Raw genomic sequence first — 72,089 nt, 5'->3', positions numbered from 1 at the left:
GGTCCTGAAAGTGATCACAAGAATCCTGAACTGGATTCTGAATTTTATAGGAAGCCAGTGTAAAGAAATCAAAACTGGTGTTACATGAGACAGTTTGGAGGACTTGGCAGCAGCACACTGGCCTACTTGTAAGCTGTTCATGGACACATCCTAATACCTAAACGACATATGACCATTGTAAAGTACCAGTGACAGAGAGACCTTAAGTGTGTTATGTAAGTCAGACACATGATTAGTCAGTTTGGTTAGGTTTAGGCAACAATACTATTTGGTTAGGTTTTGTAAAAGATTGTGGTTTGGGTTAAAATAAGTACTTTACATAAGTTGTTGTATTGTTTTATCTTATCTTTTGTCAAAGAAAGCTAGAACTTTTTTTTTTATAGTTTTGTCAATGAAAACAGCTGACATTTTAATATTTTTAGTCATCAGATTATATTGAACATTTCAGTCAGTTCAGTCCTGCCAAAACTATTATTTGTCATTTTAGTAAATAATCCACACCACAGCCTAAATTGTAGTTGCCTTTATATAGCCTTTTCAAAAAAACACTTTCGTTAACCAAGCTAATTTTTTTTGTGGTGAGCTTTATGGATCTCTTCAGGTTTGTGACCAGTGTTAGAGTTCCTGCAGGGGTGCCATGTGGAATCCAGCCGTGAGCCTTGTACCTTTTTACCTTTTGATTTGGTTTTGTTGATCAGAGAGAGCACACAAGGACCAATGATATTTTAACAATGAAGTGGGTGGTGTGGGGGAATACCTTGTTATGTGTAATTTAGTTATGTAATTTAATTACAAAGTAAATGTAACTGTAATCCATTACAGTTGCTAGTAAAACTGAGTAATTTAGTTAGTTACAGTTAAATGTGATGATGACATGATTACATTGGGGGTTATATCTGAATATTTTCTGTAAAAAGCTAGGCTATGTGTTGAATAATATTTATTTTGTTGCTTTGCTTGTTTTTCATGTGCACAATGCCTTCCTTTGCCATTTCCAGCCACAGCTTTTTAGTAAAGTTTGATGCTATTCCGATGCTTTTCATTGGTTCTCATGTGTGAGAAGTTAAATTGCCTCTCAAGCTGTCTTTTGAAAATGGTTAATGGTTGAAAACATTCAGTAGAAATTTAGAAAGCATTAGTTAAGTATTAGTAAATACAGAATTCATCATTTATAAAGCATTGTTCATACATTAATACACATTAGTAAGTCATTCATAAACAGTTATAAATATATTATATTCTTTATCTGCACACTATGAAGCAGTTAAGTATGCATAGGATTTTGAAATGCTTTGAATGTTTTTAATGAGTTTATAAGTTTAAGTATATAGACTCACCATATTATATGTTGTAAGAAGTGTTACGGCCACTGCGGGCTGCCTTAGTGTATATTTATTGTGTTCCTAATGTGAGATTCTGACTGTTATGCAAACCTAGCTGTGTGATTCCCTGTTGAGGATTGGTTCTTCTGCAGCTGAGACCACCTACTTCCTGGTTGCTCTTCGCTGTCTGTTGCCTGTCTGAGTGGCTTCAGTCAGTAGTTTTGAATCGTTGTTAATCACATAGTGTGATATAGTGCGCCAATTGTTGAGCACTCTTTTGTTTGAGTATTTTAAGTTGCAGAATAACTGCTGGTTTGTTTACTTTGCACTTTTGTAAGCATTTAGGGGCTGACCTTTTTGTTCTTCAGTGTGTGTTTTTTGAGTTAAGACCCTCTTTTGTTTCATTTTGTGTATTTGTCAGCACTTGTTTAGTCTCTTTTTGTTGTTTTTTTTCTTGTGCGAGCACAGTAATTAAACCCTTGACTTTAGCCGGAATTTCAATCCCAATCACTTGTTGCTGCCCTACCTTAACGAGCCGGGTTGTAACAGAAGTAATTGTTGTTTTCAGGGAGCTAGACACAGTATCTTCTGGCTTTCATGTACAGACTATATTTCAGCATTGAACTCTCATATGTAATAAACCAAGTGACTTATTCCTTCAAATCACAAGAGTTCATTCCTTTACCGTTTAAGGGGAATCTACAGAGCTCACCTTGTTTAGGTCTATAAAACTATTTACTGACGGGTAACATCTGTTCACATTGTAAAGGTTTATAAAGAGAGAATGACAAAGGTGGTTGTTCCTCAGTGTTATTCCTTCTAGTTGTATGTACAACACAGCTGGCTCAAAACATTGTGTTTATATATCAGATGTATGTGACTTCAGGTTGAGTGATGATTTTGAAGTGTAGCTGTGGTCAGAGACGGATGGATCCTCCCATTTTGTTTCTGCATCACATTGCGTAGGCATGTGGATGCGGTCATCCTCACAGTTCTCCACTGCATCTGTGGAAATAGTATAACCATGAACACATTAGGACTTCTTAGGACATCATGAGTTTAATATATCATGGCAATCACAATTATATAATACAGTATGTGTGAGGTATTAAAAACGAGACAGTATACACATCTAATTATTTTGTTAATACTTAGGTCAATATCCATATCTGAATGAGAGATGTAGCTAACTAAGCTGGCCAGCTAACATCTGAGATATATGTAAACAGGAATAACATGAGCTATAGTTACACTGTAATGGAGATCATAATATCTTCTAACACCTTAATGTCAAATATGAAATACATAGTGTTAGGTGGGCAATGGTAATCATGCAAATTCATTGTATTTAGTTACTTTAGTTACCTGTTCCCTACTGATCTTTAAATGTATTTATAGAACAGATTTAACAAACGTAACGTTATGCAATTGAACACATATATAACTACCTGAATCTGACGTGTTCAGCACCAGACGTAGCTTCTTTACCGGAGCATCTTTGCCGATGAGTTCATCAGTCGGCTTCCCATCCATGAAATGGTATGAACCAGAGGTATGAACACACGGGCACAGTGCGATTCAAGTTTAGCGCCCAGCCATAAGTTAGCCTCAAATGCTCCTCATCTTTAGGTGGTAGGTGTAAGTTGTAAAATGCACGACAACACTCTAGTCACGTTATGCTGTAAAATTGTTCTCACCTATTGAAACTGAAAATATAATATTTATCATCAGCTAGCAACTAGCTTAGGTCCCGTTCAGCGGGAAGTGATGGTCCCACTCCGCCGGAAGTAGGATGACAAAACGTACATAAGGGCGTTACCCTTGTTGTCATGGAAAAAAAGGTGAATATGATGAGATCGGACCACGGTGTGGCCAGCTGCTTTGGATCCCATTCAACAGGACTGACACATCAGATTACAAGACACTGGCAGACAAGAAAGATCTACCACACATTCATTATCCTGCCCAGGTAGAGATACAAATAAATGAAAGACACTGGACACTTTTAAAAATTGTATTTTTTATGAAAGAGCTCTTCTTATTCTGGGGATTGTTTCAAACATGGTTTGTGCACTATGAGAGTGTTAAAGGCACAGTAATAAACCTGCCCACTGTTCTTTAATCACACACAATCTATTTCTTACCCCTACACTACTTCTCAGAACCTAGGTTGGTAAGTTAAAGTAGTGTTAAATATTCTACACCTATCTTTAGCATTCAAAAACTATTTACAGGGCTTTCCCCAGTATGTTGAACTATGACGCTAAGGGGTTCCCAAGAGCGTTATAAAGTGACAACACGGGGTCTTGACCATTCGTCCATATGTGACGACTTGGGAGTGAGAACGGGTTGGGTTGTAGATGGTTCATTTCATGTCAACATTTGAACAGTTTATGCAGCAATAGTCTCTCGTGTTGTTGTGTTTTTTTGTGAATGAATGGCTGAAAGGCATTTTGCAATGAATAATGTTCTAGATAGTAGATAGCATAGATAGTCCTCACTTTAGATGAGCTCACACAAAGTACTTACTAACAACTAGTAAATGCTTTTTAACTACCTGAAGTACTCATGATAATCATACTTTATTAACAGATCTTTAGAGAATATCTATTGCCTTTAATTTGTAAATGGTTAATGAGGCATAGACAGTCCTCACTTTAGATGAGCTCACGCAAAATACTTTACTAACCATTAGTAATTACCAGAATTAATCATGAATTGCAGTATTATTAAGTGCCATTAAACATCTATGAACACGCACTATTTGACCATTTCTAAATAATTACATGTCATGTCCTTCAACAGACCATCCAAGCAACGCTTTGCTGGTCCCATCACAGAAGATCTCTGGAAGCGCAGATCTTGGAGTTTTGATGAGAAGTTCAAAGAAACGGTACCAGGCCTGTAATGGTGAGGCTTTTACCAAGTAAAGTTAGCTGGGGCATTTTTGAGTAGTCTTAGAAGCATCCTTTGGGCTTTGCCACTAGTAGAATTACACGTTATGCTGAGATTGTTCATATTCTTTGTCGGGAAAGTATCCAAATAAAATGATCTTATGAACCATTAACAACTCATATATAAATGGTTTGTCATTAAAATAATACTTCATTTATAAGTACTGAACTGATCATGTCTAAATTATGAAAATACAATTATTAAGCACATTGTAGATAAGCTTATTAACAAAGAAAACATGTATAACTATGTTTATAAATGACTTACTAATGTGTATTAACTTAAGAACAATGATTTATAAATGAATTAAAAATGTTCTAATACTTAACAACTGCTTCACAGTGTGTAGATAACAAAGAATAAAACATTTATAACTGTTTATGAATGACATACTAATGTGTATTATTGTATGAACAATGCTTTATAAATGATGAATTCTGTATTTACTAATACTTAACTAATGCTTTATAGTGTGTAGTTATTATAAAGTGCTACCAAAGTGATTAAATGTAATTGGGACCAGGATCAATTGTTGGTGTAATAAAGTATGTTCTTGCAATAAAGTATGCACTTGGATTTAGTGTTACCTTTTAAACATGCTAATCATCCTCAGTCATTTTTAACCTGCTAAGTTTTAACATTTTACTATGAGAAAAGAATCAAATAATACTTTGCAAGGGGTGTGTAATGTTATCTATGCACATAGTTTCTTCTTTTCATAGGTGTTCGTCTATTTTGAAGTCTTGTATCTTTTTTTCTGCATTTGAGTTTTACCAAGACAAAAGAAACTTCCAACTTTTTTTCCAACTCTGGAAGAATTGTTAAAACATGTTCAGCAGCATATTTATATCCAGATTATTTAAACATTTATTCATATTTTTAAATTTAGTGAATGTATTTTTTGCTGACTGTCTCAGAATAGCAGAATTGTTAAGGACCATAATTGTATGTTTTGAGTAGTTCATAGATGTCTCTCCTAGAGTAGTAAATTATCGTTATTTCCTTGCCCCTCTATCCTTGCCCACATCACTCGACTTTGCCCAATAACTCCACTCCTATCGCCCCTCCTTTTTTCTCCTCTTTCTTCGTCAACTGTCGACCCACTTTTCCTCCCATGTTCTTCTGTCCACACCACCTTCACCCTCTCCTCCCATCTTTCACCCTGTAACAACGGTCCCTCATGCTTATACTCCAACTTTGCTCCACCGCTCTGCCTGTCAGGGTGATTAGCCTTGTCTCTTCCGTTGCTTGGTAACCTGACTAACGACAGTTGGAAATTTCACAATTGCAGGTCCAGTTGTCCACAAGGAAAAGAGAAGTGGTTATATATCTAAGATTACCGTCAGGTGAAGTAAATTCATTCGTCACATTTATTTTAATTTTAGATATGAGGAATATTGAATTTTGAGACATTTGGCTGGCACTAAAATAAATATATTCAGCCTGCAGAATCTGTGGTTCATATTCATAGTATCTTTGAATCATAGATGATGTCTGACATAAATTAAAAATAAATAAACAAATAAAAACAGACCCAGATGCTATCTTTCAGCTTCATAGACATGACTAGAACACAGAGAATCCCATTCTACCACTAATTCACTGCAGCAGGGTAGAGAAATCGGCCCGTCAGAGATAAATGAGTTATCTGCAAATCACTGTCTGGCCTTGGTCTGTTGCATCCTGCTGCTTCAAGTTTGTCAGTTTGTAAGAGGGATAAATACTGACCTATCTCACGCTGTGTCTGTGAGAGTGTATTTGTCTCTATCATCTGTGTCACAAACAAACATTTTATGTTGAAAATCTGATTTTTCACAGTGTTCTCTTGATGTCCTCACTGATTAGTTTGAAGCCCAGCTAATGGGCTACATATCCACTCATACACGTGCAGTGTAATATGTGATATTTAAATTATTATGCTATGACATCAAAACATATAGCCTGACCTTTTTGTTTTGCTCTAACTAATAAGTAGCTAGTGACATTTCCTTCCCTATTTTACTGTTGTACCATGATTTACAACAAATTGTACAGCTGCGTCTATATCATCCACACTCGTCTCCATTCTTCTGTCATAGTTTCTCATTGAGATAGCTAGGTTATTGGCTATCTTTCGGAAAATGACGTTGCCATTCTTAAACCTGCCTACAAAGTTCTGATTGTGTTTTATTGAAGAATAGCACTGCTGATGAAGCTTCACTTAATTTGTGACAAACACACTGCATTTTCTATAACTTCTTCACAAAAAAGCGGGGTTGAGGTGCTTGGTAGCAGTACTACTACACGACTACATGAGTTTTGAAACTTGCATCTATTCTTGTATCTGTAACTTAATTACAGCTATTGGTTTTACTTCCCTATGAACCAAGTAAGTACTAACGCTAGCTGCTTCCCACAGTACCGTTAAGTGCAAATATTCATGGTTTTCGAACAGTGTTCTTTGTATCATCTCTTTCTCCCCATATTTCCTGTTCTTTTCCTTCTCCCGGCTGGTTTGTAGGATTCACAGTAATTGTTAAGGTCCAGTTAGTCCTATTTAGCCCTGCAGCAGGCTTTAAAATGAACAGACAAATCCCAGACTCCTACTTGAGATTTGCTCCCCGACATCAAACACTAATGTCTCAGATCTGGCCCCTTTGTGGCTTCTTCTTTTGATTTTAGAACTGATCTTTTAGTAATAGATGTTTACAAACCAAATGAAGAATAATCAGTTTGGAGTTTTGTAATGCACCATACTATAATGATGTTGCTTTCAACTTTCAAAAGTTAATTAATAAATGTAAAGAACAACTTGCCTTAGTTACAGTATGTACAATATGTGTGCAGATAAATTCCGGGGAAATGAAAAGTTATTACTGACATTTTGTACACATTTTGTGTATTATCTACTAATGAAGTGGTTTAGACAATCGGGCTAAACCTAGGATGTTTAAAATGTTTGATCGTCTGACTGCCTGTGTTTCTGTCTTGATGGTCTTCATTGTAGCGATGTAGCCTACTCCCATAGCTAGGTCATTTCTTTGACATTGCAAAACCTTGCATTCTGTTTTAATGACAATGGGCCACACGCAAGAACATTTTCATATGCTTTTCCTAAATCCATCTTACTGTTTCTGAGATTTATTGTTTCAAGTTTTTGTTTGTTTACAACAAACTTGTTGTAAATTGCTTGTTTCAGCCTGATGAATATCACCTGCTCATGAGGAAGTGCACATGTATACAGTTTCATCATTAGCATAATCAATAGCCCTAAAATCGACATACTAGATGATGAAGATAAAATGGTGGAAAAAATATTAATTCTGCATTAAGTTTGTTAACTATATAGATATTCTGTTTGAATATCTATATAGATATCTCATTCTATGAGTGAAACAAGGTTTGGGATCTGTGTATGACAGGTACAACAGGCCTGGAGCACTTGTGACCCACTTCTCTGCAGCAACTAATTGACATAGTTTAATACCCTCCTCAAGTCCCCATGACAGCATTCTCATTAAAAAAAAAAATTGTGGCCGTCTGATTCTTTTTCCTAACATTCATCAAAAACTTTCTTTCATCTGTCGTCTGTCTTGGGGCTCAACAAATGGTGGGCTTGTTCCATTAAAGGAAATGCTCATGGATCTTCTACCATCAAAACTTTGTTTTTATAGGCAAGAAATTAGAATTTCTTTTGAATATTGTCACTGTTGTCTGTCATCAATGGCAGGGCCTGCATTTTTCAGGTATCATTAATGTCGGTTACTTACTACTGTATGTCGAGCCCATTTTGGCATTAACTTTAAGCTCTGAACCCTTCTCCTGCAGACTGAAGTCCTCAGGCAGATTCGTTCTGGGTGTTTCTGCCTTCAAGTCTAAATGTGCCCAGACTTTTTCTGTGACTCTGGATCTCCCTCTCTGAGGGATCAGAATACAGAGGTATGAAGTATAGACATGGTAAAGAGATGTTCTCATGAATTGTAACCTCTTAGGGAATCCTCTGATGTTCCATCCAGCATCAAAATTTCAATCTGTCCAATACTTTTGTTCATGATTAAATACAGTACAGGCTCACAGAGCTGCAATGTTGACCCTAAAGTCTGAAATGTATTGCAATATACAGTCTTTATGTGTCACTGTATGTAGCACGATTAATAAAGTATTGAGTACCAATTTTGACTTTGACCACCTTTAACTCTTGGTTTTATGTTCTGCACTGCCTTTGACTGTACCTTGAGTACTCATCATAAACCATCTTGCCCTCATATCCTGTATTCTTCAATTTCCTTTAAAATGGTTTGTTTTTTTAATTGTTTATGCTGTATGTCTGTGAAGATTCTCAGTCATCCAGGTCATAGTTATCCAAAGAAGGTTAAAGTTAAGGGCAACTGGACTTCGTTGAAAATCTTATAAGTCCCTCATCTGAGAGACTTCTTCAGTTCTGACTGACTGGTAGGGAAACTCAGCTATTAAACATCAGTGGGGTCGTTTGCCAGGATCATTGACACTGCTGGTTTGTTAGTGCTCCTGGCTGTTGTAATGACAGGCGTTATGGTCGTACTACCCGAGGCAAAGACTGAACGACCATCGTTGGCATCTTCACCTGAGGCCAAAAGGTTATGTTTAAGTTTCCTAGGAAGTGATGAAAGGACAGCATTTTAAGTGGTGGCATAGACCCCCTCCTCTGTTAAGCGACGGCTTCTCAACCCAGTTTTTTGTTTATGCTACATTAATGTTTAATGCAAGCACATTGGATTGCCTTATTGTATGAGATGTGTTATACAAATAAACTTCCATTGTCTTTGCTTGACTTAGTGACATTGTTGAAATGTGCATGCGCCAATATCAAGGAGAGCCAGTGTGCCAACACAGTTTACCAACCAACAGATATTTCACAAAAAGAACATGGTGACAAATAAAGCAAATATTTGGACAGACACAAACTACTTTAGATTCACTAATACTGCTCTGAATCTGCCTTCTGTGGCTGCAGTGAGTGACAGGGAACAGCATGTTAAGGTGATTGAACAGCAGCCGAGACTGTTAACTAACTTTTCTCTCTTAATTTGATTGGAAAAATGAATCCCATTATCTAATCTTCTGACATTTCTAGTAATGTTCTGTTTCCAACTCTCCTCTGGCTGTCAAGGGGGAATTTATTGACGTAAGTAGACACTTGCCTGTTGGCAACAAGCTTAACACATATGCACGCTTAGTTTCTTACTATGCTTATTTAGTGCCTCTATTTCATGCATTTATGCACATCAGCTTTATTTATTCTGTCTATCTCTTTTATTATCTCCATCATTATCTTCTAACCCGCCTTTCTAATGCATCACAAGCACTTAATAATAGACTATTTATTTTACTGTTATTTTTCTAAATGTTTTCTGTTGTTGGTTTCTCATTAGCAATTCTGTTGCGGTACATTAATGTTAATTACTCCTTAATTGGAGCTTTTACCTTGTTTATGCTTTCAGCACACCCTTGTTATGTGTCAAAAGTCGATCTGCTTTATTGTTGCAGAAACAAACTTCATGAAGTGAATAGTTTCTGTCCTAATGATGTGACGACTGCATAGATTCTCACAAGCTTTTAAATAATAAATTAAATAAAAATAAAATATTTTTTTAGGTTTAGAGCTTCCATTACACATGTCGTATAATGTCAGGAAGTTTCTACCCCAGGCCAAATGGCATTGCAACCTTGGACATGATAAAAACAATGATTCAGGCGGTCTAGTGGTAAAGATTAGGAGACCTTGGGATTTCTCAGTTTCTTGAGATGTGCTTTTTTGTAACTTGTTCTGATTGACTTTCATTTAAGAAAGACAAAATATATAAGAGGAGCCAAAAATACCTCTCTTTTTTAACTTATTCTCATGGCGAACGCGAGCAGGTATTGTTAAACTCGCTCTATGTAGGGGTCAGTCCCTTGGTACTGGAACAATAGTTACGTACTGCAACTCCAGATTCTATGACTATAGGCGCAGCCCTCTAAGGCTATCGTCGTTTCTACCTGCAGGATGTCTTCCCGTTCTCCATTGCAGCCCCCTCCCTCTGGAACTCCTTACCCATACACATCCGAGAGTGCAGCAACATGGACTCTTTCAAATCACTTATCAAAACCCACCTTTTTAGACTAGCTTTTAACATCAAATAATGTTATATTACACCTGCTGCTGTTTCTTATTCGTTATTTATATGGTCGCCACTTGCTCTTATGTATTTCCGCACCACATGTTTTTATCTACTGTTTGTATATTTTATATTATGCTATCTATGTTTTTGTCGGTTTTAAATGTACATAACTTCTGCGTTTACCTGTAAAGTGTCTTTGAGTGTCCTGAAAAGCACTATAGAATTAAAATATTTTTTCTCTGACTCACTCAGTACTGAGCGTTCTGTCTGAGTGATTGTCCTCGGTGAGTGCGCGGTGCGCTTTCTCCCATCCAGACAGTGGAGGAGCGGCCGCTGCTCGCGCTGGCTGATTGGCTCTGGACAGGTGCGTCTGTGCTTGGTGGTACTGTATGGGCCAGTGAGCCGTTGACTCTTCTGCTTCGCTCTAAGCCGATAGCGAAGCCTATATGAAATAGAACGACAGTATTGTAACTTCAGATATATAGTAGAGTATAGGCGTAACCCTCCATTCTATGGGCCTCACTGGACCTTGGTTCTCAGTGCTGAAGAAAAGGCACTATGGGAGCCAATGGCCAGGTCTCACTGTAGTGTGTGTATATATATATACACAAGGTATGTGCACGCTGCGTGAGCACAGCCGGCCATTACGGTCTTCAAACCAATTGGTTTTAGAAGTCCCAAGGTCGAAGTATAAGCAATGGGGTGATCAGGCATTTGCAGTTGCTGCTCCGAGACTCTGGAACAAGCTACCCCTTGATATTCGCACAATTTCAGATGAAACTATTTTTAGGACTAAACTTAAAACCCACCTGTTTAGAATGGCTTTTAATACGCAGTAGTGGTGTGACAATTTCCTTTTTCTTGTTTCTTTTTAACTTTTCTTTTTTGTTATGTATCTATTGTCTGATTTGCTGTTTTATTATATTCTATGATGTGAAGCACTTTGGATACCTGACGGTTGTTGTAAAGCGCTATAGAAATAAATCTTGATTTATTGATTGATTGAAGGTGGGGACATAGGCGAGGCCCACACTGCGGGTGGGCGTAGACAAGCTTTTTTCAGTGCTGCGGGTGTAGGGGTAAACCCAATAGCGATAGTCTTAAAGGGCAAAGCCTATATGAAATAGAACAGTCTGGATTCTTGAGACATGTTGATGCAGGTACCTTAAAACTTTGAATAATAGTTTTATTTGCTAAAATCACTGAATTGACCCTGCCTTTATTTGGACAGGCATCCATATGGGACAGGCCTTTAATTCCTTTTGCACAAAACTGAAACTACCATGAAACAGTTTATTTATTTCAAACAGAATATTACTTGTATAAAAGTTATCCAATGATATCAAATACACGTCATTCATTTGATCTAGCACGGACATGCTTTTTTATTTTGAAGTAATATCACGAAAACAACATGGTGCGGGATGAGAGAAGTTAGACTGTTGGACTTCACACAACAGGATTTACAACTTGGATTAATTTTTATGAAAAGCTGTTTTTATTCTTTTGATTGGTGGACCTTTACAGACTAAAGATAGATAAATAATCAAGGAACGGAGCTCTTCAAAGCGGCAGTGTGCACTTTTTTCCTTTTGTCTCTCGTACCATACAGGTTCCGCCAGTAAATCTATAAGAATTACACTTTGGGGCTCGTTGTTTCCGTTAAATTAACTGAATGACTGATCTGTGGAGAATCTAACCGATCTAACGATGTGTAGCATGTCCATACTGACATACTCATCATACGTTTAAACAGTAATATTTGTATTAACGATCTAAGCAGCTTAGAAGCAGCTAAAGCAGGCGCGGGGTTTAAGATGTTTTATACATCCAAAGAACTTCTATAAAAACCAGATCAGGCGTTTATTGGGGACCTGCGTTTATTTTTCAAAATGTGTTCCCACACCAGGCCAGTAAAGGAGACAGGTAGCTATTAGGGACTCTGCTATTAATTAATTAATAAGTTTTACAGTAATTGTTTGTTTTGGGGTCCTTGTATCCTTATAGTATCTCAATGCAAAAAATCTATGTACTGAAACAAATTACAACATGTATTTGGGTAAAACACTATTCAAAGGTGGTAAATTAAGTATTTTTCATTATCAACGGGATGGATATCACTTTGGTTCCTTAGTGTTCCTGGCTTATAAGGGCAGTCGTTCCAGTCACCTGAGGCCTAGTCTGCACGACTGTTGGAACTGTCACATGAGGCCAAATACGGACGTTTGTTCAGTCTCCTGGATGGGAGGGTCATAAGTGAGGGGTCGATTTGTGGTAAATAAAATAAAATAAATAACTTTCTAGGCAGATTATTCTCAATTGACATAATTAACCTCTATATTGTAATATTATCATTTGCAGTCAGTGCAGCATCCCCCCTACTCTGCCTCTTATAGAAAAAGAAAAAAAAGATAAAGACAATCCTGAGAACATCCCTCCCTATAGTCGACTGAAAGTCGAATCATGTGTGTTTTTGTGCACGGCAATTGCGAGCCGGGGGTGGGGGGACACATGGTGGCTCCGCTTTAATCTTGAGAAGCTGCAGAGCTGTCTCTATTCATTCAATTTACACTGTACATTTCCTAAACTGAAGCTTTTTGAAGATCTCTCTCTGGGGCTAGGTCTCTTCAGCAAGTGTTCCTCTTCTGCCACTACCTACACGCTACGCCTACACATGCGCACTGACAACCCAGGGTTAGGGTTACAATTTTGGATTTATTCATGTACTTTAAAAACATTTATTGAAAGCTTTTTTCTTTTCTCATTTTTTTTATTTACAGCATTATATGTTGAAATATATTGTAATAGGGAGTATATTAACTTATTGGGAGAAAACTGATAGTTTTATGTAAAATCAGACGTTGGGCACCCCCATATCGCCAAAATTGCATGATCCTTGTTTCTTTGACTATTCGGGGTCAGCCCTAGACTTTGCAAATGGCAATGATGGGATAAACAAGCTTGTTTGTACAATAAAACCAATATCCCAAACAGGCCAGAAATACATCAGAGAAAGAAGGAAAGCTGATGAATCCAACCTCAGTCATTTTATTTACTAGATTGTATTTACTCATTCATTCCGATGCATTCAAATAAATTAAAAAGGCATGCCTGAACATAGAGCCACGCACTAAACATTTTTCTGCAGTGGACTTTGGTGAGAATTTTAATTCCAATACTGCTACACATGTTTGATGTAAGGCTGTTCCGTTTTAGTACTACTTCTGATTGTGTCCAGAGCTCTTTATTTACCCCTTTGCATCCAACTGTGTCTCCTATTCTCCTCCCAAATTCTATCTCTGTCACTCCAATATTCTCTTTCTTTGCAAAGCTTTGATCCATGAGTGCGCATTGCCTTCAGCCTGCTGACTACCATACAAAAAAAACTGGATGCCCAACCCCTCATCTTTGCTTGTAGTTGACAGACAAATTATTACTTACTGGTGACCATAGACCCTTCATGGCTGAACCAGAACATGTTGTGCTGTGAACTTTGAGATGCTATCTGTGGATGCGGAAGTATTTTGTCCTTCAGAATTTATTCTTGGCAAAAAACTTCAGCTTGCTGTGTTTTAGTGCTAAAAAACCTTAAAATGGATTAGATTTGTTCCATCACTTTCTCGCTTTCTCCCTAATTCATCCACTGCTTTGTTCTCAGCTAATTTTTCAAAATGTATGATCTTTTTACTCAACCTGCAGTAATATGTCAGTGAAAAGACTCTCTGTGAGAGCACTGACAGGTCAAAGTGCTACTGGCTACAAACCAAGCCAGTAATGAGAGTGCAGGAGATGAAACATAGGGATTCATTTGTTAGGCTGTCTGTTATCTTTTTCTTCTTCTCTTCCTGTTTCCTCACATTTCCCTCTCTGGGCGACTTCTTTTATAACTAATTGTATTTTGTTTGGTTTTTCACTCTGTTTTTTCCTTCATCCTCATGATCTTCTCTTCCATGTCATTCATCATCTTCAGATCTTTCTCTAATTTCTGCTTTTCTCCAGCAAATGGTTTGTCCCTCTTTTCATTCATTTCATTATTTTTTCTCCCATCATTATGTGTATCTTCTCTCTGTCCATGCAAAATCAGAAGACCTCCACACAGGCTTATGATCAACATTATGATTCTGCTGTGTGCTGGTCAAGCAATTTGAGAAGAATCAAACATGAAGAAGAGGGTTGTGCCACACCAAAACCCCAGCTTTGGACAGCTTAAAACTACTTGACTTAATTTATACATTTGTTGCAAGCAGGAGAGTGAGCAGCATAGTATGCATTTATTTCACCCAGCTCACTTGTCAATTGGGAGAATAATCATGGTGTGGTTTAGGAGACTCAAATCTGTCGGTCATCTGAATGTCATACAATGTCATGATTACATTCCTCCACCCCTGTTAGAGGTTAATTTTAAATTATTTTGCCAATTTATTTTCCAAAGAATTATTCATTTTCATTTCCATGGACAGTCAAACATCCCTAATAATAAGTGTAGAATAAGCCCAGTTAGTGGCATAAGTACAATGAGCAATCTGCTTAGAAAGCAGCTAAGATTAGGCATGTTAATGGATGCTCAGATGTTACTTCAGCTGACAAACCAAACTGATCTGCTAACCAGCCTGTAGGTTAGGTTGAAGTTACTGTTAGAGTTACAGTCATTGATACTTAAGTGAATGTCTTGTGTTTGTACCCTTAAAAGCTCTCCAACCCCATTATTTCCCCACAGGAATCATTAAAAGTTATATCTTACTTCACTTGTTTTTGCTCTTTTTTTTTAACTTTTGAGCTGAACTGACATCTCTCTCCCTTGGTGAATTCCTTATAAACATCATCATTGTTGGCTGCATCTCAGTCCTTCTTCATCTTTCATCTTCCCTTTAATCTGGAGCTGCACTCTCCTCTCTCTCAGTGGGTGTTTGCTCAAAATGTGTTTGTATATTGGCACTCCGGGCACCTCAGTGCAGTCTGGTCATAAAGCATCAGTACATAGGTAGTTGAGATGCTTGAGTTGAAACTGTTGCCAACTTAGTGACTTTCAAGTTCATTTGAAGCATACTGAACATTGTAGATGCCAAATTTAGAGGCACATAAATTATGGAAACAAATGCCAGGAAGTGTTAGTGCTAGTGTTAACACAGGAAATGACATTGGGTAGACAGATACAGATACATTGATCACAGGTTGGTTTGGGAAAACAGAAAATAGAGAAACTGATGTCAAACAAAATAATGGAGAGGAAACAAAATGATCAATCTTATTCTTAGTCTAAGCAAACAGGTCCAGAGGTAGAAAATGCATTTGAGTTAATGGATTCCGTATCCAGAGAGCCTCCCTTCTACATCAGCCAATATCTGAATGCAATTTGTACCCACCTGGAAAATACCAATCACTGTCTTTTAGATTTTTTGACATTTCTGCACACTGCAGCTTTGTTGGTCTTAAAGTCCCTGTTGATCCCCTAACCTGATTTTCTGGCGTGGTTGTACATCATCAGAAATGGTTTTGGTTGGCCTCTGATTTGATTTAGAACAGTGGGAGAGGAACAAGTGATAACACAGTAGTTTTTGTAAGATCAGATCAATCAATCACATTTGGATCGATCAGGGCAATAAAACCAAATGCTTTCTAAAGCCCTGACTCTTAGCTGTGGCTACAGGAAAGGGGAGGAAATTGTATCCGCAGCATATTGCTTCACCACTCTGTTTGTGTTGAAGTATTAAATCCAATAACTTGTCTTGTATGATAGGTTCTAGTTTGTATGTCCTCTTTGTTTACCTCACACAAGTCATTGGTTCACATCAAAGTTTCAAACCTGCAAGGCGTTTAGACTTTTCTTACTAAACTTTTTTATCTAGATTATCTTGCCCAGGGACTGAGACTTATCCGCATATCCATATCCTGCCACAAGTTTGAAGCAGGTAATTTATTACAAGGCTGGCCCAAGAGTTTTTGGTGTTTTGGCCCAACTGAGGATAATTATGTTCTTGATGTTATTAATATTATTATTAGTGGTGGTAGTAGTATTAGATACTCAAATTGCACATAACATTATGAATATAGTCTATTTAAATTTGAGGACAAAAATAATCAGAATATTAAAAGAAATATCTACTAAAATAATGTTTGCTTAAGGATTAATGACAATAAAATTCTGCTCATGCCCTAATACTAGTTTGGACAAGGGTGGAAAATATTTAATATCGTATAGTAAGATTAGTTATATTTTTAATCTACTGTCAACATGTTAAATATCTTGGCTAAATACAGATGTGCTCATGTATGGTTAACAAAGGGTCAACACAGGCTTTTTGGAAAAAAGGACAACATTCATAGGATTGGTTTTAGAGGCCATTTTGTTCTTATTATCTCTGTCATCATTGCAGGTCTAGGTAAGTGCACCATTATGTGAAATGCACTCTAGGGCATTTCTACTCTGCAATAAAAATACAAATAAGCAGACCAACAGAAGAAATCGATATCTGCCCAGTTGTTTCTTTCTGGTGGGTGTTTTTGGAAAGCGATGCTGGTCAAAGAGAAAATTGGTTGGTGAAATGCTGCACAGAGACACAGAACTCTAGGCTTTGTAGGGCCATTTGAAGTGGCAGAAGTTTGAATATACGGTTCTGCTTTTGTAGTTTGGTCACAGGGTGGTGATTTCCAATTAAGATGGAAAGAAAGAGCAAGATGAAAGGAAGCTGTAAAAGGAGGGCTGAGGAGGAGGAGTCATAAGCGGCACATAACAGACATTTTTTGATGTACACTCGGTGCAGTCTGGTCTGATTATTATGCCAGGGCCTAGGGGAAACAAGCGTTACATAAAAATGACTCCTTTCTTTCCCCACTCCCAAGGATGATCAGTGCCATAGCCGATGCAGTCCAAACAGAATTAGTTTATTCATCAATCATTCAATCAACCAACATTTATTTATATAGCACTTTACAGCAACCAAAAGGTGTCCACAGCACTTTACATCAACCAAGAATAAACACAGCATTCAATAAAAGACAAGAAAAAAAACATGAAGCATATTAAACAGTAAGCCAGATAAGGTTACCTAAAAACATCTCAAACGCACCTAATATCTTTTGCACTTAACACTAATAGCTAGCTAACTAAAAACTATCCATTATCTAAAACAAACACAAAAATGGACATGGTCCATTTATGAACTGAAAGCGAAACAAAAGTTTTACCCAGCAGTATAAAACAGCAGGGAGACTGGGAGAGTGTAAGTTTAACTGCCAAGATTACAGATGACAAACCCTATAAGTGGCTGTTTCCACAGAGTACTTCCTGATATAGTTACACCCGGGGTGCGAATTATACCGCGACAACCGGGGGGTCAACTTTTTTCCAGGTCAAAAAGAAAACCCAATACAACAGGAACAGGCTTCAGTGAACTAAAATCTTACAAAGCTTACTATAGCCTTGCTTATTTAACTAATGTGTGCAGTCTTTAGATGATGATAAATCAAATTCATTACACCAGTTCATGGGTGCCCCATACCACATGACAACTTTTGTAGTCAGGGGGCACAATTCTACAGCAAGACTACCAGAAAGTCAGGCACACTACAGCAGACCATCAGGACCACTCAAAACAGACCCACACAATGCTGAACCAGCACCAAAGACTCTATCATAAAATACAGTCTGTATCACCACCTCTAATTCCTAATTTTTATAATATCAAGTTTCAGCAAATATCTCCTTTCGTCTCGCTCATAGAGAGTGAATGAAATGTAATCTGTGTTCAATAAAGCAGTTGGGGAATTGGGAATTTTTGGGTCACCGTAAATAATATTAAACAGAGTACTGTTGTCACAACCTGGCTCAAGGTTCATGGCAAAAGAGGGATCGAGGCAGCATAAATGATCAAAAGTGATTTATTTAACAAAAGAGTGAACTAAACATAACTATTTAAATGTGCAAGGTGTGTCGCTGTAACATAAATAACTCAAAGCAAGATGTGGCAGCCGGGGCGGTCAGGCCATGGTGGACGTCTGGGTTGCAGAGAAGGCAGAAGGGAAAGTATACTGCTCAAAAAAATAAAGGGAATACTTAAACACCACAATGTAACTCCAAGTCAATCACACTCCTGTGAAATCAACTTAGGAAGCAACACTGATTGACAATCAACTTCATATGCTGTTGTGCAAATGGAATAGACAACAGGTGGAAATTATAGGCAATTAGCAAGACACTCCCAATAAAGGAGTGGTTCTGCAGGTGGTGACCACAGACCACTTCTCAGTTCCTATGCTTCCTGGCTGATGTTTTGGTCACTTTTGAATGCTGGCAGGTTTGAAAGAGGTGTCAAGGAAGCCATCTACACCAGGGTTGAGAAGCCGTCATTGAACAGGGGAGGGGGTCTACGCCACCACTTATCCCCCACTTACAATGCTGTCCTTTCATCACTTCCCAGGAAACTCAACAAACGTAACCTATTGGCCTCAGGTGAAGATACCAACGATGGTCGTTCAGTCTTGGCCACAGGTAGTCTTAACGACTGTAACGACTGTCGTCACAGCAACAAGGAACACTAACGAACCAGCGGTATCGATGACCCGGGATAACGACCCCACTGAGGCTAAATAGCTGAGTTTCCCTGCCAGTCAGTCAGAACTGAAGAAGTCCTTTGGATGAGGGACGAAACGTCTTCCAGTATCTTCAACCAAGTCCAGTTGCCCTTGATTTTAACCTTCGTTGGATAACTATGACCTGGATGACTGAGAATCTTCATAGACATCTTGTGTTACATTATGTTTTTATTATCATCTTTTTCAATTTGTCCAGCTCTTATCTTTATTTTGATTTTGTTGGCACCTTTCAACCTGTTAATCAAGGTATGTTGAACAAGGCTAAGCTGCAAACAGTATATCAAAACATTTTCATGTGAACTATTTTTCATCAATGACTTCTGTATATTTTATAGCCTGATACTGCTGTATGGCTATTGGAGTCCTGCCTAGAGGGGGTTCTGCTTGGCTTTTACCTTTCATGTGCTTTTGTAGTTTTGTTTGTCTTGATATTCCACTGTTGTTCAGGCATCCTTTGAAAAACTGATTTATAATCTTACAGGGTCTGAAAAGAATGCATTTCATATCATTGATATTTTTGTTGTCATTTGGTATGTTTATTTACAATTAACTTTTGTTCGTGTTAAAGAGCCAGTACCTGCTCTCACTACCACGTCGTCACATATGAATGCTTGGTCAAGCATAAATCTAACCTAACCAAACTGCCCAGAGGTCTTGACCAAGCGTTCATATGTGAGTGAGACTGTATTGGTTCCACATGGCACAAGAACGATCTCTTCCATGCCATTCCATACAAATGCATTTCAGTTTCATAATTTGTAAAGCCAAGCAAGTTATTAACAAATGAGTGTGTGCAAATGAGTCCCTGCATTGTTATTGTCTACTTACCAAAATAAGGGCTGTGTGAGCAAAAATACACTGTAACAAATTATTACTACCATGTCCTTCCACAACTTTTGGAGATTTGCTGTTAGCAGACAAACACACATTCGTTCAGCTACGTTTGAGAAGGTAATTGGACCCAAACAAGGCCAGAGAAAAAGGCATGAAAACAAAATACCGAAATGGCAATGGGAGCATGAGCTGCCTGCACAAATTCACCACACTGATACAAGGAACAGTCTTGTTATGAGAAGTGACGTCTCTTCCCAGTAATGACTGTTGCTAAAATGGATGATTCAAAAGCTGAGAGAGAGATGAGGGTTTATATGCGCCTGGTCAAACAGATATGAGTAACAAGGTGGGAAGAGTAAATGGGATTTACAAAGAATGTCACTGCAAAGAGTGGCAGGCTCAAGACAGGATTTTATCTTCCAGCTGGCATGTCTTCAGCTTGTACAAAATACAGCAACTAGGCAGCGGAGCTTTTAACCAGTACTGGTCAAAGATGTCACATTACTCCCATTTTAGCTTCACTGCATTGGCTGCCAGTCAAGTTCAGGATTGATTTTAAGATTCTTTTAATCACTTATAAGACACTCTATGGCTTAGCTCCTGCCCACATATCGGAGCTACTAAGCCCATACACCACAAACCACCACATAGGTCTTGTGTATGAATAGGCCCTGTCACACCAGCATTTAAAATTGTGAAAGATTTGTGCCGATTTACCTTGCTGAAACAGTTTACAGTGTACTTTCGTTAACTTTGACACATAATTCTTCACTGTTCACTAATGACAAACTGGGTTTATCTCCCCGGTACCACTTGCATACACCCCCCGTTACAGCCACTTTGCTCGCCGTACACACTGATCTGTCACCAGTTTGCACCAGCATTCAGTCCCCTTTCTATTCACCACTAAACTGCTTTGAAAAAAAATGCTAATTTATGCTAAATGGCTAATCTGCTCTGGAACTCTTTGAAAACACTACCTAAAACACTACCTAATGACCAATCAGATACTTTTATGTTTGCTGTGGGTGATGCAAATATGCTTTTGTATAGAGATATCATTGACTTACTGATAACCAACATTGTGTGACCATTTATCCTGGTCGCGATTGTTAGGATTAGTGAATAATGAAAAGATATCAAGTCTCAAGGAAGGGTGAACATAAACATGTGAAAAGCACTAGCCAGTCACTGACACAGAAACAGGAAGTCAAGACCACACACCAGGGGCAGAACCACTTCAAAGTAAAAGAGAAAACAGAACAAAATGAACAAATGACATAAGGAACACAGAGATGTGACAACACAAAGACAGGGAACGAAACACACCAAGACGCAAAAGGAAGGGCTTATCAAAAAACAACAAAAGCAAAAATCCAAAGCAGTTCTGTCTTCATTTGTGTAGAGAATTCCAAGAGAAAAATTTTGAAGCTCACAAGGGGCTTTTCTTTACCACCTCATGTGAAAATGTGCGGAGATACAAATTCGTAATTTTAACACTAGAACCGCCAGGGTTCGTTGTATACCTATAACCGCCATAGCGGGTAAAAATGACGTGATTTTGTGATTATTTCTGCTACATGTTGCTCCAACACACTTTGAGAAACATTTAGCATATTGGCTGTGCATTTCCTATAAACACCATCCCCATATTTCAGGTATTTACAGAATGTTTATTCTATTTTATTCATTGTCTTCACCGTGCAGGTCGATAGCTTGCGCTGCGCATCTGTGAAGGGCACGTTCACACTCGGCGGCTCTTTTGATGTCATCCACTCACCGCTGTAGATGTTATAACCTAGTTATATTCTACACAGCTTTAATTTAAATGCAGCATACAATTTACCAAAAAGATTGACTATTGTCGTGTTTTATAGGCGGTAATAATATCCTCATAATGTCGTCTAGTTCTTACGGTTCTGCTTGTTTTTTCGGACTCCACCGAGCATCCAGAGAATAACACATTGCTACAAAAGTTTGAAAGTCCATAGTAAGCTATTTATTCGAAAAAATACACACAAAGATACATACAATCACAAAACAGCCGCAGGTAAATTTTGTTAAATAAATACGAATCAAACCTAAACATTTCCTAAACATAACCGTGTAGTTTTGTTGCCACCACAGCTACATAGAAACCACCAGGTTACATTGAAAATGAACAAAATTAATTTCAACTTTGATCAAAATGCATAAACCAGCAGAGGCCCAATTCTTAGATCTTTAAACAGAATCAAATGTCAAAATAGACAAAATTTTAGTGCCATACAAACACAAAGGTTTGAGACTTGAATTTGAAATCATTAACCCACATTTCAGATATTGTGCAGGCTCATTCATAAGCAAATCAAGATTTCTTGTTACTATTATCTCAAGAGGTGATTATTTCAGACAAATAAAGATCAATGTAGTGAGAGAAAGTCAAAGAACATTTTAGGATTAAATTATGAATGGGCTGCAGAGGTAGGTTATTTCGTAGGAGCTGAATGTAAGAAGTACGGCAAAATTGAATTTTGAATATTCGTTTCCTCTGGGAATTTTATATTTTTTTCACATATCTTTACAGATTTTATTCTGTTATCTGCTTCTTCCAGGTGCTAATAAATTAGCTAAACAAAGGTAAGGCTGGTGATGCCTTTAAAGTAAATACAAAAAGAATATGGAGCCTTATTTTAAGGGAAATTTGTATTTATTCACACAAAAATGAATTAATTGTACTCCTTTTTCTTTTGTATGGTGGAAAAATAGATTTACTTAAAAATAGAAGTTCATTTAATATGCAGGTGTTTCATTTTGTCTATAACTAATTGCCAATACATGTATATGCACACATCGATATCTGGAAGAACTGTCAGACATCTTAGCGTAGTTATTTAAAGACTACAAAAATACAAGTGTGTGTGTGTGTGTGTGTGTGTGTGTTAAGCAGATGGCTTCAAAGTCTCTTGTCAGAATATTGTCAATTGGGGAGTAATATTGCCGAGATGAGGAATGGAAAACGCTTCTATCCATTTGTTGCTTGATTATTGCCTTCGAGTGCAGACAAACAAAGGCATGTAATTTACATGCCTTTGTTTGGGATATGGAGTCTGGCAGTGAGGTAGCAGCTAGCTCTTGTGGCCAGCCCCTTTCATGTATTTGGCTGTGTTATACTGTTTATCAGAAGTGGCTTTTGAGGTGCTCTGGATTCATACATTTTCAGGTTTAACTAAAACCCTGCATCTGAAAATAACTATCAAGGCAACTTTAAGATTTGAGGGTTTATTTAATTCCTTTTGTTTATTTAATTCCTGAAGTCCTGAAATCCATTGAGTCACCACCGTTATTAATAAGAATTAAAGTACTTATGTATGTGAAAAGGCTAAACATGAACAAGCACAGACCACAGAAAACCTTTGTGTCTGGGCAACATTTAAAAATGTGGGTGTGTTTAAAACTATTGCCCAGCACTTGGAAGTGGCACTGATTTGGTTGCACTGTACAATGTCTAAGTTGATATACACCACTGATCCAATATTATGATTAAAGTGATGAATGTAGTTAAGGGCCCGGAAATGTTGGCTGGGTGTGGGAAGAGATTTAACATGTCTACCTGTAGCAATACTTTCATTTGTAAACAGTTGTAAACTTCAATTATACTTCTTGCAGGAGCCATTTTCCAGTCCTGTTATCAGGGTAAATACAGCTGTAACTAATAAAATGTACTAATAGGTATGTTTTAATAACCAAGCACAACATTTTTATTGGTAGCCGCTTGCTAACTACAACATCTGAATCAAACATACCTTTAATTTATTAGCTGCAGCTGTGTCTACCCTTCTGTGACTCATCTTTCAAAATGGAAGGGCTTTTACAGCACTGATCAACCCTCTCTGTCACCTTAAGCATTGATGTGTCTCACAGACATGTCGACAATTAAAAAATAATCAAACTTAAAAATACCACAAGGGGTACTTCGACATAATCAGATAGTAAGCTGATGTGAAGTGGGATGAGCCACTGGTACCAGGTATATTTTCCCTATCCTCTATTACTGCTTTTGTTTAATCAATATCCATACTTAACACATAAACACGAGAGTCTGCTGGATAATGTAACAGTACTATAGGTTAATGGCTACACATTTTCATTATTTCAACAGACAAGGTTTTTTCCCCGTCAGTCTTGATCCTTCATTCAGTTTAAGCTGATGTTGTATTGTCATATGTGAATCAGAGTTACTTACTTACTTACTTATCTATAACTTATACAAGCTGTTATGTCCAAAGAGTTTTACCTTCAACTGTTTATCAAAGAGATATTTTATATTTATGGATTACATAGGCGGGCGGCACAGTGATACAGTGGTAAGCATTGTCGCCTCACAGCAAGAAGGTCGTGGGTTTGAACCCCGGTTGCCCCGGCCTTTCTGTGTGGAGTTTGCATGTTCTCCCCGTGTCTGCGTGGGTTCTCTCCGGGTGCTCCGGCTTCCTCCCACCATCCAAAGACATCCAGGCTAGATTAATTGGTGTCTCTAAAATTGTCCTTAGGTGTGAATGTGAGTGGTTGTTTGTCTATGTGTGGCCCTGTGATGGACTGGCGACCTGTCCAAGGTGTACCCCGCCTGGGATTGGCTCCAGTTTACATCGGGCGAAAGGTGAGCGTTTGACGTTGGATGCATGGATTACATAGGTTGTACGCAAATAGATTGTACGAAATTTGTACAGTAGAGCTTACAGGATAGCTTCCTCCTCCTTCTGGGCTTTCTGGGTCTTGTTTCCTCAAATGTTTGATATTGGTCAACAACGCATATAAAAAGTTTGGCTCTGTGGAAAAACTCATTCACTTAAGTTTATTGTTGTCCATATTTGTTATGTCCTTTGTTACTGCTGGCAGGACCGCTTGGAGGGGGTCTGACCTCTGTGAGATTAGCTCGATGAATCAAGCTTAAAAAGAAAAGAACTTGGTGGTTCTTCAATTAAACTAGTGTAACTTAACGGACTGATAACTTTTAACAAAACAAAACCAAAGAAAATAAAGCGCAAGTAAGCTGCTGAAACGAGGGAAAGCTGAGGTCGCGGCACTTCGCGTGTGTGGCTTGAACGAACAAGCCTTTGCTGCGCCGGGTCGAATCTTAGATACATACTTTGCACAGGGGTGTCTATATATTTTTGGCCGTATAGTGTGACAAAAACAGTTCTGTGTGTGTGAGAGAAAAAATGACAGAAGATAGGCCAATGGTGTAAATATATTAAAAGGTAAAATAGAGGTGAAAAGGTTGTGAATCACTGTTTTAAACAACCAGATGACAGATATAAAACCTTCATTGTTCAGTTATGATGGAAAAAATCTCATTACCTTAGAAGTGCTACTATTTCAGTGGAATAGCGTCATTTTATCAGTGAAATGACATAAGGCTAGAGACTGTACAGGATGGCGATGTCTTGGCTCCCATGACAACCAGTTTGCAACAGGGAGGGCAATCTCAAGGGCGGTGCTTTTTGGGATTGTATGTACATGTTTAAGTGTGTGGCTGCAGGGGACATGTGTATGACATTTGTATAAGTTTGTGACAAGTTGCCCTTGATTGTAACCCACCTTGGATAGTGTATTAAATAGTATAAAATATGTCCAATGGTCTTAGCCACACAAGCCTAACAACCAAGGGTTGTGGAAAAAATACTTCATGAGGCAGTTGATCCTTCGCTAAGCCCCGCCCCCCTTAGTTTCTGTTAAGTCCGACAGACAGTACAAGTGATCGCATCCCCGACGACTGAGACAAAAGACGATACTAAGGATCAACACTGTTCCTGTAAAGCTGGGTAGGCCTCTATTCATTATTACAATCATTAAAAAGAAAGCTAGAAAACGACTCTTTTTGCATTAGAGTCAATGGAGCGCATCCATGAAAGTGTCGGACCTCAGTTAGAGCGAGTCCTAGACTGCGCTGTGATTGGCCAGCTGTGGTGAGTGGCTTAGTGAAAGGTCAGTTGTTATACACTACCAGGACTTCAAAGTTAGCAGTAGACATGCAGGCATATACAACTCTTCAGCCGTACCTTTTTTATTCAGAAACTTAGATAACTAGATATCAACTCTACAATTATCAAGTGTAATCACTAATTTTTTACAAACAGAACTGAGTTTTTATTTGACACAGACTATTATTGACCCTAACAAACAATAAATGTAAAAAAAGGAGGAGATTATTTGTGATCCCAAAGAAGTCAGTGATTACAGACAGCTGGTTTTAACAGTACATAACCAGCTTATACACACACTGTCAGTTTTACAAGTATCTTTGTGTCCACTTTAATCTTGAATATTCATTTTGACTGGGTATGTCCTCCTCCTGTAGAGAATGTGTTTTGATTGTAGGGGGAAATTCAGCCTGTTTTGGAGAGTGTAATCAGGTGTGGAAGTTATCGCATTTGGTTCAGACTGCAAAAAATATCATAATCAGTCTCTTTTTGATCTGTGCATAATAGGTTAAGAGAATCCTTTGTGATTCATCCCACATTCTGTGCTGTCAGTATGAACTGTTACCATCAGGCAGATGATGCAGAGCTCAGCAGTGTAAATTTGATCAGTTTAAGAATGCCTATATTCAACCACGAGTTTAATTCTAGAGCTGGAATAAAATTCTCAGCAAGGATTTATCAAAGGTAAACCTAATTTGTGGGGTTTTGTCATGTCAAAGAATGTCACAGCCCTTAAGGTTTAACAGTGATCTGACCCCTCTCTACAGCTCTCACCCAAATGGATTTTCTACATCCCCTGCAGGTCTCGTCCAGGTCCACACTTCCACTTTGACGTCAAAGGTGACCTGCAGTTCTCTGATCCTGAGGGATGCCCAGGTGTGGGACTGACTGCAAGACACCATGACCACTAGGATGTCATTGAATTGAATGTAACATACATTCCAGCACTATCATTCATTAAGAAATTCAAGTATGATAAATGAGCCAACAACGCTGAATAAAATGTAATACTTTCAACATTGGCCACTGGACTAAAATGGATGCTCTGCTTTTTATTTACCCGTTGCCATGGTGAATCATAGTTTTGGACCATTGATGATTGCTTTTTTTCACATCAGCTGTTGTGGAACTCATCTCAGGCTTAAACAACTCGGAGGTCAGGGTTGATTGGCCTGTTGTGTTCTGTGTCCGCTCTTGGGTCTGCCTACAACAGAATGAAATGGTAGTGTCCATGGTAAAACTAAAAGAAGTAGATCATCTAGTTTTTCTGACGACCAATGAGCAGTTTCTATTTGAGGAACTAACCTTCAGGTTTGTGTGTGTGTGTGTGTGTGCGCGCTGGGGTCATTTATGTTCTACCGCATTAGATCACCAGCAGAGAACAACAACATAAAACAGACATCCTGGTGAATCATGGTGTCTCGCAGTCAGTCCCACACCTAGGCATCCTCCTGGATCAGAGAACTGCAGGTCGGTACCTTTGACGTCAAAATGGAAGTGTGGACCTGGCGGAGACCTGCAGGATTTGTAGAAAATGTATTTGTGACAGAGCTGTGGAGAGAGAGAGAGATCATATCGGGGTTAAACCTAAGGGGCTGTGACATTATATGACACAACAAATCCCCACAAATTAGGGCTGTAAATGCAAATACAAAATACTGGTGGCAATAACTGAAGATGAAAATATGAATCAAACAGTTAAGACACTCATGGACCTGTGGTTATAAACTCACAGTCGACCAAGTAGCCTAATAATTGTTTTCCAACTGACTATACATATTTAGACGTCATCTTACATTAAGTGATTTTGCTCATTTTGCGTTAAATGAAATGCTGCCAAAACAAAAAACACATTAAGACTGTGCAGAAAATATTCAAAAACAGATTTTTAACCTACATTTGATCCACTTTTAGAATGGTAAAGTCGTTTCAGCAGCACCAGAATCATCCTCACTTAGAAATATTCACATCATCTCTGTCTGTATCAGGGAAATACGTTCTATTAGCACTTCAGCTGCTGTTACTAAAGCTATTGTGAGATCAGTTTTTGCGCCTCAGTTTGTGCTTTAAATTTTTATTTTATTAAAATGATGTCTTTGTTATTTACTGTCAATCAAGTCTCAGTTAGGCTGCCAGCAGCCCAAAAAGTCAGCCACATAGACTGGGGATGAGTTTCTGAAGCAGTGTACTAATAAAGCATGACAAGTTTACATACTGGAAGAGGCAAGCATGCAGACATGGCAGGACCTACACAGCAACAATAACAAAGTGGGAGAACAGTCTTCTTTTTAAAATGGGTAGCTAATGACTAAACAGCTGTCTAGGAAGGTGCTGATGGTCAGCCATCTGGCAGAGGTAGGACAAGAGAAGCCACTAATGGAAAAGTATGTATTCTATTTTTACTATTGTTATGACATAGACATAGACCTTTGGTAAAATTATTGAAATTGCTTCCAGCAGGTTTCAGATGCCCATATCAGGAAAAAGTAAAAATGTACAAAAGATGTGAGCATCACACACACCATCCTTATAGGTTTGAGATTCTGTTTAGAGCATTTTTGTGAATCAGGGTGGAAAACGATAGCAAAGCAAGCATCATACAGTGTACATAAATATAAATAAATAAAATGTCTGTATAGATTTTCTTCAAAGTAGCACTTGCATTAAAAATCCCCCAATGATTACTCAAAATGACAGCTTGCTGGCTATCACAGATGTTGCAGAGCAATTGACCTGAAATTTAAAAATAGCATGCTGTGATAAAAAGGTCGCAAAGCCCTTGCTAGCAGAATCCCCCATGAACTTTCATGAGCCTTCAATTTAGAGGAATCTTCAGAGGAAGTGTTTGATGCTGTGTGACTAACCCTTCAGGCCACTGATTAGGTAGTGTGGCTATGGTTTTCATGGTTGTCTTGTTTGGCAGAGGGGGGAGCTGTTTTATTGACTAGTGAGAAAACACATGCACAGCTGCAGAGGTCATATAAAACGTGTAAAAAAAACAAATAAAGTTTACCGGTTATTACATTACACCTGTCCAGGGTGTACCCCCGCCTTTTGCCTGATGTCAGCTGGGATTCGCTCCAGCCCCGCGCAACCCTGTACGCAGAATAAACGGTTGACGATGGATGGATGGAAGGATGGTTATTACATTACATTTATTCACATACTACCATAGCATCCACAAGAGAAGCAACTTTAAACCTGGAATTATCTGGCTTTTTTAGCAAGTAAATGCTACAATAAACTATGCTCATCAGATAGTCTGTAACTGTGTCTGTCTTCTGTATTGTACGGAGTTGGTAGTGTACAGTGAGTTTTCCGGTTTTGCAAGTATTTACGACTGAAAAAGACACTATGTGAGCAGTGAGAGCGAACAAACCGTTAAGTTGGTAAACAAGTATCTGAAACGCACTATAAAGCACCGTAAAGCTCATGTGAGCTACAGATTCTGGTGATAATTTGGGGTTCACCTCTACCAGCAACCCCTTTCACATTGTCAGTGTTTTTGTCATTTGATACAATTTTATAGCAATATCTATTATAGTCACTTTGAATATGTGGAAGTTGTTCATTTACATTTACTTTAACTCAGACGCTTTTATCCAAAGTGACTAACATTTGAGAAACAACAAAGAAGCATCAATAAATCAGAGATCTAGAGATCTACAAGTGACAACACATAATAGTAAGTGCATCAATAAATACTAGTAAGAGCTAATAGCATGTATGGTATATATGGGGTAAATATCTAGGGAAAGAAGTAAGAGTTTAACAAAATAGTGCAATCAATACAAGATAATTGTAAGGAGATAGAAGAAGAAGAAGAAGAAGAGTACAAGAAGTGCATGTTAGGGGTTCTGGAAGTTAGAGAGGGATGCCCCGGCCGGCATGTGGTTCAAAGAGAAATGTTTCGGCTGTCCATGACATCTTCATGCTTGCAGAGGATAACCTACATGTGGTCTTAAGCTAGAACTACATTTCCAATTCATTTCAGCTGTCTCGTGCAGCCGTCTCTTTTTCTAAGACTTCAAAGCACAAAATTACATCAATAAAATTGATCTGCTATTTCGCAGTATTATATTTCTGCAGCATTGATATTTTAACATACTTCTTAAACTCACAAATGGACTTAGAAGTTTTAATTTTACAATCAAGACAATTCCACAAACTGATTGTTGATTGTGATCCATTTTTTCTTTACAGCCGATTTGAACCTAGGTTTTGTAAAAACCTCAGTACCTTTTAGTTCATATATACTTTAAGTACATCGATGTTTTGAGCTAATTGCTATGTCTAAGCTAATGTCTTTATATTAATATGCTCAAAATGACCTAACATACCAATGCTAAGCAGGTATAATGTTCGCTATGTTCACCATCTTAATTTAGCATGTTAACATGCATGATGCTGATGGGAACGGAATTAGTTTTGCAGGTGTTTGGTCGTAAACCAAAGTACTGACAAACAGGGTAGATTCAAAGGATCGCCAAAGTAAAAGGAACATGAATGTCTGTACCAATTTCACTAAAAGCCAACAATACCATGCGGCTAGTGGTAGTGCTAAATATAGTGGTCAGATAAATATAGTGGAATGTAGTGAAAGTATGGTAAAAAGTAGTATAACATTTAATTAATCCAGAAGTAAGTAGGTACATACTTGTAAGGTTTTTATTACATTCCATCACTCTATTTATATTTTTTCCTAAACCACTGATATCTCATCATACACACTCTACACACCTGTTCTCCCTTCCCTCATTAGCCCTGCAGTTACCTGGCCAACTCCACCCACTCACCCATGCACCTGCAACTTATTCCTTTCATCACCATATAAACCAATTAACTTCCTTTGTTCATTGTCAAATCATCCTCTTTGCAATCTGTCTGTTTGCTGTCATCCCAGCTGTCATGTTCCTAGCTGCTTGCTGGATATTGCGTTGTGACAATTACCTGCCTATCTGCCTGCCTGTTATCTGTTTGTTCCCTGTTTTCCTGCCAACGGTCTGCCTGTCTGCTTACTTGTACCTGCCTGCCTAGCAACACCTGCCTGTGAGCTCATTTTGCTCTAATAAATTATTGAACTGCACCAGTCTGCCTTTTTCGTCTGTGTTTGGGTCCAACCCCACCTTCCCACAGCAAACCCACTCTGACATGTTATTTGATATGAAAAATCTATAAATGCAGACAAAATTAAGTACATGGCAAAATGTCTCTACCAACTCTTAAAAAAATTAATTGTATTGTTCACCTCAAAGTACATTGTTTTAATACATTTTCACACGAATCAGTTACTTTTCATTCTTAATACTGTATTTTGACATTATCATTAAACCCTGCTGTCACCTTAACCTGCCACATTGAGCTCTATAGACAGAAGCTGCTGACATTTGAAAACAGACTATTGGAAATGTGTACTGATTACAGCACCTGTTGTAAAACATTGATTAACTGTCTGAGCAGAGCAACAAACAAACAAAGGCTGCAAAAGACACAGACACAGCGGAGCTGTTAAAACACAATGACAGCTGTGCAGCCACCATGTTAGTGATGTTGCTTGAGGAGGAAGGACATGTTTTATTCAGTTTCCCGTTATTCACATCTCTTCCTTGTATTTTACCTGGAAGGAACTGATACAAGGAAGTGAAAAAAGAAAAAAAGGGGTGAACTTCAGAGGATGTTAGAGAAGTGTAAAAAAGGGTGGAATTATTTTATCACTATATTTGCATCAACAGTATTCAGTGAGATGGAGAGGAAATTAAAAAAATAATGTAGACAAAGCTAAATTATAAAAGGATGACAGAAAAGAAGAGAGAAAAACATGCCAACAGATGAGAAAGCAGCCAGGCATCTGATGATAACATCTGACAGCAGCTCTGCAAAATGCCTGAGGGATGGAGAGACAGACAGAATGGGTGGGAATCAAAAGGAGAAAGGAAAGTGAGAAGACATTAGTAACAGGAAAAAGTACTGGAAGCAGCAAAAGTGAGGAAATCGGTGTTAAAACTGAAAAGTTGGAAAGTCGGGGTCAAAAAAAGAGTAGGGAATACAAATAAATCAAATCATCATGTCACTTAAAAAGAGCATGCTAGGACAGATTCTGATTATTTGTCATTCCCACTGTACTTGTGTGATCTTTTCTTAGCCTTTTCCTGATGCCCTATGCTGATTTCTTATTTTTAATAGTAATATTCATTGTTGAAAAGATTTGAACAATTACAGTTTAGTCAGAACTGGGAGAAACATGAAAGAAGCAAAAAAGAATACATTTCACAAACAAAGGGAGATGTGATCAAGCCCACGGGACATTATTAACATATTTAAAAATAAATAAATAAATCTACAAACAAGCAATTAGGCAAGGGCCCATATGAGATTTTCACATTATGATAACCTTAATTAAAAAATATGGTTTCACAGCATTGAGGTATTGTGATTACAGCTTTAAAATGTGTTGTTCTTAAATGTCTGGTTAAAAACCTCAACTTTTTCCACTAAATGCAGTATATTTTATTTTGAAGCAACAACATATACAACTGCTGCTAAGAATAATATCAAATAACACTATAAAATTGATTATTGTTTTATCAGTGTTGTTGTTGATGCACATATGGAGGGAGAGCATGGATGTTGTACAGTCTCTCTCCGTACAACAGACAAACAGTGGAAAAGATGCAAGCGACATGTTGTTTTCATTTCTATTTTTTTTAGTATGATTTTTAACAAATGGTGGAAGACTTAAAAGTATAGACGTGATACCAGTTAAATTGAATTATAGTAAATTGCAGAAACATAGTAGTTACCTAACTGATGTTAGGTAGTTCATTAGCTATGTTATCTACATCAGTAGCAAGCCAAAACTATTTATTTCATCAGTGCTAAACATGCTAACCCTCTTAGCTTATTTCAAATGTTCATTTCAAGATAGTGTTACTTTGAATTTAGCGAATGTGCTCCTGTAGATGGGATGTCGTACTGCCTCCTTCTTTTCGACGCAGTAAAATGCAGAGGCAATGGTAAAATGGAAAATTTTAGTGGTTTTGAAACATTGACTTTTTCATAGCACGATACCTTGAAACTGTTAACTGTTACCCATGCCTACAAGCAATTAAACTTAGGACTGATAGTGACCATTAAAAGTTAGGAAATCAATTCACAAAACATTTTTAGTTTTAAAAATTTGCATTAGACTTTCTACGGTCTTTTGTATTATGTCCGCTAAGGTTTCGTTTATATTACATCTGGTCAGATTCATTTCTATGCTGTTTCTTACAAACCACCTCAGGATCTGAAAGGATTGTCCCATATGTTCATGCAACAGCCAATCAGGCTCTGAGGAAGATGCCACCATGCTGGAGGAATGAATGCACAGGAAAATAATCATAATTTTCTTTGTGATTTTTTTTAGACTTGTTTATTGTATAATTTGAGGATGGTACAACTGCTAAGAAATAACACCTTTTTCAATTTTATGGGAAAATGGCGCAGCACTATCACTCCTGCAACATGACTGAATGTTGTTCCCAATCTGAAATCAACTTTTTTTTATCATATTCTTATCATAAAGCAGCATTAACTTTGAAGCTGTTTAAAGTTGAACAGTTTTATGATTACATGGTGTGATAAACTGTATGCATAATACATTCCATGTAGTTCATTTTGGCTTTTACCTAAAGTAAACTGAATTCCCACCAGAAGAAACTGCTCACCATTACATCAAAAGATGCATCTGTTCTTTTCAAAAGTCTGATCTTCATTACAGCTGTCCTATGAATCAGGACAAACTGTGTGCACCAAGCTGACTAATATCAGAAATACAGCCACACACACATAACAAATACACACCAGCTCTCAGCAGTTTATTGAGCTGTTTTTTGTGTTTCTGAGAGCCTCTGTGTATAGGATTTGAAAATGTCTGGCTTTGGTGACTCATCAGCCACCCACCCACATACATTGTTTTATGCCATTAGGGTAAACTTTCTTAATTTTTAAAGCCTGCATTTGTAAACTCAGAACACCTGTAAATTAAGAGTTTGTCCAATACTTCTGAAGTAGCTATTGGTCTCAATGTGATAATGTAATTTCTTTTAATCCGCTGCGATCACACCACCTGACTGTCAAAAGGGGAAAGTTTGCTGCAGACTACACAACTTTCAGTGTCGGCCGATGGCCGTGCTGTTCAGACTACACAACTCGCCACCTTGTGACGGGAGTCTCGTTCACATTGCGTGATTCATCGGTGACAGGGGGTCTCACACTATGCGAGCTGACAGCGGCTCTGTCACCCGACGCTGGTCTCTAAACCACATGAAAACACATGTGAAATGTGAAAAGGGAAATGACATGAACCAGCTGTTGTTTATTATAAAGATAGCAATTATAAAGACAAAGAATATGGGAGAAATAATGGATTAGCACACGCAGGTAGCAGGGACTTTCTCAGCTACAGAGAGAGCTGGAGGTGAGTAAAAAGTGTTTTGCGGTGAAAAAGTAGCTGCCTGCTCTCATTGGCTGGATGTGGATGTCGAGTCGACCAACTCCTCCAGATATTTGACATGCTAGATATCTGGCTGGCAGTGATGTGTCAGTGAGCTCTTTTGATGCGTCGTTGAATAGTTCACACATAACATTAGTTCACACATAATAGTTCACGCGTAGTATGAACTAGGCTTATCATGTCAAAGTCACTTTCATGGTCTATGGAGTTTAGAAGTTGAAATTTGTTGCAGAAACTTATTATTATGATGAATGTAAAAATATTTTATTATAATGTATAATTAATTAGGTATTATTAGTGAGAGACAGACAAAGAAAGCAATTAGACACACTTTAAGAGGGCATATTTTAAAGTTAAAACCAGTTCAAGGGATTTCACTACAGTTGCATTCAGCACAGAGTGTAAAAATCCTACTTTTACAATAAACCCTCAAGGAATGGAGGTAAATCAAAATAGCTTTTTTGCGCATGCATATGCACTCTTGCACTTCTATCTTTGTGAGGCGAATTTGAGTTTGAGACCTCGACAGTGGAGGACCCTTTTACCTGGTCCTCGCTTCTTCAAAGGCTTGTTTGAGAGTCAAGTTCAGGTCGAGTTATTTTAGCTACTATGTATTTGTGTGTGCACGCAGCCTGCAATGCTCTGTACATTATGCAGCATGTAGATGAAAGCAGCAAAGCTTTCCATTTATGCCCGGGGTACAAATAGTAGTAAAAGAACAAAACATGTCACCATCCAGTAAAGCCTCAGCATCTACATAATGCCCATCGTAATGTCGGTGCACTGGCTAAGAGAAATGAAAAAGCCTCTGAACACTTATTCAACGTTTGTTTTTTTACATCCAGCACTGTCTTGTGGTAGTGTGCAGTAGTTTTTGGGCTGCACGATCATACAAGAATATCATTCAGACTCATGTGGGCCCTTATGCAGCTGATTCGCGCAGAGTCGAAAACTTTCTCTTGTGTCGCCCCCTGACATTTTGCTCCCTAGTCAATCGCCTATGTCGCCTATGTCACGGGCCAGTCACGTTGAGCAAAGCACAATGTAAAGAAAACGTGGCAAATCTATTTCATCCGCAACATGGACAAGGACATTACAACAAGTGCTGTGAAGAGAAATTACACTTCCCCCAAATTTGCCAATATTATGCTGAAATGTACCAAACTATGACAAAATATTTGAGTAAACTTCCTGGCAGGATGTTGAATCTACCAATCAGCATTATTGTCACACAAGTCTGTAGAAGTTTCATTTAGTTTGATTTTGAGTTAGCAAGTGGCTATTAGCGTTGTAGTCAAGACCGCCCAAACCAAGACCAAGTCAAGAAAAAGACCAGAGTTTAGCGAGACCGAGACAAGACCAAGACTTTTAGGGGCCGAGAGCAGTCGAGACCAAGACCAAGGGAGGGCGAGACCGAGTCAAGACCAAGACCAGTTCCCTGCATTGCATAGCACGCAATACAATGTGGAACGACATGATAGGTACTTCACAAATTGATCTGAAAGATCCACATTCCAATTAAAACACCCACATACAAACACGTAAGCATCGCAGGGAGAGGTGACAGTCGTTAACGGGAACAACGCATGTTTAATTAGGGTTATTGGTTGCATTTAAAGCAATATGTTTTACTTCCAATCAAAGTTAGGATGTTAACAAATCAGACAATGCAACAGCAATTTATTGATATTCCCAAAGTTATGGTCTTGACTGGTCTTGAAATAAAATACCGAGTCCTTAATGACCGAGACAAGACAAAGTACAAATGCGGTCAAGGTCGAGACCGAGACGAGACCAAGACCTTGGTCTCGAGTACTACAACTCTAGTGGCTATCTCTCATTTTGGAGTGACCTCTTTAAGTTATATTTGTTTCTTTTATTTAAGCAGCATCCACGAGCCCTTTTTCCGTTCTTTCGTAAATCCTGCAAATAAACAACTTGCAGTTTTACCAAAAACATTCTGGTTGATGTTGCTTCCCTTTCCCCACAAGCCGGGTCGTCTCTCTCTCTCTCACACACACACACACACACACACACAGACACACACACACACACACACACACACAGACACACACACTTAAAATACTAATTCAAAAATATACTACATGCAGGCACACATTCAAGCAAATGATACACAGACATAAAATATTTATCCATTAGAATGCAAAGACACACCTGCAACACTCAACATTTGTTAAAAAAAATGGGTATTACAATGCAAAGACAGACAGTGTCAAAAGGCTGAAAGACAGTATTATTGGGTAGAGCAGTCTGTTTTCTATTCAGTGCAAACACTGCTATAAGCCACATCAGAGTGCCTAGGAAAAGCTAAAAACTTTCTGACAAATTCTGTCCTCCTAATAAAAAACTTTATTCAAATTAGATGATGTAGCAACCGTTATTTTTTCCAAGTGAAAGCTATGGTGATCTTCATAAATGCTTCAACAGCAGATTTGACTTTTTATAAGAGACAGTGAACAGGCTATATCTGAACCTAAAGAACAGTTCACACAGAACTGAACAGGTGTGTGCGGGGAGCGGGGGGGTGTAGTTGGTTGGACCTGCTGAACACACAGTGAGCAGTAGCAGTAGTAACAGCGTGGCCCATTACTTTTAGATGGAACCACAATGGGTATAACTTGCTCTGTGTTTTTCTACTGAATGTTTTACCCAGAAGGAATTTAATCTTTCAAATTGAAAACCAAATTTGAATTAAACCTTTAGAAGACAAGAAGATATATAAACAGTCCCAGGAAAAACTATGTGAACCATTTGGAATTACCTGGATTTCTGCATATATTGGTCATTAAATGTGACCTCATCTTTGTCTAAGGCACAACAATAGACAAACAAAGTCTGCCAAAACAAATGCCACAAAAATAATTATGTTTTCATGTTTTTATTAAACACACCATGTAAACATTCACAGTGCAGGAAGGGAAAAGTATGTGAACCCTTGGATTTAACAGCTGGCTAACCCCTTTGCAGCAATAACCTCAACCAAATGTTTCCTGTAGTCGCAGATCAGACCTAAACAACAGTCAGAAGGAATTTTGGACCATTCCTCTTTACAAAACTGTTTCAGTTCAGCAATATTCTTGGAATGGCTGGTGTGAATCGATCTCGAGGTCATGCCACAGCATCTCAATCGGGTTGACTGGGTCACTCCAGAAGACACATTTTCTTCTGCTGAAGCCATTCTGTTGCAGATTTACTTCTGTACTTTGGGTCATTGTGCTGTTGCATCACCCATCTTCTGTTGTGCTCTTCTTAATAAACTTTAGAATACATTTTCCCATCAACAATAGCAACCCCTCTGTTGTGGGGGCAGCCCGGCTGACGGTGAGTGTCCTGGTCTTTTTCTCCTTTTTTTTGTCTGTGATTCTGTTTTTTCCCTGGTTTTCTCAGTACCTCGTCAGCCACCTCCTCTGCCTGCCACACCTGCCAGCAATCAACTCCATCTCTGACAGTACTTCTACCCCGGTTCTCCAGTCAACCCCTGCTTGATCGTCATTGCTCCAACCCGGTGCCACTCGACCTCTCAAGCTTGCGCACGCATTTGACATCTTGTTTATTTCCCTGCGCTTTGTCTCTGCAGTGTCGCTAACACTGTCTTTCTGTCTGTTTCCCTCCCAGGTTCACTCACCCTCGTCCTCCATTCTGTCGGCTGGGCTCATCCTCTGGCCCTCTCCTCTTCGGACTTCCCCCATGGCGTCCTCCCGGTTCTCCCTTGCCTCCTCTCTTCCTCAGCCCCAGTGTCCCCCGGCTCTCTGGTCTCAGTCTCCTCGGTTCCCCGTGCCTGTGTCTCCCTCCAGTCCCTCAACCCCCTTTTCCCTCAATAAACCTCCTTCCCTCTGAGCATTGCGTTTGGGTCCTTTCTGTCCCCACACCACACCATCGTAACACCTTCAAGGACCTGATGCAGCAAAGCAGCCCCAAACCATGATTCTCCTCCACCATACTTCAGTTGGGATGAGGTTTTGATGTTGGTGTGCTGTGCCTTTTTTACTTCCAAACTTTGGTTTCACTGTTCACAGAATATTTGCCAGTAGTGCTGTGGAACATCCAGGTGCTTTTTTTTTTTTTTGTTCAGACGTGCAGTTTTATTTTTTTTATTTTAGACAGCAGTGGCTTCCTCTATAGTTTGAGGCATTGCATCAGTCAATGCTTCATTAGAAAACCAAATTATAGTGGGGGTGTGGGTTTTTGTTTTTCTTCATAGGCCAGGGCAGCTCTAACCAACACCTTTAAATGAAGATGAGATCACATTTTATGACCAATTTATGCAGAAATCTAGGTAATTCTAAAGAGTTCACATACAGTCATAGGAAAAAGTATCTTTTTGCTGTAATATGGCCAAGGCATACTCAGTGGTTATCACATGTTTAAAATTGTTGCCCTAACTGGCTGTCAGGAACACTGGAGTGACTTGACTACAATTTAGCATCTTTCAGCCACAACACAACAATGAACATAGCTATTTTGGCGGGTCTCACCTTATTTTGTCCAAAATTTGCAATCGCTGAGCTTCACAACGAGGGCCGAAAATGTGTCAAGGTCATGCCTTTTATTGAAGCTGCTCAGGAGTTATCACAAGGTAAAAATGATCCCCAATCCTAACCTTGAGCATGAAAGACATGCCACTTTTTCATTTTCACCTGATGCAGGGGGGTGACACTGGAAGCAAGTTACTGGTAATCTAACCCTGAGTATTTGTGGAGGTGGACCCCTATGCGCCCATCAAAGAGGAAATCCCCACTAGAGACATACAACGTTGGAAAATATCCACTTGAATTGGCTCTCTCAGATTGTCAGTGTCTGACCTTCAGTGTGCAGAATGATATGAGCAGAGTTTGATGCCAGAAGATTGTTTTTAACTTTCATGTGCTTAAGCAAGAAAGTGTGTCTGTGCTCACCTGAAATTGTAGTTTAAGATGTACACACATAGCAGGATTTTGTGACATTACAACTAGTCTGGAAGCCTATAACTGAAGTAAAAGACATCTTGTGTCCAGCAGTTAACCTTTTGAAGAAGAAAAGTATTTGCATATTTACAGTTATTGCATTTTTCAATGACAGGAGAAATAGTAGACAACATTTTAAGAGCTTTTAATGAGGTAATTGAACTTGTTGGAGAAACCACATCAGACACAAATTATTATTCTGTGCAGAGTATTTTTTTTTTTACATCTGTAATCATGTCTGGAGGGGATCTTTAAAGGACCCATGTTGACCCTCTGCAAGTTCTGGAGAGAAAGAAGGATTATTGTGATCACGAAAGCAACCCACAGTTCAGTTGCCAAATACAAATTTGTTTTTAAGTGTTTGCTTGTTTACAAAGTTGTCCATTGCATATGCTGTTGCTCCAAGTTAACAATCAACAAGGTCTTAAATCTGCTAGAAAACTGAGCTTTGCCCAAGAGGTCATGTCCTCTTTCTACAGAGTATATAAATTACAAATATTAAACCTCACCACAAAAATTTGTTTTAAATGTGCACCGCATTATGAAAGGCCTCATGTAAATGTTACTGTGTGTAAATTTGGTTATGATTGAGCCCCACCAATGGTTCTTCCACTGCTGATCACATTTTGAAAGTTAAAGTTATTAACTTTGTTATGGTCTAAATGTTTTCCCAAAACAGTCTCTGCAACCATCTGCAGAGTATGTAATTCTAATTGTGGAAGCCAAAACCTATTTATTTTAATTTATTCAGTATTTCCCCTTAACTATTTAGTCTGAAACATATCAACATTATTCTTTAGATATTACCACTACATACTGTATAATCTTTCAAAAGTCCCACCCCAAATAACCACAATCATTACAGAGATCTTCAACATACATATAATTATCTAAAATATTTGATTTTGCTGCTTTCATTCAAATAGCAGGTGGTGATGGGGCAGTGGAAAAGACACACATGCCTTTGGTTCGAATCTTCCTGAGCAAGACACTTAACCCCTAATTGCTCCAGAGATGTGCGACCTCTGACATATATAGCAATTGTAAGTCGCTTTGGATAAAAGCGTCAGCTAAATGAATAAATATAAATAATTTCATCCTCACATGTGGGTGTGTGTGTCAACTTGACTTAAAAGGAAGAGTTGAGAAGTTAAGATTGTACTTCTGCCCTTTAAAACATGCCCTTTTCAAAAAATGTTCTTCTCTTCCTCACTGACATGTGAGCACACAGACACAGCAATAGCTGACATTTTCTTGCCACCTGCCTATGACACACACACACACACACACACACACACACACACACACACACACACACACAGTAGATAGGGTGAAAGGACAGACAAGCTGCTGCAGGTTGATGGCTGAAAAGCGGCTTCAGCTTCTGTCTGTAACTGAAGTAAGATGCCAACACATTTCTCTCCACTAGCACAAATTCACACCATACAGATCAGCAGGTACGTCTCCTTATGTTCAATACCTGATTTAGTGTTTCAAGGTATTTTTGGTGAAAAGTGCCTGAGCACCATGTTACAGATATAAATATTTGTTTTTTAGCCATGCTATTGGTCTGGCTCGATGGATGGCAATGTTTCTGTTGGTCATTTGGTCCACACTTTGGTCCATTCAACCACAATGTTTGGTGTTTATGAGTTGGATTCTGTTTTGACCTGACCAGTTTTACTATGAACCCTGAAAAAAATCAAAGTAATCATGGACATGACAAGAAAACATTAAAATTTTACAGTGCAAATCAGTCAATAACTGTTAGGATACTGTTTTTATACTTTTTTTAAATATTCACAATATAATGGATTGTAAATTGTTGAATTTAATGCATATTCCCACAAATAAAAATGCTCCTGTCTGCTTTATTTTCAAAACAAGACCTTTTTCTGATTATACAGACATTCATATGGTAAATAATTAGCACACACAGTCACACCAGCTCCTAGTCATAACTAATTTACCAACATAATGATGAAGACTGAAACTTTAATAACTGTGATACTTGAGCATATAATAAGCCACATCCCTGTTCTTATAAGATACCTAATGCCAATATTGCTTCACTTGAGTAAGATTGAGTCCTTGAGTGACATTAAGTTTTTTGATTCCAGTCCCAAAAAAAGTTAAGTTAAAATTGAGTCTAAACTGTGTCATAGAATGAAGAGTGTATATGTAATGTCAGGTTCAAAGCAAGCTCTTTACCCTCAGCGTGCTTCTCCCCGATGAAGGCAGGCAGCCTTCTTGGATCTCTTTCTGACGCCTTTCCTTTCTGCTTCTGCCATGTTTTATTAACTTCATATACAACCTCTCCTGTCTGTGTGGGACTTCTGCCCTGGAGGGATGAAGCCTGCATACCAGTTTGAAATGGAGAAACCATGTGGTGCTGCCACTGCAGTGCTTGTTGCTAAGGGGTGTGTCCTGCCTCAGTAATAATTGACCAGCCCCTTGCTCGGCTTAGACACTTTGCTACAAGATTTTTGGAGTTAGAAACAAAGAGAAACAAACAATTAAATATAGACATACAAGTAGTCAACATGTTTTTTTAATTAACATCCACAATTACTAGTGAGGCTGTAAATGATCACAGTTGTGTTTATTGTAATTTAATACTGGACTGGATGTTCTGCTAAGTATCTGGACATGTATTCTGCTTAGTATCTTTTAGTGTGACACAGCACTGCAAACGATTGTTGAAATGTGTAAAGGAGACTTTCAGTTTTATAAATCCATCTATTTGTGCATTTTCTGCCAGTTATCCAGGTCTTCGTCATAATGGCAGCAGACATCTTTCTGTCTAGACCTGTGGCACAAAGTAATGAGGTACAAATACTTTATGACCTGTGCTTAAGTAGTTTATGAACTTCAGCTCATTTCCATGCGTGTTGCGCATGCATTCGTATGCATTCACATGCGCATGCCCGATACGAAACTTGCGCGTTCCTGGCAGAAACATCTGTGGGACCTGTCCAGACAATACCGACATAATACACTAAACAGAATTATAAACACAACACTTTTGGTTTTGCCCCCATTCATCATGAGCTGTACTCAAAGATCTAAGACTTTCTCTATGTACACAAAAGGCCTATTTCTCTCTAATGTTGATCACAAATCTGTCAAAATAGTGAGTACTTCTCCTTTGTCAAGATAATCCATCCACCTCACAGGTGTGGCATATCAAGATGCTGATCAGACAGCATGGGTATTGCACAGGTGTACCTAAGGCTGGCCACAATAAAAGGCCACTCGAAAATGTGCTGTTTAACTTGGGAGGGTCAGGGGGGGTCCGGTAACCAGTCAGTATCTGGTGTGACCAACGTTTGCCTCACACAGTGCAACACATCTCCTTCGCATAGAGTTGATCAGTTTGTTGATTGTGGCCTGTGGAATGTTGGTCCACTCCTCTTCAATGGCTGCGTGAAGTTGCAGTCAGGTCGAGACCCCAATGAGGATGACGAGCATGCAGATGAGCTTCCCTGTGCAGAAATTCTTTGGTTATGCAAACCGATTGTTGCAGCAGCTGTCCGAGTGGCTGGTTTCAGGCGATCTTGGAGGTGAAGATGCTGGATGTGGAGGTCCTGGGCTGGTGTGGTTACACGTTGTTTGTAGTTATGAGGCTGGTTGGATGTACTGCCAAATTCTCTGAAATGCCTTGAGAGACAGCTTATGGTGGAAAAATGAATATTAAATTCACAGGCAACAGCTCTCGTGGCTGTGCTGTGTTGCTTATTTAGTGTGCGTAACTGTTTCTTGTTTTCATTTTTCTCTTAGTTGTCTTAATATGTCAGCTGTTTATTGCTGCTGTTCGGCTGGTTGTCTTTTACTATTATCATTATTTTTATTGTTTGTTTTTTTGTTTGTTGTTGGTTTTCTCCTCCCCAAGCCCCCCTCTCTGTTCTATTGCAGGTTTCGTTGCTTTCTGCAACTGGTGTTTCCCTCTGCTATTCCCTGTTGTCCCCACCTTCCATCCCCCTTCTCTTGCAGGTCTTGTCCTCTGTGCTGTCTGTTTGTGCCCCCCTATCCCAATGTCTGCCCCCCTGTCCGGCCCGGTGACAAATACATAATTAAATAAATAATAAAACAGACAAAGGAGTATATTAATACTCTCTTGTTAAAGTAAAATCTGCCTGGCACAATAGGGTATCCAGGTCATCATACTCTATACCAGGCTGCTGGGCAGGACAGGTTTAAAAAAAAAAGAAAAAAGAAAAAGCAGTTCAAAACAGAGCGTTCAGCACAGGAGAAAATCTGAGGTTTTTGCTCACAGGGATTTCTTTTTAAATACTTAAACCCCATGATTTGAAGCTTTGATCATGTTTAACATGAACTTCTAACATTGTAGATAAGTCATAACATGAGGAAAAGCAGAATAGGTCTTGTTTTACCATCATCTAGTCTACGTAATCTTGGTGTGATTTTTGACCAATCCATAAGTTTTGATTCTCACATTAGGACTGTCATGATCTTCTAGTGTGGTATTTTATGACCATTCTTGTTTTACTGTTGGCCTCTGTGTTCTTGTTTAATTTTGCTTAGTTGATCAATGTTTCCTTGTTCTCTGTTGTATTTGGTTTCACATATCCTTGTGTCAGTAGCTTTACTTCCTGTTTTATTTTGCAATCATTGGTGTTTGGTGTGTATGTGGTGTGCCCCAGTATATATTGCCTTCAGTTGTGTTCAGTCCCTGTTGTGTCATTGTCTTATGTTGAGTGTTCTGCTGTGCTCTGTTCTCCATGATTTGGATTATTACTCTGCCTGTTTGATTCTTGCCTTGTGCTCTCACGTAAGCCTGTTTAGTTTGTTGAAATAAATCCTTTTTTCAACTTCATCCTCCTTGTCATTGTCTGTTTGTTTTGAACCTAAAGGTTCAAACAAAGTGCTTGTCAGATCATCAGAATAATCTAATACCAACTGATCTCCACACCTCCTGTAAATTTTTGTAACTGTAGAGTTGAGAAGGTAGGCAGGGTATAAACTTCTCTCTGAAGCTCTTTTCATCCTTCACACAACAACTTTGTCACTTTTAATGTTTATACCTTAGTGCAACGTCATGAATGCATGAAGTTATGATAACTTCCAAAAATATACTAACGCAAACATCTACCAATGTCTACCAAATCACAGGAGCTCAGTGACATGATCAAAACCTCTCAGGGTTACATTTACTGTGGTGCAGCTGTAAATGTAATTTATCTTTATGAAATCTTCTATGGACAGATGGTTATTTGTTCAGTGGATCCGTGGAAATGGTTTCTGAAAAGGCTGTAATTTAAATTTATTTTTTACATTTATTGTCTACCTATTCTTTAATGCATATTTATTTTGAATTGCACTGTATGTGTGTGTATTGCATTGCAAATTAGGTTAGCTATAAATTCTGATATGTGCGGGATATGTTGCATTAGTGTATTGAATGAATTTTACATGCTTATGCATCTGTTGTTAGAAAAATAAACATGAATAAATAGCATTCAGTGTAAGAAGGATTTGATATGGCCCAGTAATAAAAATAGACCATCATGATTCACAAAGTCATAATAGTTTGAATCCTGATCCCATGTAATATTCATATGTCCCATGTTATTTTTAATCATTGATAGAAGATAGATAAAAGGTGAAGCAGAGTGTTTTATAGTTCAATAAGATTAACAGCTAGCTTTATAATTGGTATTAGCAAACACAAATCTACTGTAGAACAGTACTTGAACACAATTCAAAGAATTTTAGGCCCACATGGCCAAGGAGTCTTCCAACTGCTATGGATGAAATCACACCAGCGTTAGGTTATGAGCCAGCCAGTCAGCTCACGGAGCCCTCTGGTCCCACAGCCACACAGACCGCTGAAGCCAACGCAGCAGCCGAGTCCAGCAACAAAGTGAGAGTAAAGGGGTTCTTTGATGTCTTAGGTAATTTAAAAAGGGGAACATCATTACTATGGTTACCCTGCCCTTTTGCTCGTCCGGGAGAGTGTCTGTGTGAGTGGGGGGGCAGTTTAGAGTTTTATGACCTTTGTCCAAAAAGGTCCTGACAGCCTAGTTCAGGATGAGGTTAGTCTCTGGACAAGGTTAACATTGTCATTTTAACAGTCATGCTTACAGTCTGTTATCTCAGCTTCACCAGAGGTGGTAGGTTTTATGGTCGAAATTTCCCAAACAGCACTTGGAGTGGAGCAAACCTTTCACTCCTCCTTTGGGGTACTTAAGGTCTGGAGTCAGCCTGTCTGTTGAGGGGTGATATCTCATCCCTCAAACCGCTGGTTTTGCTGACCATGTTATCACTGTGTCTGATTGGCCAGCCAACGCGCCAACTGTATTAAGAGGAAAGCGAGCGACAACAGACCCAACAATACAGATGAAGGCCACTATGAAAGCAACCTGGGCTTCCATAACACCTCAGCAGTGTCACAGGCTGATTGCCTCCATGCCACGCCGCATTGATGAAGTAAATCATGCAAAAGGAGCCCCGACCGAGTAGTGAGTGCATAAATTAACCTTTTTCAAAAATCACTGGCTGATCCAACTTGTGTGACTTTCATCATGGCATCTCATGTAACTCAGTAGTGTGTATGGACTTCACATGCCTGACAATGTGTGGGCATGCTTTTGATAAAACGGTGGATGGTGTCCTGAGGGGACCTTCTACTAGACTTAGATCAGGAGCAGATACCGGTCCTGCTGCAGGGTTAATACCCTTCTATGCACCTGTCCAGCTATCCTTGTGTAAGACACGTCTTCTGGTATCTCCTCCATGCTCTTGAGACTGTAATGAGAGACACAGCAAACCTTTGTGCTTGAACACACCACAAATCCAGCTACTGTCCATACTGCCACTGGGACGGTGTGACATTGCAGAGTCCCTTGAACCAATCCCCAAAGTAGCCTTTCTGTGTTAGCGTTGTCATTGCTACCAGCTACATGTGTGCTGGAAGCTGCAGTGATGTTGATAGGTACACGTCCTGCGTCACTGACGGATTAAGATCCAAAAGGACACAGTAAACTCACTATCAACACACCCTGTTTTTCCCATTAAGCTTATGTTACATTGTGAACAACAAATCTGTGGTGAAATCAATCCTGCTCTCTGTGAGCTCTTACACATACAGAGCAACAGTAGAATCAGAATCAGAATCAGCTTTATTGCCAGGTATGTGTACACATATGATGAATTTGACTCAGGATTATACATTGCTCATGATGTGCTTACTCCATACAAAAATACCATAACACAATAATAAAATAATAATAAAATAAAATCAGACACAAACTACAGTATAGACAACACTAATATACACACTATGAACAAAACAATATAGAAATATTGACAAATGCAGTGATCAGAGTGCAAAGGATGCAAGAGTAAACTATTATTCTCATTATGTACATGTAGAAGGTGGATATGATATACAGGTACACATACATGTACACATGTACACAGTGTGATGGAACATAGTGCAAAGGATGCTGGAAAAAAAAAAAAAGAAAGATATATGACCTTATGACCTGAGGTAGGTGTATTGGTATACAGTATATACAATGACATAACAGTATGAACAGCACTGAAATAGAGAATGGTGAATAAATAAATAATAAGTGGGTGGCTGATTAGAGACAGGGTTATTGGGTTATTACACAGGAATTGTTCCTGACACTGAGAGTCAGAAATCAGCTGTTCATCAGAGTGATGGCTTGTGGGAAGAAACTCCTTCTGTGTCTGTTGGTTTTGGCGTAAAGTGCTCTGTAGCACCTACCAGAGGGGAGGAGCTGGAACAGGTTGTGTCTGGGGAGAGATGGATCCACAGTGATGTTTCAGAGTGGGGGGGCTCCTCCTGAAGTCCACGGTCATCTCCACAGTTTTGAGTTGTATGTTAAGCTCCAGGTTGTTCTGACCGCACCAGAGAGCCAGCTGATCAACCTCCCGTCTGTAGGCCGACTCGTCACCCTCCCGGATGGGGCCGATGACCGTTGTGTCATCAGCAAACTTCAGGAGTTTGACAGATGGGTCTTCTGAGGTGCAGTAGAAACCATTCAGCTCATCTGCCAGTTGTTGAGTACCAGCAGTGTTGGGGGATGGTCTCTTTGTGAGTGTCCGCAGGCCACTCCACACTGACGCAGGGTCGTTTGCTGCAAAGCTGTTATTTATCATAATCCCGAGGCGGCCGTCTGCGGCGCCATCTTGAAGTTGCTGAACATCTTGAACAGCAGTGGTCAGCAAAGCAGAGAGGCTGTGCTGGAGAAGTGAAATAGGCGAAGTGAAGTTACAATGCATTCTCATCTCAATGCGTCATAACTGACGCTTTCTGACAGCATGACAAAGCATAAGGATTTTATGCTAATGGTACCCTTCAGCGTCTGTATGAAACACCCTCGTTTGCTACATTGCAGCAACACAAGGGAGGCTAACCCTACCTGTGCGCAGCTGTAGGGTTAGCCGGTCGACATGCATAAAGTCAGTGACTTAGGTTTAGGTAAACAGGTTAACACTACAATTTGTCAAAAAACACATTTTAAATGGAGACACACTTAATTTCCCTCTCAAATGACCACCTGTGGGCCCCAGGGACATTGAAAACCTCTCAACATCACTGAAACTGACAAATCTAGTCTAGTAATGTAACATTATTCTTGATTATTTGATGATTCATGTACATTGTTGTTGGAGAGGAAAGGAGACAGCAGAAGAGCAGCAGAGCAGAGAATAGTACAGCATGTTCTTGGAAGCTGAATAAGCAGCATCATCAAGTTTGTCATTAAGAAAATAATCAGTCGATCTTGTTGATGAGTGAAATCAATTAAAAACAGAAGTACAAAGATTGATCTTGCTTTACAAATGTAGAAGTAGAAAACCAAATAGCGAGAAGGGAACTGATTCACAGTCTGGGGACAAGTATGGAGAATGAATCACTCCTGAATCTTAACTAGAAGTGTGTAAGTAATTTGTCAGAGTAGAGGACTGGTCAGAAGAGCCAATAAGTCTGGTGGTGGAAAAGGGGATGAGGAGGTCAGACATTTAAAATTGTGCAGAGCCATGTGGTGCTGCTTTAAAACCAAATGTAAAAGTCTAAAGATCTATTCTATATTTGAGTTGCATCTAGCGAAGGGAGGCATAAACAGGAGCGATGTGACCTCTCTTGTAGGCCCAGTGAGGAGGCTACATGGTGCTATATGGACTGCAAAGTAAAAAGAGTTTTAATTACCTGAGATTGTAGTCCAAGTTTCTTTTCAGCAAATAGTGGCTGTAGGATTTGTGATGGTATAGTGTGATGGTTGTCCATGTAAGAGTGAAGTCAGGTAGCATTAATATGGAGCCACAGGGCCTGTTTTAATGTTGGTGCATGGAACGCAGTGGCCTCTTTCCACATTTACTTTATCAACCAGCTGATATGTGATCACACAGATGGGGAAAATTGTATACAGATTATGGCATCAGTAAGTAAAGAATAATGAGTGATTCCTACCATCTCTGTAATCCATGACAGTCAGTAGCATTTCGTTTACACGTGTGACTTGCTTTACAGCCATCTGAAGGCAGGAGGTATCTGCTCTATGTTTGTGAGTGTCATCGAACAACTACGTTTATATATCATGAATTTGCTGTAGTGAAAACATTTAATAAGGCTGGCCGGATTACTTTTTTCCCCCACACCTGGTGCACAAATGTTGGCAGATGGCTTTAGATTTTTTTAAAAGGAGGCCTCATTTATTTAAACGTTGTCCATGAACTTTGTACAATTCCTGCAAATGTGTTTATTAACATATCAATTAAGGAAGCAATATTTCACAGTGCATTCACACACACACACAATTACACATACAATTATAGCACCTTCAACCCCCCCGGGGAGATCAATGCATAGGACTGGCAGACCTAAAGATTAATGATGCTGCTTGTTTATTAAAGGAGAGTCTCAAAGAGGAAAATGTTCATTAGTGCAGTTTGTTAGTCTAGATGCACTTACAGCAACCACTGGAGAGATGTGTGGTGGAGAGCTGAATGTTAGAGCTAAAATATTAGACATCATCAATCTTAGATGAGCGCAGGGCTGGTTTTAATTAATACATTCATCCTCCTCGTGTCCCTTCAGTGCTGTGCTTCCTAAAATGAAATTCATTTTGACAGAAAATCTGGAAGTTGCAGTAGCTACTATAAGAATACATACACAGTATAAACAGCAGTAGTGGCAAAAGCAAAGTGTTTTATTTACCTTTTGAACAATGTACATAAATTGGCCAAGTTTGAACTTGCATAATGGACTATTTACTTTGACTTACATCATTGTGACTATATGATAATTATTCCCAGTAGCCTTAACACTGTTTCTGGAAAGACATGTTGCCATTTAATTATTTAAACACACAGTTTCAATGCTTTAAGCACAGATTCCACTTAGACATAGCGACAGAGACTGAAAGCCAAAATTATTATCATTATGTTATTATTCAACTTGAACATATTGTAATTGAGAAACGTTGACTGGCAATTGTATTTAATTTCTGTTTCCTACAATTTCCGCCCCTGTCAACTACAGCATTAACGTTTTTATAGGTATATTTTGGCCACTCAAACAACTTACGGTTAGGGAAAGATCATCTTGTTTGAAAAGGTCAAGACTACTTGGCTTTTTCAATATTTAACTGAAACCATAATGTTGAAAGTGTTTTTGTAGCCTTACCCTAACCACCTAATGCAAAAAGCTTTATGTGCGCACTATCCACCCTGACATCCTCTCAATATGTCACGATTCAGATAAAGACCCAGAAATAGACTGGACACTGAGGACAGATTTACAGAAATTTATTCAGATGAGAGGCAGAGCAGGTAGTGGCTGATGGGGGCCGGGGCAGGCAGAGCACAGCTGGCAAGGGGAGCAGGCGAGCAGACTTGCTGAGTATGAGAAAAAGCTAGGGGTGCTGACAGGTAACTGGCAGGGGAGTACAATCCAGAAGTCCTCCAATGTGGGTGAGTATCGGTTCCAAACGGGTGCAGTCGGAGTTGCTGTGCACAGAAAACACAGGTCAGGGACAGGTTGACAAACCGGCAGGAAAAACAAGTACTAAAGACAAGTAAGAATACAACTTAACGATCCAGCAAGGACAGAATGTGAGGCTGCCACTTAAATACAACTGGAACCCGAGGGAGTGGGAAACAGGTGCGTCAGCAGGATTAGATGCACGTGTGTGCAATCAACTCCCAAGGCGACAGTCACGTCCCCCAACTACCCCGCAGACCAGGAGATGAGGGATGAGGGCGAAAGGGAAAAAGAGCCAAAACAAAACACAACAGCCACACCAAAGGGAATAAAGCCAAACTAAGCAAGTAAACTAAGGGGTGAACATTTTCCCAAGCTTTGTCTGACAGGAGGCCCACAGTCTCAGACTTTGAAAACAAAAACCTCTGTATTAGATGAATTGGCACAACATTTAATATACACTTTCCCAGATAATGAATTTAAATTATTTAGGTATCCCCTGATTTGTCCTCTAGCACCACTATCAGGTTCACATTTTGTGGCTTTAAGTGAAATATCTTCCTCTTTGGGATCAATTAAAATAACTTTGAAAATCCCCTGACTTTTCTCCAGATGCCATCATTAGGTCAAAAATGTACTTTGTCCAATATTTTGGTCCTGACAAAATACCTGCAAAACTGCCGACATTCCCATCAGCCTCAGGTGTGCTTTGTGTGGCTGTGGACTCTTGGTCTTGTTCTAATGAAATCTCATGAGTACTTAAAATAGATTTTTTTCCTCAAGATGCTTAAGACCCTTGTAATGTCAGGGCCAATAATGAGCAGGGTGCTTGACCCTGAATAGGAACTGGATGGTTATTGCTAAATGAAGTTGTTATGACTAAAGTTCAGGAACAAGACCAAGCCTTACTCTCTCACTAATCTAACCACCCATTCTTCACTCATTTCATCTACCTGTCCCTCTCTAATCCAATCACCTGCACATATGTATATAAGCCCGTCTAACCTCTTTCTCTCCCATTTGTCTCTATTCTCAAATCCCTCCCCACCCCCAAACCCTGTTTCTATATCTTTCAATGGTCAGCATGGTGGTGCAATGGCCAGCACTGTGGCCTCACTCCAAGAATGTCCTGGGTTCAGACCTCAACTGTGGTCATCCCAGGCCTTTCTGTGAGGAGTTTGCATATTCTCCCCCTTGTTTGAGTGGGTTTCCTCAAGTAATTGTTCTTTTTCTACCACAGGAACCACAGGGGATCATAAAGCAAGATGTGCCCCCACCCTGAGTCTCAACCCCCGGGTTCCTAGCTGCTCCAGCCAACAAAACCTGTCAATCCTCTTCATTCTCACATTCTTGAACCCTCATACCTACATTCCGCGACCCCTTCATCCCTTCCCTCTTGACCCTTCCATTCTATCCTTTCTGAACCTTCTCGGTAACCAAATAAACCACCTCTTGTACCTCACTTGGCGTGGTCTGTCAATGGAAGACATTTTACCCATAATGATTCACACATTTATACATTCATAAATATAAACAACACATTTAGCTGACTTACTCCACCCAGATATTTCCTCAAACAGTATGTGCTGACAGTCTGGAGCCCCGCTCAAGCCCACTTGGGAAGGACTGCTGGTGTACCCACTGACAGTGACAATGATTGAACACAAATGCACTCAAATCATTGCAAATAGTGTTATCACACCTACAATAATTTCCAACTCCTCTGGACTTCCACCGCCATGTAGCTTTAACCCATGATATTAACTCTTTTATCACTCCATTCATTTTGTGCTTTCATTTAAATAGGCCAGTTTTGCATCAATTAGCTTTCAGGACCTTTCAGTTGAGACTTATGGATTTGAAACAATGCTTTGCCACTGCTTAATCAAAGGTGATATTAGCATGCATATTGTCATTATGAGATATAATTAACATTTCAGGATTCATTCATTTTTCCCCCTAACCTTGTTATTCATTAACAATGACATCTACTGCATCTCTGTCAACTGTGGAAGAGAAATCCCTCATCTGTTGCTCCTCCTGAGGTTTCTTCCCTTTGTCCCTGTTAAATGTTTTTTGGGGTAGGCTCTTAACCAAATAAAAGAAATTAGGAAAAAGGTGTTATATACTCTTTCCAGCCATTTCATGAATTGGTCTATATAAATAGCATTAACTAGACTGGACAACGAGGCTGCATTCCAAAGGGTTTTCTATATGTTGGGACAATATGGAATCACATACTATTCCCTGAGGTAAAAAATACTGATTATATTTTGGTAGAAAAAAGGACTTAAACACACTGACTACTTTGCAACCTCCTCTGTTTTTTCCCTCTAAAGTTTGCTGCCGTTGTTCTGAGAAGCACCTGATTCTGAGTCATGGAAATTACCTCAGACTGGTAGGTTTCCACGACAAAGAAGAGGGCTAGGATGTACGTGCTTTCTTGGAAAGCCGGCTTAAATGTTGTAAGTGTGGATATGGATAACAATGAATAATAATTCAAAGAGCTTTATGGACAATATATACAAAGGATCCAGTCCTGTGGGCTGTTAAAGCCAAAGGAAAAGTGACATAAAAAGACAAGAATGTCTGTACGCACAAAAGCACCTGAATAGCTGCACATTGTGAAAGATATACAGAAAACCCCTTTTCCTCTAGATGTCTTATTTTGATATTTAACAAATCTTTGATGACTCCAACAATGGCATTAGTTTGTTATGGTAAATGTGGTTTATTGGTTATAAATTGTCATTTTAAGTATCCCCTGTGGACTCCACAGGGCTTTGAATCAAGTGGGCATGGGGTTGAGGACTGGTGAATCACCAGCTGCATATTCACCTTAGTGTAGGAAAAATAAATGAAATGAGTTTTGCAGATAATCAGTATGAATATTTGTTGAATTGACTTGTCAAACCATCAGACCACTTGTGGCTGCTCTTCACACCTGATAGTCACACCATTATCAACTCCTGCAGTTAATAAACCTGTACAATTATAAATATATCTTCTGTGATTTCTCCTCTTAACCACTGTTTCTGTGTCTGCATCCTCTCAACGGTCTGCCCTTGGCAATTACAACTCTTTTGAAAATCTATCTGCAGTTGAAAATTAGCTATACAGAAATGTCATTTTTAGGATCCACGGTTTTAAATATGCACAGTCACATTTCATAGGAAATTAAACATGAATGACTTTGATTTGAACACCATAGACATCCTTTTATGACATAGCAGCCACCTTTGTAATATTACCAAGATGTTGTGATGGGGTCCAAGAATTCCTGCCAATCAGAACTCTCTGACTACAGTTAAGATGGAAACATTTCTTATAACATGTAAGTATCTTATGACCTCAGCTATCTTATAATAACAAAATAAACCAATGTTGTAAACTGGATACAAGTAGTTCAGAAACCCTGGGCTATAAGAACTAAATTTTTATGTGTTGTGGTATGGAAACAATCCACAAATACAAAGAATCACTCAGGCATAAAACCTCCCCAACTTGTCACGATGTGCTCAATCCTCTTTTTGTCTTCTTGACACCGTCACTATGGGGTTTTGGTCGGTAACTGCTCTAATGGAAGTGCAGAGAATTGAATAAGAATGCAACTCTGCCTACTGGTCTCAACTCTGAGTTGTCATGGTTTTGGTCCACTGATAAACTCAATCACATTTCTAGATATGAGAGCTTCTCCATCCAAAGTGGGATGAATGTCGCCTCCCCTAATCAGACCAGGTTTTTCCCAGAAAGTCTGCAAATTATCTTCAAAGCCAAAATAGTTTTCTGGACCCCACCTTGAAAGTCAGCAATGGAATGATGGCATTACCATGTTAAACAGAGCCTTGGCTTCAGTCTTAATTGCTTGGCCTTCTGTTCATCCTTGAGAACTCGGCTGTCCGCCATTTGTGGTCACTTCTTTTCTAAGAGGTCCAAGTGAGAGTGAGAAGTCCCTCAGGTAAATACATCATAAAAAACAGCCTAACTAGGAATGGAACAGAAATAGGCAGAAAAGACTTAATAAAACAAAAATAACAACACTTGTTTAGCACTTCTTAAGGTGCTTGGAGGACTTGCATTGTATCATGATGTGCACATCACCCCCAAGGGACTCGGAGAAGTCATGAGTGTTTGTTTCCTGCTTATGTTTTCACCACTGCATGGCTTGGAGAGAAGACAGAGAGGGATGCTTGAGGGAAACATCCTCTTGGCAAAGCCTCAAAAGGTGTGTTGTTGAAAAGGGTTACAGCTGAACCACTTAACGCTGCCTTTTTCTTTTCATTGAGACCCAGAGGCTGATGGTTTAGACAAAGTGTACCAAGCTGGCAGTGTAAGAGATCTATAATCCTGGCCTCCTTCATGCAAGATTAACTGTTTTGAGGAACTGTGAAACCAGATAATTTTAGTATTTTCATTCTATAAGCTGTTTCCATTGCTTAATCATTGAAAGAAGCAAGTTCACGAGGTATCAGACCTTTTCATTTTCTCCATTTTTGGTTGAGCAAAGAGGCTTATTAAAGTTTGTGTGACGTATTTCAAATGATAAACAATCCCAAGTCAGACTCATTTGAACGCAAAAGAAACTCTTAGCCATTTGAAATTTAAATTTAGTGAGACACCAATAAGGCACAATCATTTAATCTCAAAGGCAGATTAATTTTTTTTTGTCATTTGCATGACAGAAGACATATTTCTGACAGAAGAAGCATACACAAACTGAAAATGAACTCAATATAAACCTGAAGGGAACATCAAAGTAACATCTGCAGATGCAAAAAAAGGGATTAGGCTCAATTTGAGATCCCCCAAAATAAATCCTGTACAGACTCACTGACACTGGAGCCACTAAGATGACCTAAATTAGATAAAAACTTCACCTACATGAAAAATAATCATTAAATAAGGATGTAAAATCAAATGTGCCCCTAATAATCCACACTTGCTTTAGATTTCATCTAAGTGATCATGGGTTGGTTCAGGGAAAAGTAAAATAATTTAGTCCATATCTTCATCCTAGGTTCCGATCATTCAATTATTGATGGAATAGACATGTAGTAATTGAGTTTAATTGAGTTTCATGGTCATTAGGCTCAGTTGAAATAAAGAGTAAAGGATCATCAGCATAGCTATGAGAATGGAACTGATGTTACATATTTCTTTCATATTAATTACACCTACTAAAAAAATTTATAATGAGACAGTGACCTGTATGAGACCACAAGATATGTCTAGTATTCCCGAGACATGATCTCTACTACTTAAAGTTGAAAGCATAGTTAGTTATATAAACTTACCAAATCCCGGAAGTACAGTAAGGTTTTTCTTCTTTTAGAGGAAATATACTGTAGCATGTCTAAACTACATATGAATTTTAATAAATTTATGAGAATACCCAATTATGAATTTTAATATTCAGACAATATTAATCTATAAATCTCTCGTTTCGCGGGGCACCACCGGAGTTGTTATTAACCTAGAGTCTCCGGACCTCTAGGTAGCTTTTAATAACTATACAATTATTCACCAGTGATCAGTTAGTTAACAATCGCTCAATTATCTTAAAATCAGTCAGTCAGTCTCATATCTAAAGGGTAAATTCTCTTGGCAGGGACTCAGAAGTAGGCAATACACACAATTCCTTGATTACAGTGAATTTATTAACTAACTTAGGTGATATAAAAAGGTGGTTAAATACATCAGAGAGTTTAGGAGTTAAAAAGATGATATTAACACTATAGGACATCCCCGATCACAGAATGCTTTGTTTTGGTCTTACTGCTTGTCAGCGGCCTGCCTTGGCCTGTTGCACGGGTCCCACGCTAGCTGATTGTAGAAAAACCCTTAAGGGTTGGCCGTCCTCCGTCTGGCAATTCGGCTGTTCATCAGGTGTCCTTCGTTGCCGCTGCAGAGACCACGTGGCTGTGTCTGACCTCGGTGAAGTTAGCGAACGAAAAAGCTTAAAAAGGGAACTTCGTCGTTCTCGAATTAGACTAGTGTAATTTAACGGACTGATAACTTCAGCAAAACAAAAGAAAGAAAATAAAACAAGTAAAGTTGCTGGAACTGAGGGAAAAATTGATGTCGTGGCACTTCGAGTGTGTAGCTTCAAGCGAAACAAAGACTTTGTTGCGCTGGTCGAATTCTTAGGGTGTTGCCGGGAGAGGGCAAGCCGGGCGCGTGCTGAAGCGCCATTGAACAAGAAGGCAGTATTTAGATTCTTTTCAGCAATAATATCAACAACAGATAGCAACAACATGGTAACATAACCACTCAAATAGAGGCAGCACCACTGCTAACTTAGATAGGATTATTATTTGAAGGGAACAGTTTATAATGAAACATTGTTTTAGCTCAAGAAGGCAGGAGTTGTGTCGCCTTTTCGCATGTCCTGGCTTATCACGTTTGCACATCAATCTTTGTTTGCATAAGGGAGTTCAGGTCTGTGTCTCTGGTGTCCTGGAGTTCCTCAGCTAGGCGTGAAAAAGAGTATCTCTTTGACGAGGTAATGAAACAAAGAGCAAGGTCAATTGCCACGGTTACATGTGTGTGTGTGGGGCAGTTTAGGGTTTCCTGCCCCCTTTTAAGACGAGTTCTGATAGGCTGTTTAGGAAAATGCTAATCGCTGGTTAATGTCCCTTTTGTCAGTTTAACAGTCAGGCACCGCGTTATCAGGCTGCGGAATCAAAGGTGCCAGTTTTACGATCAGGCTGCTCAGGAATAGCACTTAGGGAAAGCGACCTTTCCACCCACCTTCTGTTGGGGTCTCTTCAGCTGTCTGTTGAAAGTTGATCTCAACCCCCCTCCTCCTTCTCTCAGGAAGAGAAAAGAGGAGTTTGGAGTAGTCCAAATTTATTTAATATAAAATGCACAAATCCACACTGTCGGTTCACTACACTACAATACCGTCCACTTTGTTTAATACTGACTTGATAGCGAATCAACAGAAATAGTTCAATAATTAAATCTGAGAGACATCATTCGGAGCACAGAGAAGATGGTATGCTACTGACGCTGGTGGTCAGTAGTGGAGTGCACTGCAGCTGATGAAATGCTAGGATTATGCCAGCAAATGGCAGATGTCAGGATTCAGAAAAGGCTGGCTTGCTGGATGCTACATCTCTTCTCAGTGAGTTTACCTCACTGTCAGTCATGTTTCTCCTTTAGAGCTGTTATCACGTTTTGCTGAATTTACCAGATGTCTCTCCATGCCTGACATCAAACAAATATGATGCTTTTACTGCTCCACACTTCTGGAGAAGCTGTTAACTGGTTCAAAGGCCTCCTGCTGTGAAGGATAAGAACTGTACTTAGCAGGAGGTCCAAGTGAGGCAGCAACATAGAAGGGAAAATAGAGATGAAGTCTCTGCTGGCTCTGCTGTCCTGCACTTTAAACGAGACACAGAGCAATGGACATGCACCTTACCTTTGTTATCTCTGAATATCATACATGCAGTACTGTGGTTCAGATGTTTCGTCATGGTCTTACTTGAAACAAAAATATAATACATGGCTGGATATACAGTCCCCTCCAAGGCAAATTTGTTTTTGTTGTTCATTGAAGACATTTGGGTTTAAGATGAAAAGATGAGTATGAGACAAGAGTTCAGAATTTCAGCTTTTATTTCGTGGTATTCACATCTAGATGTGTTAAACAACTCAGGACATACCACCCTTTGTTTTCAATTGAGCAAAACTATTGGAACATGTGACATTAAATGTCTCTGCATGACTAGACTAAGTTTTCATCCTTGGTTCAAACCTATAAAGACTGCATTTCCTGTGGATAAACCAACATGAAGACTGGAGAGCTGTCTATGGAATGTCCTGAAAAAGAAAGAAACTACTGGTGTAATGAGCAACAGACGTCGAACAGGTCGGCCAAGGAAAACAAAAGTAGTTGATGACAGAAATATGGTGAGAGCTGTGAAGAAAACCCCCAAAACATCAGTAAGTGACATCAGCAATGACTTCCACAGTGCAGAGGTCAAGGTATCATAATCCGCTGTTGGAAGAAGACTCAGAGAGCAGAAATATAGAGGCCACACCACAAGATGCAAACCACTCATCAGCAGGAAGAATCGGAAGGCCAGATTGAAATTTGCAAAGAAGTACAGAGATGAGCCGCAAAAGTTCTGGAACACAATCTTATGGACTGATGAGACCAAGATTAATCTGTACCAAAGTGATGGAAAGGCCAAAGTGTGGAGAAAGAAAGGAACTGCTTATGATCCGAAGCATACAAGCTCATCTGTGAAGCATGGTGGAGGTAATGTCATGGCTTGGGCGTGCATGGCTGCTTCTGGAACAGGCTCATTAATATTTATTGATCATGTAACTGATGGTAGCAGTAGAATAAATTCAGAAGCGTACAGAAACATTTTGTCTGCCAATTTACAGAGAAATGCATTGAAACTAATCGGGAGGAAGTTTATCGTGCAGCAGGACAATGACCCAAAGCACACTGCCAACAAAACAAAGGACTTCATCAGGGGAAAAAAGTGGAAGGTTTTAGACTGGCCAAGTCAATCACCTGACCATAACCCAATAGAGCATGCATTTCACCTCCTAAAGAGGAGACTGGAGGGAGAAACCCCTGAAACAAACAAGAACGGAAAGAAGCTGCGGTAAAAGCCTGGAATAGCATCACAAATGAAGAATGCAACAGTTTGGTGATGTCGATGGGTCGCAGGCTTGAGGCAGTTATTGCAAGCAAGGGTTATGCCACCAAATATTAAATGTTATTTACTTTAAGATTATTTGTTCCATTACTTTTACTCGCCTAAGAATGCTGTGGTCTAATACAAACGGTGATATTTCCTAAGTTGTTTAACACATCTAGATGGCAAGACCAGGAAATAAAAGCTGAAATTCTGAACTCTTGTCTTGTACTCATCGTTTGATCTTAAACACAAATGTCTTCAGTGAACAACAAAAACAAAGGAATTATCCTTACAGCAAATTGTGTCCCAGGAAAATAGTGGAAAAACATTGTGTGACACCTGTAACACACACCAGACAGCTCACAGCTCTTAATTTAATCACAAACATCATCAGGTAAAACAACAAACAGAACAGATTCTGGAGTTGAATGAATCCTCCTACCAAGTCATCAATGTCAGCCCCCTGGCTGTCCTTCCCACAAACCAGTCCTCTACACAGAGAACACAGACTGATTACAGTTCCAGCCAATTTTAACATAAGCCCATGTAAGATCCTTTTCAAATCAAGATCAGTTGAATCATGTTAAACAGCTTCACAAGGACAAGCTCATTTCCTTAAGATATGTGATCTGTGGAAATGTAATACTGTAATGTAGAAAGATTATAGCCAACCCCTTCAACACCAGATGGTCTCATGCAAGGCAGTAATTTTAATATATATTGGGGGAGATACATCCCAATATACACATGCAAAATAAATAAAATAATAATAATAAAAATTGCTATGCTACGCCTATATATGCCTATGCTAGGCAATCATGTACTGCCATACAAAATAATCAATTGCTAATACAATCATTGTGATTCCATATTCTAATGTTCAAATATATTGAGATATGTTTTTGATTTCCATGAGCTGTAAGCTGTAATCATCAAGATTTAAACAAAGGTCTGAAACATTCCACTTTATGTGTAATGAATCTGGAATATATGAAAGTTTCACTTTTTGACTTAAATTACAAGCAAAAAAAAGCTTTTCCACAATATTCTAATTTTCTGAGATGCATGTGTACTCTCTCTTTTCATTGTTTCTCTTAGACATGCACTTTGGAATTATGATGAATATGCTAGTGCAATTTCATCCCCCTACCGAAAATGAATGGTAGGCCTAGCACTTGGAGTATTCAGTATCAGCAGGTATTATCAGCAAAACATCATCCAGGACAGCTGCAGAATATTAGTGTTACATCCACAGACAGGCGTTCAGCTTCTGCACAAATACACAGTAACTGTGCTCTTTTAAACTGGAATGTGTTTGCATGTCATTATTTTAAAGATACCAACTTGAACTTACCCACTTGCAAATATCCCTGTCAATGCCAGGCCAATAGTAAGAGTTTATAATTGCACTCCACTTTTCTCCACTTCACTGTGTCCGCCAAATTAGCTGCAAGGAAACGCATCAAAGCTAGCTTAGCTTCTTCCATACAAATGTCTTGAGCACCAAGTGTGACTATTGATCACTCCAAAAAGGTCAGTTTACATTGCGGTGCAGATTAGCAGATAGTCATTGTGGATTAAAGTTAAGTATGCTAATGGGTTATATAATGTTTTTCATTTGGTTCAAAATAAAATCTTCTTTCTTAAGGTTTTCAAGGGCATGGCATTTACTTATCCTGGTTGATTGAAGTATTCAGTAACATTGCTGTGGTGTTTTGTCTAGAAATGTCTTTTGAGCCTACTTGACACCATTGACAGGCACTATTGACAGCATTTGACAGATTTGGCAGCTCTTCCTCTTCACAAAAAGCCGTAAGACATTTGGATTTCACCGCCTAATTTTACTTCCTGTTGCGGACTGAGATGTATCAGCATTTCTTTGAGCTCTTTTTACAATGATAAATCTTTCTATGGTTTGCTCTGACAGTCGCTACATATGACTGCTGTAGATGAAAAAACGTGCATGGTGGATAAAAAGTGTTTTAGTATGAGCTGGCAACAGTGAACTCTTGTCAGAGGTGGAAAGAGTACTAAATATTGTACTTAAGTAAAAGTACTGTTGCATTGATGAATTTTTACTTAAGTACAAGAAAAGTTACTGTTATAAAAATCTACTCAAGTAAAAGTAAAAAGTAGCTCATTTAAAATCTACTCAGAGTAAAAGTTACTTAGTTACTTTTTTAACACCTAAAACAACTTATTTATACTGATTTAATATCTTATTAACAGGTCTTCTTACTATACTTATTTAATAAAATCGCAGTCTTTTGCGATTTGATGAGGGCACAAAGCCAGATTAGTTTGTTTTACAGATCCTTTGCTAAAGCAATGGCGCAAAACAATTTTAGAGACCTTTTATGTTATTATGAGAAGTTTAGTGAATGTTTTTCTTCATTATGAAACTGTGTTGGAACAGAATAGATCATGGCAGGCCGCACTTGACTGGGAAAATGGGAAAGACTGGACTGTATATGAAGTCATATCCCTATTTAGTTACCAGCAGGTTGCTAGTGCCAACCAACAATAACATATCATGCACCGATGTCTTTTTGGCTAATTTGAGCAAAGCCTCTTACCACAACTCCCTCTTGCTGCAGACGGTCGGTGATGTTCACATATACCTGTGGGTCTTGTAACCAGTGACAATAATAACAAAGATGGAAAAGTGGAGTGAGGCTCTTGGATCATGAGGGGGATTTGATGAGGGAATCAGTTTAGATTAAAAAAATCCTATGAATCATACTCAAATTCAACATTTTTGACATCTTTGTAAAACACTAGAATGTGAAAAGGTTCTGTGGGTTTGACGGTAAAGTGAAGACTGGAAAATGTAGGTAGGTTTGCCTTTATCTTGTTTCGGTCTCAAGTAAATCTTTCATTTTTCTCATGTATTTTTTGTCTCGAATCATTTTACTTTCGTTTCTCTTCTCTTTTCTCTCCCTCTCTTCCAGACAAACACCAGCCATTTGCGCTTTTATGCTTCCTGAACAAAGTGTCCACTCCAGCCTTTTCTTGCAGTGGTGGAGATCGTGCTGCTGCATACTAGGAGGAGTCATACGGGGACAGAGAATAGAGGGATTGTTCAGACCTGAGAATGTCACCACCATCACCATATACGGCTCCCAGGAAACAGCAGGTTTGTCCTCTGTCTGCTCCCATCCCTGTTGAATGGTCTTATCAAATTGAAGGGGATGGGGGTGGGGGCTTTCCATTGACCTTCTTCTCCAGGTTTTTACTACATTCACATACAGAACAGTATAGCACAATATCTGATACCGGAAAGACATGAAAGAAGTTCTGCTTCTTTCATGTCTTTCAGGTGCTTACCTATTTAATTAAACATGCAAAAAAGTATTTAATTTCCATATGTCAGTGTTTTTTCAAACAATAATTTGGCAGCATTAACCTTAGTTGAAGCTGCCTTTAATGTGAAATACCAGCAGGAGGGCTGATTTGTGAGTGGCTCACTCATCAAACAGAAAATACAATGTTATATCATGGGATAGAGTATAAATAGCACGCCACATCTTTATTTTAACAGTACTGTTCTTTAAATGTCTGTCCTTTTTGTCATTGAAACAAGACCTTTGTTTTCATGCCAACAATTAGGGCTGCAAATTAATTACACCACTTTACTTGGTTACACTGGAAAACATGAAGCGGGATGAACAAGTGACACGATAAATACAGTAACTTTTAAAAAAGTATATGCATTCAGTAAAGTTTTAAAAAACTTTCAAAGGTGAAAATAAGGATGGAGAGTTTAATGGGGAGAGAGACCTCCAGTCAACTCACCTTTTGAATCTATTTTCCCTTTTGAAGTATTTAGGCAATTATTTATTCTGTTTATTATTTTATTAAGAGATCACCTCTGTGCCTATTACTTTAACTTCCTAATGACTCTAAAGCTACATGCACACTTATGAAGATGGAAATAAGTTTTGAATGTACAAGTGAAATGTATGTGAAATATAAATGCTCAGTTTAAAAAAAGATATTTTAAGCTCTCATTGATTGGCGAATGGACTTTTTATGGTGCTTTTCTGGTCTACTACCCACTCAAAGCGCTTTCCAACACTTCTCATTCACCCATACACACAGTTATGCTAATGACAGAGGCCTCCATGAAAGGTGCACTTCCTATCCGAAGCGCTAACAAAGATAATAAGCTCACCCATACACATACACACACACAGCCATCTGGAGCAATTTGGAACTTGCAACCCTCAAATTACAAGGGGACAGGCTCGACCACCTGAGCCCCAGCTGCCATTGGTCAGTTTGGTGTTGATGTGAGAAAATATCTCTCACATAGAACTTAGATAGCATCATAGCTTTGTAACGTAGTGTTTCATTTTGTTTCTGTTGAGTTTGAATGAATAGTCTTCCAGTTGGTCAAAAAAGGCAATTGGTTCTGTGAAAGAGAGATATGGAAAATAAGTATATTTCCTTTTGTTGACATTTTATGAAATTATTTTATTAGACAAAAATAGCAAACTCACCACCCATCGCACCCATCTTCCAGCTGAAACTACAGGGATAGTCCTGACCTATACTGTTGAACTAGCTTCTCAAGGCACAAGTGGCATTACAACACAGGTTACTTCTTTACATTCTGTTGATAATGTTAGTTAATTTTAAACTTAAATTCTGGACATATCTTACATATTGTATCTTTTAAATAAGAATAATAAATATTCTTAATAAGATATTATATATTTTTCGAGTGCAGTGTTTCCCACAGAATGACGGTTGATATTGACTTCCAGCAATGTACAGTGTGCTTACCTCAAAAACCCAGCTATGATCTAACATAAACATAGCTCTCCTTATTTGCTAGGCTCTTTACATGCTTGCTAATAACTTGTTTTAAGCTGGGTCTCCGACATTGATTGATTTTTATGTTGGACAGATTTGTGCAGCAGTGTTCATGAGAAAGAGAGAGAGAAAGAGAGACAAGGAGCTGCGTGAATATATGGGCAGCACTCTGCAATAAACTACTATTTTAAATAGGCCTAGTAAAAAAATCACATAACAATATGTGGTGATTGGCGTTGATACTGCGGTGGGCCACCACAAACAAATCAATGTATGGGAAACTGACTGAGTGATGCTCCGGCTCGGATCGTTAGGTGCAGTGTGAGCGCAGGCCAGCGGGGGAGTGGGGAGGGGGAGCAATCGTTCTGGGGCACAGTACAGGGCAGCCTGGCCTAGTGTGAGTACTCCCTTACTTTTACTGCATCCCTGGCAGTAGCAGCCGGAGTTTCTCTACAAGTTTTTCATTGCTGTGCTGCTGTAGCAGATGCTTCCCTGGTCACACAAAGTTTACAACGGACGACAATGTTCTTTGCATCTTTGACTGTGACACAATAAATGCAGTATTTAAAGTTGTCGAAAGAACGCCAATCTTCCTTGTTCTCCATTCTTCTTTTAGCTTTAGGCTAGCAGCCAACTTGAACAACATAAGATCCAGCTTCTTGACTTGAACTGTCCCTGACCTGCTGGACAGTTGCACATTACGTCAAGGATGGTGCGTTCTTGTAACGCTGCGTTACTTGGATTACTTGCTTAGAAAAGCAATTTTAAGTAAAAAATATACTGAGTAACACATTACTGCCCAACGCTGGTCATCAAATCCAACACCAAAACCAGCAATTAATTTATTGAGTACTGCCTGTGTAGCAATATTTGATAAAGCTTTTTCTCTATGCCATAAAGATCCATCATTGTCCAACTGTAAAGAATGTGCCACATTCCTCAATAAATTTATGACTATAATATTATAATGACCATGAGTACAATGTTTTTCCCAGAGCTTTTAGTCTTGTGGCCTTCACCCTGACCAAGAGGGTTAATGAAAACTGGAAGCAAACATCAGCTATCTGTTAACACCAGACCAAAACCAGTCACAGTATTGACAGGGAAGGGATCAAACACATTGACCAGGGGATGGTGGACGCCGTGGAAAGATAAAGAAGGCTATTGATATCTAACACAGAGACATTTGAACAGAGACAGGTCACTATCTCCCCCAATGTACACCTATTATTTGTGACCAAACTTCCATACAACTAAGCCATGTATATAACAACTTAGCATACTCTGCTCACCAGTGAAGGCCAAGTGATGTGCCTGAAAGCTCCACAGAGTGGACCTTGTAATTCTAATTTTTAACTGTTATTTTCATGGTCAAGAATGAACTCTCAAGCTCAAATGGGCACTGTAGTGTTTTTTATTTCTGTTTGATTAACGTTTTCTATAAACTATACAGTTGAAATCCTTTGTCCTTTTTTTAACAACAATGTTTTGAGACCTTTCTTTAAAGATTCAGTAGGAACAAATAGACTTGGGACTGAGAACCACAGACTGGCGTAATTGGAAAGTATTGAGAGACGGACTAATTTATTGTTGGTTTTGGATTTGTTGACAATTAAGGAAATATAGGATAGGATATAGGTCAGTGTCATCCTCACCTTTACAGGTTATACTTTATCCATTCTAGCTCATTTAACGCTTCTATTGAACTTCTCAAGAGCTTTTCTATTTGATCATTCTATGGTCAAAACAATTTTAATTAATTTAATATCTGTTGTCAGGGCACAATTTTTATAAACATTTGTGCTTGCTGTTTTTTTATCTTTTTTTATCCCCAGAAAGCTCAAGGTCTTCAAACTCATAAATCAAATAATTTAGGCGGCCAATCATACCTACATTCCTGTGTCTTTTGATGCATTATACAATTCTAATAACAAGTTTGTATAAACATCTCTGGTGCAATTTTCCCATAAGTGTGTGTGTGTGTGTGTGTATCTGTCAGAGGTGCTATGTTTCAAAGCATGCTGATGAGGCCATATGTGGGCTGTGGATTTCCATATTAAATGGCAAAATGTCATTTTTGCTTCACAGCTTGTTTAAAGGCGATTTTTTTCAGTAATGGATTTAATGTCTTTGCAAAGTGAATGCAGCTGTGAGGCTGTGAGGCTTTAAAATGCTCCCCCTGGTAAATGATGAAGGATCAAATGCTATTTGTCTTGAAAATGTCATCCTTTCCAGACAGAGGAAAGATGTTTTCTTCAGCAGTAATAGAATAAGTTTTGGGCCCAGATTCGCTTGGTTTATGCAGGGAATACCACATGTCATGTAATTTACAAAACATTTGCTTCACACACTGCTTCAAATAGCATGGAAGCTGCAAACAGAAATGTTTGATTCAACAATCAGCTGAAGCTCATCTAAACTGAACTAAAACCAAATAAAAGTACATATTTAGTTGCTTTTTAAATTTTATTTATATAAGTCTTGATTTCTTGTCATAGATTCTTGTCTCAGATGCTTATTGTTGTTCAGTGCTGGACCTGCATCCAAAAATCACATGTACACATGGTCTGCATTACAATAGACATTTCATCAACACAGTTTGTGCACACACATGACCTGTAGTCTTATTGTGAGCGGTTCCTTTTTCTGATTAATTTCTTTTTTGATTTGTTTTGCTTTATTTTGTTTAAAAGCTTTTTGGTTTGGAGGTTTCACCATCATTAAAATTACATTTTAGCTGACAACAAACTGTAAAACAAATCCTCATTTATCCCCTTTAGACTTTAAATGTAAAATAACATCTCTATCACAGTATTATTGAATGTAGAACTAAGGGTGTAGCTCATTAACTGACTGAATGTGTATATATATGTGTCAGTCTGGCTGATTGTTGATGACTTTTAAAGAAAACCCTCCGGGTAGATTTTATTAGTTTAATCATCCATTAACTCATCTTTTTGTATTATTTTGTTTGATATTGTCGGACTGAAAAATAGTTTTTGCACATTAAGGGCTTCTGCTCATACATGTTGGAAACATTTGGATATCTCAATGTGAGATGGCATGTTCACCATTTATTTTTGACGAATTGGCTGCATTTGTCTTACATTATCGTCATTTTCATAATGAGCGTGGCGGGTTGCTTTATGTTTTTGATAACCTCTGAACAGCTCCTGCAGGCCATGGACATAAATAAGACTCATCATTGTTGTCACATCACTCGCTTCAAATGTTTGTTTACTGACTTTTATGGTGCTTAAATCTGAATAGGTGTCAGTAAGTGAATTCTCATAAAGATGTTTGTCACCAGTATTGCATAAAATGCACTTTATGTAGTAAGATTACAGTGGTTAAATCATATGTTAGCGAATTAAAGATTAGTTGTAAAACAAAGAGATGTCCTTTGTGAGCATATATTGAAGAGAAAATGATAATTGTGATGTGACATTATAAGACACAGATTTTTCAATAGTTTCTAATAACATTTTTAAAACTGCGGTCTTTCATTTAGCTGTCAGCTAAAGTTACTCATTGAACATGTTATGCTTTTAATTTTCTCTCTGGCGTATCAATGATAACTGTATTAGGCACACCTGTCTAAAATAGCCCAGCTATAAATTCTTACTTTACAGTGATAATAATGTTCAGTTTTGAATTACATTGTCAGAGGTATCAGTTTGAAGCTAGGGCAGCAATGTTGGAGAATTTAGAGCTCCCTCCAAAGCCATTCCTTCAAAACACATTTTCCTGAGCAATGAGTGTCCCACAGGTAGGGCTGTGCATGTAGGTAGGTGTTCAGGATTGAAAATGTGTTTAGATAGGACTTTACTACTCATTTATGTCTTAAGTGAGAATGTACAGCCGACCTCCTTTTTATGAGTTTGGGTGTGTGTCTGAGCATAATACCACAGCAAGAAACATAGGTGGGAGAGTGATCACTTTCTAAATTTCCACACTGTGATGGTGAGAGTGAGGGTTTTCAGAATGAGCCCCATAGGTTTTGTGAAGGGGTGGAAGCTGTTGTCAAATCCGGTCTACAAACTCAAGGACCTGTTTAACAAAAATTATATGTTAGCACCGCTTACACACAGATTGCTAATTGTGGCACCATCAACTTTGACTATTCCCTGGATTATAAAAGCCCTGAAAACAATGAATGAAAACAAAATAGCATTCAACTCAGGAAACAGAATTGAGTCCAAACTCATTCAATACAAACTTAATATGGAAATAAAAGAAGCAAAGGAGAGAGTCTAGAAACTCTTTCAGGAAGGCAGGACCTGACCAGATCTGTGGCCGGTTTCTCAAGGTCTGTTGCAGCCAGCTGGCATGTATTTTCTGTCATCTGATCAACTGCTTCATGTCAGAACTTTCAGTCCCATCACTCTGTCCAGTAGCCAAAAAGAGCAAGCTCATCTGTGACAATGACTATCAGCCTGTGGCATCTCTGGTCTCGAAAGGGTCTGAAAGGCTTATTCTTTCCCAGCTTCAGGAAGTCAGTATGCATGTTGACCCCCTTCAGTTTGCATACAAACAGCATAGGATGGTTGGTGGATGATGCCTGTGATGGTCACACAACCAGTTTAAGAGTGGTAACGCCATGGCCTTATATTTTGTCCTTAGTTTATGCTGTTTTTATTCCTTAGGCTTAGTTTATATACTTTTTTCGTACACATTATACATTTGTTGCAAACATTTATTTAGTTACAAATAACTCACAGGACACTTGGTTCATTTCACATGCAATATACTTTATTTAGTTGAACATACAAAAGTATCTTTTTGGAGCACACACCATAAGTTACATTTGGATTGTTTTTCTTTTTGTATAACAATTATTTTTGAGCTTACCAGGAAGTCTGCTGGCGTAAAGGGATGGCACTTGGAGCAGGAGCAGCTTTATAGGGGAAGTGGCCTAATTGTCCGGGGGTTGGGTGGGGGGTTTGGGGGTAGCTTTATTCTCTCCTTAGATATTTTGGGGTTTAGATTTATATTTGAATATTTTTGTTGAGTTAAGGTTAAGTAAGATTAAGTAAGATCTTTTGGAATAAGTTTTTAGGCAGGTTTTGCTGTTATTTGTAGTTTATGTAGTAGTGTTAAGGTTAGTCTCCCCCTGTGTAAATAAGTAAGTAAGTAAAATTTATTTATATAGCACTTTTCACAGATAAAATCACAAGGTGCTTCACAATAAAACAACAAAATACAGTTCTAGCTAAACACCAGAAACACATTGACATATGACAGACAACTTTAAAACCAAGCTTAATGTTTAGCAAACGCCTGTTTGAATAACAGAGTCTTGTGTGTCAAAACTGGTCTGATCAGCCAATATATAAGTCCCCTTTGTTTCTTTTGTAGTAGGTCAGTTGTATTTTTGAATCTCTTATGTTCAGAGCTTTAGTTACCGTTTGTTTATTTGACCTCTTTTATGGGCCCTAAACTTTATCTTTATTTTGCAATGACTTTTTGGGGAAATAAAAACCCTTGCTTTTGAACTTCCCTTGTGACTCCTCTTGCTTAACTGCTTGGTCCCTCACAATGCCATACTAACACTGCTGCATGGCACCTATAGCCATTTTGAGAAGCCTAGGTTATTCATTTGACTGGTTTTTGTAGACTTCTTAAGCACTTTTATCACCATGCAACCTCACCTCTGGATAACCTTATTTCTGACAGACACCAGAGGGTCCCAGTCAACGGTCCCGTTCTCATCTCAGGGTGTCTAATACCAAGGCTTTCAGAAAAAGTGACAAAACGTAGTTATTTGACGCTAAAGGTACCCTTCCGGAAGTGTCTCTATGAGACTCTGGGGCGTCTTGTACAGAGTACTGTGTTCGTGATAAAGGTGTTGACAGCCCCCCGAAGCCCCTACCCTTACCATAACCATCAGAAATGTTAGTACCTAAACCTAAGTCACTGTTTTTATGCATGTTGACCGGCTAACCCTACAGCTGCAGGTGGGGTTAGCCTCCCTTGTGTTGCTGCAACGTAGCAAACGGGGGCGTTTCATACAGACGCTGAAGGGTACCTTTAGCATAAAATCCTTACGCTTTGTCATGCTGTCTGAAAGCGTCAGTTATGACGCATTGAGATGAGAATGCGTTGCAGCTCAGATCACCCAAGACAGTTTCCACTGGAGCCCCACAAGGTTCTGTAATCTCACCGGTCCTGTACATCTATAACATACATTAAATATTCTGATGACACTGTGATCATGGACACCACTAATTCACAGGGACAGTTATAGACTGAGGTGAAGGCAGAACTGTCTTGACCTCAACCCCTCCAAAACAAAAGAACTTGACTTCCGCAAAGATCTTTCTATCATCCCCACTCTGTTAGTCAACAACCAGCCAATAGAAAGGACTGAATCGTATACATTCCTCACAAACTTACCTTCCAACCAAACAGTGAAACCATCTCATCACGTCAGCAGCGCCTCTTTTTTCTGAGTAAGCTTTGCACCAGTCAGAAATTATAGCCTTTTACAAATGTTTCACTGAATCTCTAATAACCTTCAATACATGAGCCTGGTTTAGGTCACTATCTAACATCCATCGTAACCCACCAAACAAAATCATAACAATATAGAATCCAGAGTCAAATTCCTTGTATGTGTACACATACCTGGCAATAAAAGCTGATTCTCATTCTGATTCTGATGAGCAGTGAATCATCGGACTGATGAAGGAACCACTTATCAGTATTTACAACAGAAGGACTAAACTAAAAGGAACACAAATGGCCTCAAGCAAGCTACTCATCCCATTGCACAGCCACTATAGTCTACTACCCTCAAGACAGAGATACAGATCACTCACAGTAAGCACTAAGAGAGCCATGGCAAGTTTTGTGCCTATATCCATCAGAATCATGAATGGTTGATTTACTCAATCATCTATGTGTGTTTGTATATGTATACATACGTGTGTGTGTTAATTAATCTATCTTATCAAGTATTTATTGTGCTTTGCGAGCTTCACTTGCTTACCACCAGTGATTACTGGTGGTATATTGTGCTGGGTTTCTGCAAATGTGAGTGGTGCACACACTGACGCTCTGCACAAATGAACTTCCTAACGGATAAATAAAGTTCTTTGAATTGAATTGAAATTAATAAATTGAATACATGATTGTTGTTTGAAGCATGTAGATTCATTTTTCAAGTCTAAATGAAGTGGCTCATGGTCATGCATGGGTTGCGCGTATGGTGTTTGTTGTTCTCATTAGTGATTGTCAAAATGAGCGAGAGAAAATTATCTCATGTTGCAAATTTGGTGAAATGGGCCCCAGGAGAGGGGACAAGGGAACATTAAGAACATGTACACATAGGGATCATTTACTTACGCTGTATACTTTCTGCCTCATAAATCAATGCTTTAGAAGAAGAAGATATACTTTATTTAATCCCCAGAGGGGAAACTCAATGTTTTCACTCTATTATGTTAGTATACACACGGGTCTGAAAGACACACACATGCACAAACACGACTCATAGCAACACACGGAGAGATGTCAGAGTGAGGGGGCTGTCAGTACGGCGCCCCGAGCAGTTTGGGGTTCAGGAGCTTGCTCAAGGCCTCCTTCGTCAGTGCCCAGGAGGTGAACTGGCACCTCTCCAGCTACCAGTCCAATGTTGTATCAATAGCATGCACCAAACAGTATTGTCAGCATATTATAAAGGTAACAGCATATGGTGCTATGTATTCAGGGCCAGAATCTAATCTGTATTTATTGGGTTTTCAGTTGCTGAGTCGCAGAGCAGCCAGCTGGCAGCAGCAGAGAGATAATGACAACTATGGAGGAGGTCGCTTGTGCCAACTCTTTACCTGTCCTGTCTCTGCCACCCCATTGCTGCTCAACTCAGACTTCCCAAAAAACATATGTTTCCAGTTGTTAGTTAACCTCTTACCATTCCACACCTATTCAAGGCATATCCAAAGTAAAGTGAATGCAGTTCTTGAACCATTTGGAGTAAAGAAGCCCGAAAAACATTTATAGGTTTCTTTGAAAGATAACACTCTGAAGTGTCTAACCCAAAAGTCAGAATAACTTTAAGTGCTACTGGAATTGATAAATATAAGTTTAATCACACTAAAACATATTTTTAGTTTCTGTTTGAAAATGTTTGCTAACATATACATGCAGACAACTATAGCTGGGACTTATTTGCTGGAAAACACTGTGGGGCCACAGCATAAAGCCTTACCTAGTCCAATTAGAAATTTTATACCAATACCATGAAAAATTTATATTTTCACAGGTTTTTCTAGCGTATTTTTTTCAAAAACAGCACCGCCCCTCGGCGACAAGCGGCTGCTGCTGCATCACTCCGTATTGGCAGGTAGCTTGACACTGTTGTGTTTTTTTTGCTGTTAGATCATGAACCTCCTACT

The sequence above is a fragment of the Micropterus salmoides genome, unplaced genomic scaffold (genome assembly GCF_014851395.1).
Source record: "Micropterus salmoides isolate LMB-PRFRI ecotype aquatic unplaced genomic scaffold, ASM1485139v1 Ms_hic_scaffold_16, whole genome shotgun sequence".
NCBI lineage: Eukaryota > Metazoa > Chordata > Actinopteri > Centrarchiformes > Centrarchidae > Micropterus > Micropterus salmoides.
Note: the sequence above shows the minus strand (reverse complement) of the source record.